Source organism: Lepus europaeus, chromosome 14, assembly GCF_033115175.1.
Source record: "Lepus europaeus isolate LE1 chromosome 14, mLepTim1.pri, whole genome shotgun sequence".
Classification (NCBI taxonomy): Eukaryota; Metazoa; Chordata; class Mammalia; order Lagomorpha; family Leporidae; genus Lepus; species Lepus europaeus.
In genome coordinates this window covers 46046527-46118615 of record NC_084840.1, presented here as the reverse complement: position 1 = coordinate 46118615, position 72089 = coordinate 46046527, and the positions used below count along the sequence as shown (strand labels likewise).

General features: G+C 42.3%; 1 protein-coding gene across 1 annotated transcript; it reads right to left on the bottom strand.

Moving 5' to 3' along the window:
* Nucleotides 1-55396: 55396 nt before the first annotated feature.
* On the bottom strand, nucleotides 55397-57547 carry LOC133773422 (MAP/microtubule affinity-regulating kinase 3-like). The gene is made up of 7 exons (XM_062210774.1): nucleotides 56740-57547; nucleotides 56455-56634; nucleotides 56302-56364; nucleotides 56138-56200; nucleotides 55974-56036; nucleotides 55810-55872; nucleotides 55397-55716 (listed from the first exon to the last, which is right to left on the bottom strand). The coding sequence occupies exons 1-7, from the start codon at nucleotides 57545-57547 to the stop codon at nucleotides 55397-55399; spliced, it is 1560 nt and encodes a 519-aa protein (XP_062066758.1).
* Nucleotides 57548-72089: the final 14542 nt, after the last annotated feature.

Sequence of the window (72089 nt, the reverse complement as noted above, 5' to 3'; positions counted from 1 at the left end):
GATGACCTGTCTTGGGAGAATGGTTTATAACGTTCTTCGTTTAGTGTAACACTTGTATTGTGTTATTCACTAAAAACTCATAATAAAGTTCATGACATTTACATGGGACTGTTGCTCTTAATATTTTTTACCACCCACAAGTTAGTTTGGACTAAAATATTATACAGCTGCTGTGCTCAATGACTTAGTATTTACTTTACAAGATTCTTGCTTAAAACAAAGTTCTAGAGAGAAATCTTCATATATTTGGATCACTGTCTCCCTTTCTGAAACAATAAAATGAACACTTATTCTTTTTTTTTTTTTTGACAGGCAGAGTGGACAGTGAGAGAGAGAGACAAAGAGAAAGGTCTTCCTTTTCCATTGGTTCACCCTCCAATGGCTGCTGCAGCCAGTGGCCTGCGGCCGCCGCACCACACTAATCTGAAGCATGGAGCCAGGTGCTTCCTCCTGGTCTCCCATGGGGTGCAGGGCCCAAGCACTTGGGCCATCCTCCACTGCCTTCCTGGGCCACAGTAGAGAGCTGGCCTGGAAGAGGGGCAACTGGGACAGAATCCGGCGCCCCGACCAGGACTAGAACCGGTGTGCCGGTGCCGCAGGCGGAGGATTAGCCTGTTGAGCCACGGTGCCGGCGACACTTATTCTTAATATTTCAGCTTTGTACATTTGTGGAGTGTTAATAAAACAGTGGCCATAAGAATGTGTGGGTATGGGGCCAGCGCTGTGACGTAGCAGGTAAAGCCGCCGCCTGCAGTGCCAGCATCCCACATGGGCACTGGTTCTAGTCCCAGCTGCTCCACTTCCAATCCAGCTCTCTGCTATGGCCTGGGAAAGCAGTAGAAGATGGCCCAAGTCCTTGGGCCCCTGTACCATGTAGGAGACCCAGAAGAAGCTCCTGGCTCCTGGTTCCTGGCTTCGAATGGGCCCAACTCTGGTCATTGCGGCCACCTGGGGAGAGAGCCAGCGAACAGAAGACTCCTCTCTCTCTCTCTCTCTCTCTCTGCCTCTGCCTCTCTGTAACTCTGCTTTTCAAAGAAAATAAATAAATCTTTAAAAAAATAAAAAGAATGTGTGGGTAGAGGCTGAAGCTGTGGTGTAGTAGATTAAGCCTCTGCCTGTAGGGCTGGCATCCCATTTGGGTGCCAGTTCGACTCCTGGCTGATCCACTTCCCATCCAGCTCTCTGTTATGGCCTGGGAAAGCAGTAGAAGATGGCCCAAATGCTTGGGCCCCTGCACCCGCATGGGGGACCCGGAAGAAGCTTCTGGCTTCTGGCTTCAGATCTGCCCAGCTCCAGCCACTGCAAACATTTGGGCAATGAATCAGCAAATGGAAGATCTCTCATATTCTCTCTCTCTCTCTCTCTGTAACTCTGCCTCTCAAATAAATAAATCTTTCAAAAAAAAAAAAAAAGACTGGGTTAGTTGCTTGTTTTATCCTATCTATCCTTCCCACTCCCCATCTATCTGGTTTGACCCTAGACTGTCTTTGGAAATTAGCTGGGTGCTTCATTCAGCGTTCCCATGAACTCTGGGACTATTCCTTTTCAAAAGAAGGGGAGAAATGGACAAGAACAAGCCAATCCGGTGTAATCAAAAGTCATATTAGTCGTATTCTGTCTTTCTGTGCTTCCTTCTGCAGGCAGAGTGCTGGCTGTGCGAGACTGCACAGCCTTTGGCAGTTAGGATTGAAGCTCAAACAGATGCATCATTAGTGATACAAAAAGCGCATTGCTACAAAAGCAGTGCAATCATAACTACTGGGATAGAGATCATAAAAAAACCTACTGTAGGGTGGAATTAAGCAGAAAGTAGGTCACACTGGATCTCAACCACATGATTTTCTACATGAAAATGTCAAACAATGCTTAGTATCACAATCTTCTTACGGTGCTGGCTGCATCACGGAGACTCGAGATACTCAGACCCTTATATTTCCAGGCTCAGTTGTCCACTCCCCCTGGGGATTACTCAAACAGTACCACTTCTTGTCTGACCTCTTGTGTGATGCTGGCATGTGAAGGATGTTAATGAATCAGATTTTAGTGGGCAGCACTTACCTCCACAAATTCTAAACTATTCCTTTTCCATTTTTATTTCCTATCTATACATCATCCTAGTAATAATTTTCTGTTTTGAAGTATGGAATGAGTCCTCTATTGGGTCTTGTCAATGAAATCCATGAGTTAATCCTATTTAATGTCTGGTCAGTAGCCATAAACAGTGGTGTCCTGACAAGGATAGCAATTTATGCGCATTCCTTTACAAGTCTGCATTATATTCTGAAATTCCTAGATGTTTAATTCTTTCTTGACTTTCCATCAAGCAAATGGATTGGTTTTCTATCCTTTGGGATGATGCTGAATCTCACACAAGTGCATGAGATGGAATAAGGATGTAAATGTCGTGGCATTATATCATCACATGCTTTGGCATCACTAAATGATTTTTCTCCCTAGGGAAAAGGAAGGAGGTTGTATAGGGTCCTGGCCATGAAATGGTGATTCAGGGATTTGTACCAACATCACAGGCGCACTGGTTTTGGATAAGTGTCCATGTCTTTTTAGTTTTTTTATCCTTAATTATTGAGCTAGATTTTAACAATAGTTGCTATTAAAAGAACTAGCAGTTTCTACTCAAAGGGATTTCTCTTCAAGTTGCAGTTTGCTCCTGTTGAAATTTCAGTTATTTTAAGCATCTACGGTAGAATACTGCTGGGGAGAATATATTTGGTGCAGTCCATTATTGTGCTTTAATTCACCATGCTTTTAGAGCAATTGATTGTACTCAACAAATGTAGCTGAATCTTTGCAAAAGAAAGCCTGTGTGAGGCCAGCACATTTTAAGCAAAATATCCCCGATGTCCTCTTTTCAAAATTCCTTTCCCTGCAATCTTAGCCTCACTACCATGACCTTAGCAACAGGCAACATGAATGCTACAGACAGTAACTGAACAATGAGCTTTCACAGGCATTTTGATCCTTTTGTGCCTGGGGTTTCTTTTTCTATTATTTAGTGAAATCACAGGAATGCAGAGAGAAACATGGAGACTTTCTTCTCATTGGTGGGTTACAAATGAAGCTGACTGACCTCGAATATTTGGTCTTGAGGATTTCACAGCAGGCTTGGGGAAGGCTAGAGAGGAGGGAGCCAGGGAATGGATATGTGGAATATTTTAGTCCAGTATTGCTGTAATTTTAGCTGGCCTCCAAAAATATGTATTGGCTTTGCAAGTTTTTCTAGGCTGAGTGTGCCTAGGGATAGGGAGGTGGGAAGATGGGCAGGTAGGTTTTAAACAGAAAAAGTTTGATCCAACTTGATCCTTTTTTGCAATCTAGAGGTGACATGCAGATGGCACACATCTCACTGGATAATGCCCAAATGCTGTGACACCACTGATGCTTCCCTTATGGGGCAATTGGCCTTAAGCCTACGTTATTTAACATAGGCTTTTTGGCATCAAAGCAGTGGCTTATTTTTCAATTTTATCAATTGTTCTGATTTTGAAAGGGTTTTGTGCAGCAAAAATGAGACTTTCATCTTACACCTTGCAATGATTAATGAGGCACTTTTTTTTTCTTTTACAGAGAGTTATAGACAGTGAGAGAGAGAGAGAGACAGAGAGAAAGGTCTTCCTTCCATTGGTTCATTCCCATAATGGCCGCTACAGACGGCACTGCGCCGATCCGAAGCCAGGAGCCAGGTACTTCCTCCCATGTGGGTGCAGGGACCCAAGCACTTGGGCCATCCTCCACTGCCTTCCTGGGCCCCAGCAAAGAGCTGGACTGGAAGAGGAGCAACCAGGACAGAATCCGGCGTCCCAACCAGGACTAGAACCCAAGGTGCCAGTGCCGTAGGCGGAGGATTAGCCAAGTGAGCCACAGTGCCAGCCAATGAGGCACTTTTAATTGGAGTTATATTTTGTTTATGTTTCCATACACCTGCTAACAGAAAAATGATGAACTTGTAAAAATTTTACTACATTTATTGTCCATTGTCAACATGTGCTGTAGTAGAACCTAAAAACAATAGTATCATAAAACTGGGCTGTTATTGTCTTTAGTATTAAGACAGCAAATGTCCTCATCAATGACACTCAAATCTACCAAGGGTTTTCAAATACAAGCTTATGAGTGAGTTCCAAAAAAAACCATAAAACCAAAAAAAATATACTGTACCATAATTTTATAATTTCTATAAAACCATAAAGAGCACCACCTGGAAAAGAAAATGTTCCTCAAGAAACTTAATGTGAAGTTTCCACGCCAGTATCGAATCGGTAGATTAAACAGCACATTGAGGTTGGATTGAGCTGACTGTATATATTAGGTAGTTCATTGCTTGCACTCGGTTTCATTTCTCTGTGGGCAAATTACAACATGAGCTGCATCTCCTCATGTCTCACTCAGGTTTATGTGAATGACTCTAGAGGAATTTACTTACGAAGCTTGGAGATGTTAGAAGGAGCAGTCTCCTACAGTAGATGTCATGTCTGTGAGCACCTGGAGACGACCGTGTGTGAGTACTCTAAAAGGGCCATTTAAAGTTGAGAGTGATGATGTGTCTTTTGGGGAAGATGACAATGGAGGAACTGTGTCAGATTAAATGTAATTGATAGACTCATTTGGCTCCACTATATACACTGTGGCATAAGCTCAGCAAATTTTCTTTACTTGAAGATAATTGTACATTTATAATTATTAATGTTTATTAGTATAGAGATAAGTTGTTTGGAAGAAATTCTTCATGCAATTTTCATGTATTATTAGATCAAATAAAAATATTCACATTATGTAAACTCTGAGGAAAAGTGCTCAGCCCATACAAAAACTTAGTAAATGTCCATTGACTGAACAAATGAATGAATGAATGAATAAAACTGCTTCTATTCATCCTGCATGGAGTATAGCACTGCGCTGTTACCTAGGCAAGTTAGCCAGTGTTGGATGTCATATTAGAATAATTTAGGGGCCGGCGCCGTGGCTTAACAGGCTAATCCTCCGCCTGCGGCGCCGGCACACCGGGTTCTAGTTCCGGTCGGGGCGCCGGATTCTGTCCCGGTTGCCCCTCTTCCAGGCCAGTTCTCTGCTATGGCCCGGGAAGGCAGTGGAGGATGGCCCAAGTGCTTGGGCCCTGAACCCACATGGGAGACCAGGAGAAGCACCTGGCTCCTGGCTTCGGATCAGCGAGATGCGCCGGCTGCGGCAGCCATTGGAGGGTGAACCAATGGAAAAGGAAGACCTTTCTCTCTGTCTCTCTCTCTCACTATCCACTCTGCCTGAAAAAAAAAAAAAAAAAAAAAGAATAATTTAGGGCTATTCTCCCTTTCCTTTCTTTTATAATTATCTAGAATTATCTGGAAGATTCCCATAGCTTTGAAATTGTCTTGGACACCATAGGCAACCTTGAAATAAATTGATCTTGACACTTGTCCTGGTGGCTCAAAGCCTTTGCCATCAAACATCGCTGTGGGCTCCATGCACAGCTTGTGACTACATGCACGTGTCTGTGGCCAACTGAACCATTTACCGCATAGACGTGTTGTGGCCATATTTAGAATGAACGCATTATTGATTCTTCAGGCAGCTGGAGGTGAGGGTAGAAAACCAGGTAGGCTTTTTGTCTAATAAAGCAGGTAATCAGGAAATTCAGGAAAAAACACACTTTCCGTTCTACAACCAGTCAATACAGATCAAAGCCTGTTTGTTGTTTCTCTCTCACAGCTTCTCTGAGTATCACTCTGTGGTAATTGTTGCCATTTTGGCCAACAATTTTGCTTGGACTCCCATGAATCCACTTTTTGCTTTCCTTAAAGGAAGGCATTATTCTTAGAGGCAGCCAGATTCCTCCACACTCATCAACAGGCTATTCCTTTTTCCAATGAGATTTTTAAGTCAGAGTGTAAACACCTCAGTTTTTAAACTGTTTGAAGAAATCATACATTAAAGATCTTTTAATTTTCAGAAGTAAACATCAAAAGAACTTGCCAGGAATTCTAGCAATGCATATTTGCAGCAACCCTCAATTTTAAAATAAGAAACTTGGAACCTATACTTAAAAGTTTAACATTTTTATATGGATAATTAAAAAAAAAAGTTTAAGAAATTTCTGACCTCAGCATCTACTTCTATAAGTTTTCCATTCCTTCCAACTTTTCAGCTTTGAAACATGTGCTCTGTAAAGAAAATTGGGTTTTGTTGATGACTGTACAACTATAAATTTACTTAGAAGTGAATGAATTATACAATTAAAAAGAACAAATTTTATGATATATAAATTAATCCTCAATAAAGCTGTTAAAAATATGGTAAGGTTATTAATACACTTGTATCCATTGTGTGCTAGTATTCTTTCCATACTGGAAAACTTATTGTACTTTTAACAGCTTTATTGAGGTATAATTTATATTATACATCATGGAATTCATTTGCTTCTTGGATTAATAATTAATGCTATTTTGGGTTTGAAATTATTAGTTGAACATGAACGTTACTAAAGCACTATTTCTTGCCATCATAGTGATTAAAGTGAAATTTTAAATTCCACTCTTTCTCCAGTTCACATTGTGGTGTTCTGTAACCACAGAACTGTTTTTTTGTTTGTTTGTTTGTTTGTTTTTGTTTTTAAGATTTATTTGTTTATTTGAAAGGCAGAGCTAGAGAGAAGCAGAGGCAGAGAGAGAGAGAGAGGTCTTCCATCTGCTGGTTCACTCCCTGATTGGCTACAACAGCCGGAGCTGTGCCGATCCGAAGCCAGGAGCCAGGAGCTTCTTCTGGGTCTCCCATGAGGGTGCAGGGGCCCAAGCACTTGTGCCATCTTCTACTGCTTTCTTAGGCCATAGCAAAGAGCTGGATTGGAAGTAGAGCAGCAGGGACTGGAACCCTAGCTCAGACGGAATGCTGGTGCCACAGGTGGTAGCTTTACCCACTATGCCACAGCGCCGGTCCCCAACAGAACTTTTAATAAAGGGATTGATGCCAGCAAGAGTTAAGTGCTATGATGGGTTCTGTTTCACGCCTCAACATTTGGCCTCTCTGTTGTCAGCTGGGTGCCTTGTGAGCACTGCCAGCCCTATCCTTCTTCACTTGGCCTTGGCTCTGTGGGCTTTCTTCTTACTAATGAGGACCATTGCCCTTGTGTAGAGAAAAAGGGAAATTAGATGTGGTGTATCTTAGCAGGCTCTGAGAGAAAGTTAAAAAGTGGGAAAGATTGAACAGGTTTTTCTTATTACGGTTTTTGTTTGTGAATTCCACAAGGAGTAAAAATCTAAAACATTTCCTGCAGTGTCTAAGAAAAACCCAAACTCTGTACAGTAAGTCAAAGATTTCCACTTACGTATGCGTACTTTAAAAAAAAAAAAAAGCAGCAGCAAACAACTTGACTTGCTTGGAAGGAAAAATAAGTCTGTTGAGGTGAACATTCCAATCTCACTCTTAGTCTACAAATTACTTCAAAGAAAACTCAGCAGTGAAAAATGGCTTGCAAAGATGGCATGCCCCTCTATGCCCAGGTTCTACTGAAATGAAAAAGAGTTTTATGCAAAATGTTACACAAAAGCCCTCTGGTTATACATGTTAATCCAAACCTCCCCTAATAGTCACAACTTTAACAATCCTTTGCACATTGGCAATCTTACCAAGTTTTGAGCAACTTTATTGAGATGTTGGCATATCATAAATTCATTCAATTAAAGTTTAAAATTAAAGGTTTTTCATAAATGTATAAACTTGTACAAATCATTACCACAATCTGAAACATTTGTATCATCCCAAAAAGATACTCGATGCCTCTTAGCTGTCACTCTCCCTTCTTTCTCTTTTCCCCTAAACCTCTCTCTCAGGAAAGCATTAATCTATGTTATCAGTCTATAAATTTGTGTTTTCTGGACTTTCCATATAAACGGATCCATGTAATGTATGGGCCTTTGTAACTGGCCTCTTTCACTCAGTAAAATGCTTTCAAGGGTCATCCATGTCGTAGCATGCTTCCATATTTCATTGGTTTTTATTGATGAATGCTATTTCATTGTAACACACAGTATTGTATTTATTCTTTCACCAGTTAGAAATTTCTCCTTTTAGCTACTATAAATAATGCTACTGCAACTAGGTACTAGTTTTTCTGCAGACACATTGCTTTCATTTCTCTTGGGTGTTTACCTAGGAGCAGAATTGCTGTGTCACATGGTAAATCTGTTCAGCCTTTCAGGAAACTGACAAACTCTTTTCCCAAAAATGGCTACACCACTTGCAATGCCACCTGCTTTGTCTGAGGATTCCAGTTCTCTACATTCTTGCCAAATTGTCTTTGGAATTCCACCCATTCTAATAAATGTGAAATGACACTTTATTGTGGTTTTAGTTGTGTTTCCATATGAATAGTTTTATCATTTCTTAATCCACAAAGCAGCTTTAAGACTGGAAGCACAGTGACGTTCACAGCCCTTCATGCCTGCATTAGTCCAGTTGCTCCTAAAGCCCTGTTCGGTTCATCAAAGCTATAATCAGAGTAAGGAGACCAGTTTAAATAACGGCATTTTCCCTCTGTCAGAGAGGCCAATTCAGGAAGAAAAGTTATATAAGCTGTCACCTAAGTAAAGTCATCTCTAAAATATATTGAGACATATTTCAGCTACTGAAATTCAGTGTAGCAAAAGCCATAAACAATTGCAGGGTGATAAACTCCAGGATTTGGGTACAATATTTCTTCTTTCTCACTGAGAAGTCAAAATTAGAAAACACTGGTAAATTTTCTCCTTATCAAAGCTTATCACTAATAGATAAATGAATGGCAATAATACTGCTTCTTCACTAGTCCAAGTGCTCCCCACAACTCACATATTTTCCTAGGGCTTCTTCCTAAGGATTTTGCTTTTTACTTTAGGCAAACGTAGGCTAGAGCCATTACTGTGTGTTATGAAATCAAGGACACGGGGACTATTCATATATGTATTGCAAAATCTCAAAATATCTAAGTTTTCATTTATTCCCTGTGACAAGGTTTCCTGAATCTTTACTTCATTTGACTATGGCTGGCCTGCACTAGCCTCTGACGTGAGTTAGAATTTCTAATCCTTCGAAAACACAGGGGTTTGGGATCAGCCGTTTAGCCTAGTGGGTGAGATGCACACATCTCACAAGAGAGTGCCTGGGTTCAACTCCCAGCTCCAGCTCCTCATTCTAGCTTCCTGATAATGCAGATCCAGGGAGTTAACAGTAATGGCTTAAATGCTTGGGTTCCTGCCATGACCTTGGGAGACCCAGTGTCCATCCATGCCAGGGGACCACTGTGGACATATGCAAGTAGCTAGGAGTCTCTCGCTCGCTCGCTCTCTCTCTGAAATACATTTTTTAAAATTTTAATTAGCCGGGGCCAGTGCTGTGGCGCAGAGGGTTAAAGCCCTGGCCTGCAGTACTGCCATCCCATATGGGCACCAATTGAAGTTCTGGCTGCTCCACTTCTGACCCAGCTCTCTGCTGTGGCCTGGGAAAGCAGCGGAAGATGACCCAAGTCCTTGGGCCCCTGCACCCACGTGGGAGACGCTGAAGAAGCTCCTGGCTCCTGGCTTGTGCAGCCTGGTTGTTGTGGACATTTGAGAAGTGAACCAGGGAATAGGAGACTTTACTCTGTCTCTACCTCTCTCTGTAACTCTGCTTTTCAAATAAGTAAAATAAATCTTTAAACAAATTTTAGTGAGCTTAGATTTAAAATAATAACAATAACTAATAATAAATAAAAACAGGGATTCGGGATTCAGAGAGACAGGCAGATCACAGCTGTATTGGGTATGTCTTCAGATTGATTTAACATAAATAATTGAACATATATGTATATATATATTTAAGATATGGATGCTATACATTATATTCAACAACTAATTTCTTTTTATTTAATCTATTTGTGATTACATTTTATATCAATTTATCTCTTTCAAAAACAGTTGTATGTATACTTATTATGTGAATGAGGAACAATTTTATAATTAGTCCTACTGCTGGACACTTAGAACAAATATCTAAGCTTTCCATCATTCTCCATACTCTTTTCTTCTTGCCTATTGTGGAGGGTGCCCCAGAGGTGGGGAAAAAGATAGCAGCCACTCATGTGGCTTAGAGAAACTGGAAGAGATTTCCAGACTCTGGCTTAAGAATTATTGGGGGCCAGTGCTGTGGCATAGTAGGCTAAGCCTCCGCCTAAGGCACTAGCCTCCCATATAGGCTCCGATTCGTATCCTGGCTCCTCCCCTCCTCCTCCTGCTCCTCCTCCTTCTCCTTCTTTTTCAGAAGTATTTATTTAGTGGAAAGGCAGAGTTAGAGAGAAGGAGAGACAGAGAGAAAGGTCTTCTATCTGCTGGTTCACTCCCTCAAATGGCCACAATGGCCAGAGCTGTGCTGATCTGAAGCCAGGAGCTTCTTCCAGGTCTCCCATGCCAGTGCAGGGGCCCAAGGACTTGGGCCATCTGCTACTGTTTTCCTAGGCCATAGCAGAGAGCTGGATGAGAAGTGGAGCAGCCAGGGACTCATACTGGTGCCCGTATGGGATGCCAGCACTGCAGGCAGCGGCTTTACCTACAACACAGTGCCAGGCCCTGCTCCTCTTCTGATTGGGAAAGCAGTGGAAGATGGCCCGAGTACTTGGGCCCCTGCAATCCACATGGGAGACCCAGTTGAAGTTTCAGGCCCCTGGCTTATGCTCACCCCAGCCCTGACCTTTGTGGCCATTTGAGGAATGAACCAATAGAACTTGTTCTCTCTCTCTGTAACTTTGCCTTTCAAATGAATAAATCTTTTTAAAATATATAAATAAATAAAAGATACAGAGTACATGTGTGTGTGCCTTTGAGTGTGTGATAAAATCTCATAAAATATTCACAGACAAGATTGTCTCATTAAGTGTTCATTTTCTAAGTTCTTGCTAACTTAAATTTATGTAGGGAAATATGTCATCTGAATATTATCAACTAATGAGAAAAACAATGATAACATTAGCACTCATTCTAATATTCCTTCATGGCTGTTAAATGTCCAATTATTCAATATAAATAAATTACAAGATGAAATTGAAAGTCTCATGAAAAAACACAGGATTTATGAATTTGATGAAAAGATTGGCAAATGATTTTAATTACAAGCTAAGCTGTTGACAAATGAGAATCTGACACAAGTAGCCAAGCAAACTGAGAAAGAGGAGAAAAATACACAAAGATGGCTGCTGAACTGCTATTTCAAAAGGAGATAATTTGATCATGCAAGAATGAGCACACTTTACAACTTTTTGCAAACATGACCCTACTTCTAGTTAAGCCACAGGAATCAAACATGACGTAAAGAAATTCATCAAGAAGGATGCAGTGAGTTAAGCCTCCACTTTCAATGCCCACATCTAGTATCAGCGTGCTGCTTCCAGTCCCTGCTTCTTCATTTCTGATCCAGCTCCTGATGAGGCATGCTGAGAGGCACCAGACAATGGCTCACGCACTTGCGTTCCTGCCAGCCATGTGGGAGACCTGAATGGAGTTCTGGGCTCCTGTTTTCAACCTGGCCCAACTCCAGTTGTTGCATGCACTTGGACAGTGAACCAGCAGATAGATGATTCTCTCTCTCTCTCTCTCTCTCTCTCTTTCTGTCTTACCCTCTGTCACTGTGTCTTTCAAATAAATAAATAAATAAAAACCTTTTTTAAAAAAAACAAATTTACCAAATCATCTTAAGACTGTCTGATAAATTTTTTTAAAAAATTACCACTACTTTTATTCTCTAGAATCTTACTTACTAAGAATACACTTCCAGGGCCAGCACCGTGTCATACAGGCTAAAGCTGCCACCTGCAGTGCTGACATCCCATATGGGTGCTGGTTCTAGTCCTGGCTACTCCACTTCTGATAAGCTCTCATTAATGCACCTAGGAAAGCAATGGAAGATGGCCCAAGTCCTTGGGCCCCTGAACCTACATGTGAGAGTTGAAAGAAGCTCCTGGCTCCTGGCTTCAGATCAGCCCAGCTCTGGCCATTGTGGCCATTTGGGAAGTGAACCAGTGGATGGAAGACCTCTCTCTCTGCCTCTGCCTCTTTCCAAATAAATAAATAAATAAATCTTTTTTTTTTAAAAAAAGAATACATTTCCAACAACATTGTTACATTTGTAACATAAATTTAAATATAAATGAATTTACTTAAAATAAATATAAATATTATAAACTTATTTTATAATATTAATCCTTATTTTTAAGATTAAGACAATCCAAACTGGATTTTTTTTTCGAAGATTCATTTTATTTATTTGAAAGATAGTTACAGAAAGAGGTGGAGACAGAGAGAAGTCTTCCATCTGCTGGTTCACTCCCCACATGGCCTCAACAGCCAGAGCTGAGCTAATCTGAAGCCAGGATACAGGAGCTTCTTCCAGGTCTCCCATGTGGGTGCAGGGGCCCAAGGACTTGGGCCATCTTCTACTGCTTTCCCAGGCACGTTAACAGAGAGCTGGACCAGAAATGGAGCAGCTAGGACTCGAAACGGAGCTCATATGGGATCCCAGCACTGCAAACCAGGGTTTTACCCCACTTCACCACAGCACCAGTCTCCAAACTGCATTTAAAAAAAATAAATATTGGGCCGGCGCCGTGGCTTAACAGGCTAATCCTCCGCCTTGCGGTGCCAGCACACCGGGTTCTAGTCCTGGTTAGGGCGCCGGATTCTATCCCGGTTGCCCCTCTTCCAGGCCAGCTCTCTGCTATGGCCCGGGAGTGCAGTGGAAGATGGCCCAAGTCCTTGGGCCCTGCACCCCATGGGAGACCAGGAGAAGCACCTGGCTCCTGGCTTTGGATCGGCGCGGTGGGCTGGCTGCAGCGAGCCAGCCACAGCGGCCATTGGAGGGTGAACCAACGGCAAAAAGGAAGACCTTTCTCTCTGTCTCTCTCTCTTACTGTCCACTCTGCCTGTCAAAAAAAAAAAATATTTACTACAAAATTTTAGTCCCCATCTGGAGATACACTGAAACATTCCTATAATAAAGAATTCTTATAGGAAAGTTATAAAAATCAACAGCCACAGCAGAAACACAGGACACACATAGGCTAACAACCCGGAGAACCCACTATTCACGTTTTGGCCCATAAACCTCCAAATTTTTCTTCCACAGCTATGTGCATGTGAACATTGTTCAATATCAATGACTTGTCAGGTTTCTGTTTCATGTAAGCTATATTGTTCCTGTCTAGATTTCTCTAAGCTTCTTCCATGGGGAATATTTTCTTAGTTCTTCATACTTAGGAATAACTCTATCGATGATTTCTTTCTGATCTGCCTCAGAGCAAGCAACAGGTTCTGTTGATGAAATTTATTCATTCTTGCACTGACTATGATTTTTTTTTTTTTTTTTTTTTTTTTTTTTTTTTTGGACAGGCATAGTGGACAGTGAGAGAGAGAGACAGAGAGAAAGGTCTTCCTTTTCCGTTGGTTCACCCTCCAATGGCCACCACGGCCAGCGCGCTGCAGCAGGCGCACCGCGCTGATTTGAAGGCAGAAGCCAGGTGCTTCTCCTGGTCTCCCATGGGGTGCAGGACCCAAGCACTTGGGCCACCCTCCACTGCACTCCTGGGCCACAGCAGAGAGCTGGCCTGGAAGAGGGGCAACTGGGACAGAATCCGGCGCCCCGACCGGGACTAGAACCCGGTGTGCTGGCACCACTAGGTGGAGGATTAGCCTATTGAGCCGCGGCGCCGGCCAATGACTATACCCCTTTTAAAAAATAGCTAACCAGAAAAACTTGTGTGCCATGTTCTCCGACATTTTTGTTTTCATTTTGGCCTCCTAAAGAGTCTTATTAGACATTTTTTCCCAATTGCTGACCAATGACATTTTAGGGTTGCAGGTGCACACTATATGTGTGTTTATTACCCGGGATGCCGGTGCTGCAGGCGGAGGATTAGCCTGTTGAGCCATAGCGCCGGCCCACCCCCTTCTACTTTTAAGGACTCTTTTTTTTTTTTTTTTTTTTAATTTTTGACAGGCAGAGTGGACAGTGAGAGAGAGAGACAGAGAGAAAGGTCTTCCTTTGCCGTTGGTTCACCCTCCAATGGCCGCCGCGGTAGGCGCACTGCGACCGGCACACCGCGCTGATCCGATGGCAGGAGCCAGGTGCTTCTCCTGGTCTCCCATGGGGTGCAAGGCCCAAGAACTTGGGCCATCCTCCACTGCACTCCCGGGCCACAGCAGAGAGCTGGCCTGGAAGAGGGGCAACCGGGACAGGATCGGTGCCCCGACCGGGACTAGAACCCGGTGTGCCGGCGCTGCAAGGCGGAGGATTAGCCTAGTGAGCCACAGCACCAGCCTTTAAGGACTCTTTTGATTGACTACATCGAGCACTCCTGGTTAGTCCAGGAAACTCTCCCCTCTCAAACTCAGTGAACCGGCACTGCTAAGCCCACCTTCAGTCTTTACTCCCTGAGCCATGTATGTGCTCACAGGCTCTGGTGGTGAAGGAATGGACTTTCTTGGTAGAGTGAGACCCCACCAGAGCCTTGATCTGCCTGCCAGGCGGGCTGTACACCTTTGTCATAGCTAAGATTTTTCTGGACTTTGAAGCATCAGCGTTCACCTCTTGAGCACTGAGGATGCACTCCAGGGAACAGGCTGTGCCATGATCTCTTTCTCCAAGGCAGGCGTTCTTCATAGGCTATAATAAAAATATGTCAAGACACACACATGGCCGGCTCCGTGGCTCAATAGGCTAATCCTCTGCCTTGCGGCACCGGCACACCAGGTTCTAGTCCCGGTCGGAGCGCAAGATTCTGTCCCGGTTGCCCCTCTTCCAGGCCAGCTCTCTGCTGTGGCCAGGGAGTGCAGTGGAGGATGGCCCAAGTGCTTGGGTCCTGCACCCCATGGGAGACTAGGAGAAGCACCTGGCTCCAGCCTTCGGATCAGCGCGGTGCGCTGGCCGCAGCGTGCTGGCAGCGGCGGCCATTGGAGGGTGAACCAACGGCAAAAGAAGACCTTTCTCTCTGTCTCTCTCTCACTGTCCACTCTGCCCGTCAAAAAAAAAAAAAGACACACACGTGCACATTTATGCACACTTTCAAGATAAAGCTAACAACACTCATTCTTTTTCTAATATAGAAATTCTCATTGTTGACTTCATCTCTTAGAGCCATATTAGCAGCCTTTGTCTCTCCGGGTTACCTGAAGAGACACACAGTAGCATCAAATAAAGATGTTTTTATTTGAAAATAATAGAGACAGATAGGGAGAGACAGAAAGAGATCTCTCATCTGTAGGTTCACTCCTCAAACGCCTCAATGGCTGGGTCTGGGCTAAGTCTCAGCTAAGAGACAAGAACTCCATCCAGGTCTCTCATGACTAACAGCAGGAACCCAAGATATGTATTAGAAGGACACCAGCTCTGAAGTGGAGAAACCACAACTTGAACAGGTACTCCAACATGGCATGCAAGCATCTCAAATGGAGCCTTTTTCTTTTCTTTTCTTTTCTTTTCTTTTTTTTTTTTTTTTTTTTTGAAAGACAGAGTTACAGAGAGAGAAAGGAATATACAGAGAGAGAGGTCTTTCATCCACTGGTTACTCCCAAGATGGTCACTATAGCTGGGGCAGGACCAATCCGAAACCAGGAGCCAGGAGCTTCTTCTGGGTCTCCCATGTGGGAGCAGGGGCCGAAGCACTTGGGCCATCTTCTGCTGTTTTTCCAGCATATTAGCAGGGAGCTGGGTCAGAAATGGAGCAGCTGGAACTGTAACAAGTGCCCAAATGTGATCCCAGCGCTGCAGGCAGCAGCTTAACCTGCTATGCCACAACACCAGCCCCATCGAGTGCGTCTTAACCACCAGACCAAACACCTGCCCCTGCTTGAGATCCTTGAGGGAAACTGAGGCTACCCACATGGTGGGATCCAGCTGAGGGGATCATTGAAAATATCACAAACTAAAATATAGACTGGAAAAAGAGTGATGCATACTTAAAACTTTTTCCAGATTGCTCAGTATCTCTGCCTCTTAACTCTACTTTTGCTATAAATAATCTATTCCTGGGAGTTCTTCTGCAATACAGAATTAGGAAACCACAGTGAAGAATAAACATTCTCCAGGGAAACCATCCGCCTGTTGTCTCTTTTTTTTTCTATCTGTAGGTAATGCTGAAGGAACAGCAAGGCATCTGAGTGTCTGGGGCCTGGAGGCTATTCACACCAAAGTCTTTTTCTTTTTAAGCAAAAGCCTTGAGCCAAATCATAAGGTTTCTGTTCTCTCTGTTACATCAATTAGCAGTACCTGAAAACCTGATTCGATTTAATTTTCTTGAAATGGAAGCACAGCAAAAACTTGTCTTTGTCAAAGGAAGGGTAGCAGAAAACGTGTACCCACTATCAAAGATGATTACACTCTGGGCTTCAGGGCGGCAGAAACAAACCCCAAAGAATGGAGGCTGGGAAATGGGACAAATTTAAAACACATTTATTTCTGCGTAGGTAATTACTTAGGAAGGAACACACAGGTTCTATAATCTACAGATCATTGGCAGCAGCTGGGGAGGTTCTCACACCAAAGCAGCTGCTTGCTCCAGCCCGGTCTCCCATCATTTTGAAGTCCAAACACCAAAAAGGATTTGGTGTTTCCTGTGCCTCCATGTTTAAAAGGATGTTACAGAAAAGCCACGGTTTTATCAAGGAAGGAATTCTTAACTGCGGGACAGACTGAATAGCTTGTCAGTATGCCTGGTTTGAACCCCACCTTATGTCCAACTTCATGTCAATTTAATGTTTGCCCTGGGCTGTGCCGACACGCTCAGTGCTAGGCATTTCTTTCTTCTGTCCATCTGTGTCTGCAGACCACTCAAGCTATGAGCCAGCTGTCATTATCCCAGAGAGGAATCTCTGTTTTTCAAACTAGGGAGTAGCCAAAACAACCCACTAAACCCTTCAACTTGCCCAAATGGAAATAGTTCCCAGACCCAACGTCTCAGACACTCTCACCCCCTCCATCACCAGCCCCTACGTCCTGGCAGGGCTCCCGCTCGCCTGGGCTCTGGGCAAAGGCTCCGGCTCCAATCCCCACTTCCACCACTCCTGCCTTTCACAGTCGTCCACAGTCACCAGAGAGATCCTGTGGCACTAAGATTGTCACTGCCTCTGACAGCTCCTCTTCTCTGAGAATACAATGCAAAATTCTCACCTTACCAAACACAACCCTCCTGATCTGCCAGGCAGTCTGCTTGCTTGCTTTCTCTTTTGTCTTTCTTTTAAAGATTTATTTATTTATTTGAAAGGCAGAGTTACAGAGAGACAGAAAGAGGCATGAAGAGGGGGAGGGAGATAGAGAGAGAGAGATCTTCCATCTGCTGGTTCATTTCCCAGATGGCCACGGTGGCAGGGGCCAGACTGAAGCCAGGTTCCTGCAGCTCCATCCAGGTCTTCCACATGGGTGCAGGGGCCCAAGCATGTGAGCCATCTTCCACTGCCTTCCCAGGTGCATTAGCTGGGAGCTGGACTGAAAGCAGAGCAGCGGGGACATGAACTGGCACTCATACAGGTTGCTGGTGTTGCAGGTGGTGGCATAACCTGCTGCATCACCATGCCAGCCATAAGGCAGTTTTCTTTCTGACATCAATTCCAAGCATGCATTGTTTCCCTCACAGGGATCCAACCACATGGGTAGCCTCAGTTTCCCTCAAATACCTCAAATAGGGGTGAGTATTAGGCCCAACCATTAGGACGCCACTTGGGACGCTTGCATTCCATATTGGAGTGCCTGACTCAAGTACCGGCTACTCCACTCCAGATACAGCTACCCGTTAATGCACACCCTGAGAGGCAGCAGAGATGGCTCAAGGGCTTGGGGTCCTGCCACTCATAGGGAAGACCTGGATCGAGTTCCTGGCTCCCTGCTTAGGCCTGGCCTAGCTCTGGTCATTGCAGGCATTTGATGAGTGATCAAGCAGATGAGAGATCTCTTTCTATCTGTCCCTCATTTCATTCAGGCCTTTCTGTAAATGCCACTGTCCTGAGCAGCTATCTCTGGCCACCTAACTTAGAATCGCCCTCCTCCATCCTCTCCTGCCTTGTCTGGCTCTGTTTTTCTCCCAGTGTCTTTTTTTTTTTTTTTTTTTGGACAGGCAGAGTGGATAGTGAGAGAGAGAGACAGAGAGAAAGGTCTTCCTTTTTGCCGTTGGTTCACCCTCCAATGGCCACTGTGGCCGGCACATCTCGCTGATCCGAAGCCAGGAGCCAGGTGCTTCTCCTGGTCTCCCATGGGGTGCAGGGCCCAAGGATTTGGGCCATCCTCCACTGCACTCCCAGGCCATAGCAGAGGGCTGGCCTGGAAGAGGGGCAACCGGGATAGAATCCGGTGCCCCAACCAGGACTAGAACCTGGTGTGCCGGCGCCGCAAGGCGGAGGATTAGCCTGTTAAGCCACAGTGCCAGCCTCTCCCAGTGTCTTATCACCCTTTATCATAGAATTATTTGTTCATAAGCTTCATGGCTCTCCTCACTAGAATGCAACTCACATGAAATTAGGATCTCTTCCTTCCTTCTTTCCTTCCTTTTTTATTTATTTATTTGAAAGGAAAAGTGACCAAGAAGGAGTGACAGCGAGAGATCCTCTATCTACTGCTTCACTCCCCCAAATACCTGCAACAGCCGGGCCTAGGCCAGGCCAAAACCAAGAGACAGGGACCAGCATCTCCATCCTGTTGTCCCACATGGGTACCAGAAACTCGAGTACTTGAGCCATCTGTTGCTTCCCATGTGGTGGGGTTCTAGTCCAGGCATCCACGTGTGGTACGGGTGTCCCAAGTGGCAGCTTAACTCACTGAGCCACAAGGCCCGTCCCAGATGTTTTCTTTCTTTCTTTCTTTCTTTCTTTCTTTCTTTCTTTCTTTCTTTCTTTCTTCTTTCTTTTTTTCTTTTTTTTTTTTTACAGGCAGAGTGGACAGTGAGAGAAAGAGAGAGAGAGAGAGAGAGAAAGGTCTTCCTTTTTCTGTTGGTTCACCCCACAATGGCCGCTGCGGCCGGCGCACCACGCTGATCTGAAGCCAGGAGCCAGGTGCCTCTTCTGGTCTCCCATGCGGATGCAGGGCCCAAGCACTTGGGCCATCCTCCACTGCACTCCCGGGCCACAGCAGAGGGCTGGCCTGGATAGAGGAGCAACTGGGACAGAATCCGACGCTCTGACCGGGACTAGAACCTGGTGTGCCGGCGCCACAGGTGGAGGATTAGCCTAGTGAGCTGCGGCACTGGCCGATGTTTTTCTTTATTAAGTAGTATATGTCAAGTATCAAAACTGTGCCTAGCATATGTACTTCTTTCTTAGCATCCATTTAATGAGTATCTTCCATGTGACCCACATAAGGTTGACTCAGAGAAGCTTCTATCCTCACAGTGATACCCCAGAGGAATGAGTGGATAAGGTAGGGAGAGAAGAACAGGTTGCCGGCTGAAGCAGAACCCAGACAACCTGATTTCAAGCCAAAGTGGGCCACTTTCAGGGCCAGCATTGTGGCATAGTAAGTTAGGCCTCCACCTGCCAGCATCCCACATGGGAACAGGTTTGAATCCTGGCTGCTCCACTTCCAATCCAGCTTCCTGCTAATGCACCTGGGAAAGCAGCAAAGGATGGCTCAAATGGGAGACCCAAAAGAAGCTCCTGGCTCCTGGCTTCAGCCTGGCCCAACAGATGGAAGACCTTTCTCTCCTTGTAACTCTGCCTTTCAATTAAATAAAAAATAAATCTCTAAAAAAGACAAATTAGGCCACTTTCTATCTTTGGAATTCCCTCTAATGATTTCACTCCCTTAGCCTCAGGAGACTCATCTGTAAAGCACAGAAATAATGCTCGCCACAGCAAATCATCGCAAACATGAAATGAGATCATGTACATTGAAGCGCTTAGTCTGGTGCCCAGAAAAACAGAGAGCTACCAAAATAGTTTGCTTAGCAAAAGAACAAACACACTAACTAGCCTGGGAGTACCAGCTGGAGCAGTGCCTTTGCTGCCAGCCATTTCCAATGTCCGTCTCTGGAGGGCTGTACTTAGAGCTTTCTTATGGGATGGGGCTGGATTACATTTTCTATTCCTCAATTTTTTTTCCACTGTAGGGAAAGGAAGAACTCAATAACTTTATGGACTCTGCTTGAATTGTTCACTTGAAATTCCACTGTACATATTTAGAAATGAAAGTGATCCCTGGGGGCCAGCGCTGTGGCATAGCTGGTAAAGCCGTTGCCTGCTGTGCCGGCATCCCATATGGGCACAAGTTAAAGTCCTGGCTTCTCCACTTCCTTCCCAGATCTCTGCTATGACCTGGGAAAGCAGAAGATGGCCCAAGTCTTTGGATCCCTGCACCCACGTGGGAAGACCCAGAAGAAACTCCTGGCTTCTGGCTTCGGATCGGCGCAGCTCTAGCTGTTGCGGCCATTTGGGGAATGAACCAGTGGATGGAAGACCTCTCTCTCTCTCTCTCTCTCTGCCTTTGCCTCTGCTTCTCTGTAACTCTGCTTTCCAAATAAATAAATAAATCTTTAAAAAAAGATGATCTCTGTAAATGAGTGATTCCCTGAGCCCTTACTGAAAGATGAGAAAGGATTCAAAAATATCTGAAATTCTCATGCCAAGCTCCAGTTCTTGGAAAGCTTGGCCACTGCAAGAGAGATTTCGTCAGAGGAAAGGGCCTCTGGGTCCTGCACACTCCCAAGATTGCAGTTCTGCCTTCTGGGTGTCAGGCACGTTGACTGCGCAAAGGCGCTGGAGGCTAGGAGGAAAAGTCACTGTGTGTCAGTCAGGCTCAGTGCTGGCTGTGCTACTCAGGGTAGAAACATAATTTCAAATACTCTAGTAAAGATGTTTAAGAAGATGGTGGCTGAATCCCAGAAATGAAGGGGGAAAATGTTAAAATTCCAGTAAGTGTTATAGCAAAAGGTTTGGTTGTCTGATCAAGGCTGGAAATGGAGGCGCAGTGTTAAAGGAGTAACTTGAAAATAGCCTTCGAAAGTCCTTTACGGAAGTGGGATGAGGGATCTTATTAAACATGGTGGCATGCACACTACTTTTCTGTCTTCATTCATACAGCTAACGCATAGTTCCTTAGTATGCGTGGAACATGTGTGTGCATGTGTGGGTTGACATAACTCATGCTGAGAAAACATTTCTCTCTTTATTATTTCCTGACATTGTCAGAGAAGATGTTCCCAGCTTGCACTTCAGATATAGATAGATATAGATACAGATATTATCCATCTTGTTGGAAATTTAATTTCTGATTTTTATTATGCTTGTAGAAGAGCTCTATGCAATTATGGCTTTAAAGTTTCTTTACTTCTTGAAATGTCCTCTGGCTTTGGGGCTATATTATAGTATCAAATAATAGTTACATTTGCATCTGAAAATGAGCTAATTAAACCATTATGCTCCAAATAGATTTTTCTGAGTAGAACAATATCAAATACATGATCTGTAATTTTTATATAGACTTCTAAAACTATCCAAACTTATTAATATTAACAAATGACTGGTTTTTGAAAAAAATAAAATATAATAAGAAAAATTTGAGAACATCAATCACATTTAATGATATCTTATAAGTATACACTTTATTTTGAACCATATTATTTTTTAAAAATGAAAAATAATAACTCTTTCCCAAAGAATAAATAACTCTCATTTATAATTTATTACTTTAATTAGTCCCTTTTTATTATGCACACATAAAGTAGTGGATTAGTCCTTTCAACAGCTAGAAAAAGAGCTATCAGATAAAATTATTCCAGAACATTTCAAAGCACACAAAGCTCAGTTTCGCAGTTTGGAAGGGTCTATGGCTACATGTTAATCAACTGAATTCATTTTACCTGTCTTTAGGATCATAACAGACCAGAAGACTCTTAAATTTGGCTTGCTTGCTCTTTTCCTTCAGAGAAGTCCCACCATTTAGGAATCGTCATATTTTTATCAAACATATACATAAACTCCTACCAGTGCGATTTTAATTTCAGATGTCAGTGCTTGGCTTCCCAGAGAGCTTTGGCTGGAAGAAATAGCCAAAAAGACCCAGACACTGTATTTAATCAAGTGGCGCTGCCAGTCTTGGCAATGCCTCTTCAGGTCCTGGAAGTAATATTATGTCTCCATTTCCTTCGAAATGTGTTCTGAATTGTTCTATGTGGGACACACTGCCTTTGGGAAATATCAAGTACATTCACAATGATAAAGGGGGGAAAATTCTAGTGAAACATGGAGGGTTTTGAATTTGTTCCAAGACTGCATCAACTCATTTTTTAAAATCATTTTCTGATGCCCCTTATTGCCCTCAAGTTCATTCTAAAACCTATGTGTTGCCCTCTAGCCGGTTCTTAACGAGGATTTAGGGTGGTTTGCAGTAATGTAACTGAGGGAATTCCTCTCCAACCCCAACATATGCTTTCTCACTCATTTCAATTTCTTCAATTGGATATCACTGTGGAAGATACTGGACTTCAGATTAGTCTTGCTGAATACCTCAGTACATATCTGTATCATCTACCGTTTTATTGGACAAGAATTGCCTTGAAACTCTAATGAGTAACACAATGGAAAAAGCCTCTGTGCCTGTTAGTGCCACAATTAGACACAGCATTCTGGATTCTAGGCAGTCTTGATATTGGTTTCTGGAATGATTAGCCTGAAGGGTTCTATCTCATGCTCTAGTTATGTTTGAGTTTGTAACATTCTGGCTTTGGCAATGCTGTTAAGTAGAAGTTAAAATACATTATTTAGATTTCCAGTTAAGCTATTCCAAATGCAAAACCAACAAATAAGCAACCAACCAACACTAGAAAAATAGAAGATATCCACTAGGTGATGGTAACACCTTTTCCTATCTTCTACTATTCTGTTTTCTCAATTTTTTATAAAAAGAAACAATCAATTTTATAATAAACACATTTTATATTGAATATAGTAAAAAAGTCACTGACTCTAAAAAACACACTATAAATCCCATAACACTATATGTAAGGGGATACCCTTGCTCAGGTATGTGCTGAGGTTGTCTATAGGTAATCTCTGAAACTGTCTTTCAAAAGTGTTTAGCAAAAGAAAAGAATAAGGATTAAAAGCTGGGAGCCATCATTGTGATGCATGAGTTAAGCTTCTGCCTACAACAATGTCATCCACTCTCAGAGTGCCAGTTCAAGTCCTGGCTGCTCCACTTCCAATCTAGCTTCCTGCTAATGTGTCTGGAAAAACTGTCAGAGATGGGCCAAGTGTTTGGTCCCCTGCCACCTATATGGGAGATCTACATGGAGTTTTTGGCTTCTGGCTTTGGTCTGAACCAATCCTGGCCATTGTGTCCATTTGTGGAGTGAACTAGTGGATGGAAGATCCTCTCTCTCTCTCTTTCTCTCTCTCTCTCTACTTTAAAAAAAAAAAATGATTGATTTGTTTGAAAATCAGAGTCATGGGGTATGGGGGAGAGGGAGAGGAAGGCAGGGAGATCTTCCATCCATTGGTTCACTCCCCAAGTGGCCCAAATAGTCAGAGCTGGTCCCATCTGAAGCCAGGAGCCAGCAGCTTCTTCTGGGTCTCCCACATGGGTTCAGGGCCCCAGGGATTTGGGCCATCTTCCACTGCTTTCCAAGGCACATTAGCAGGGAACTGGATCAGAAGTGGAGCAGCTGGGACTTGCTGCCATAGGCGGTGGCTTTATGCACTACACCATAGTGCCAACCCTCATAAATAAATCTTAAAAATAAAAATAGAATTAAAAGCTGTTAAATTATTCCACATTAAGATAGGTAAGGATATGACAACTAAATTCATTGCATGATCCTTTACCAAATTGTTGATTTAAAAGTTACAAGGACAGCATTGGGAAAAGTGGGGAAACATGACTATGTTGTGAATACCAGATGATGGAATTGTATCAGTGTTAAATTTCTTGGGTAGGATGACTGAATTATGGCTATGGATGTCCATTGTATTATTCTCACTACTTTCCTATGAATTTAGAATTTTTCAAAATGGAGACTGGAGGGTAACAACATGATACACTTTTAGTTCAAAATATCCTCAATATCCAGAAGAAAAGTATCATGTCATTTTGCTTACATTAATAAGATTGGCTTTCTATATTAATCAAGGTGGATTAATCCATTAGTCTATTTTAGTCTAAATAGCAGGTAGTCCATTATTGTTACTTATTAGCTTTATTACTTTCCATTTCATCCCATGACAGAATAGTCAGATAGAGCTAAATTAATTGAAGCCCCTGAATTTGAATATTTATGGAAGGGTTGCTCTTTGAGCACTTTCAATTAAACAAAATAGTTTGGGGAGTGCAAGATCTGAATTTTGCTAATGGACAGGTAATTTAGGGTGTTTTCAATTAAAGTTACATGCTCCCTACAATATCATTTAGATATATATCTTCTAAAGGAATCTTTTACTTTTTAACTACCTAGAGGAAGATTGAGAAATAAGAAGTAAAAGTGGGAAAATGTTATTATAAGACTCAATTTAAAGTAATGTGCTTGTTTTTTTGCTTTTAGCTCAAAATTTGGATTCGGATGCAACGTCCCCAAAATGCCTGAGCTATAGATTATTGCTCAAAGAACAGTCACAGCAATTCCAAAGCTCAGTAGGACCATCTTCCTGGCCATAAACTAGACTGTCTGGGATCTTTCACATTATAAATCACATACAACATGAAATAACTAGTCCATAAAATTGGTAAGCAGGTTTTAAAAAGTGCCGAAGGGAAAGTAAGATCTTGAAACTTTGAAAACTTCTCCAAGGCTCAGAACAAGTGTAAGCAGGATGCCTTGCAGCCTGCGGGCTCCAGGCCACGAAGTGGTAAGCATGGGGATGTCAGGACAGGAAGTCTACTCTGTGTCTCCCTCCCTTCCCACGTGGTGCCCTCCCTGGGCTCCCAAATCAATGAACAACTTCCCTTCCATTGGCAGAAAATCTGGGAGGTTCTTCAGCTTCTGGTGCGAAATGTTATGCTACCCTTGAGCTGCTAACTTGGTCACTCTTGGTTTTCACCCTATCACCCACTCATGCTCGCGTGGGGGTTGAGTGACTCGGGCCTGGTGCTTATTCCCATATTAGCATCATTCCTGTGCTTGCTCTGTGGTCACCATTGCTTGCCCAGGGTGCTACTTCTCTTTTCTTGTCTGTTTAGGTTGATGGTGTTGGGTCCTCGCCCTAAATGTTATAAATCATTTATTGAATTTTCTAACACAGTGAATACACTCCTCTTGGTTTTGTCTTTTGCTTTTTTCCTTTTTTAATCTTTTATTTAATGAATATAAATTTCCAAAGAACAGCTTATGGATTACAATGGCTTCCCCGCCCCCCATAACTTCCCTCCCACCCGCAACCCTCCCCTTTCCCGCTCACTCTCCCCTTCCATTCACATCAAGATTCATTTTCAATTCTCTTTATATATGCAGCTACAGTGGTTGTTGTTTCACCCCATGTTCAGATTTTATTTATCCTACTCCCTGTTTTCAGAAAATCCACATCAGATTTTATGGTCAGGGTCACAGGACAGTTGAGTGAGAACCTGACTCAGCGGGACATCCATGAATTCTCAAAGCACCTGTCTTTGCTAAGCACTAAGCTTCAGCCTTGAGGGCCTCCCATATTTAATTTTCTCCTTTTTCAGATCGAGTCATTTTCCCACCTCAAACGATCGAATGTTTTATTCTAGGGGCTCAATAATTATTTCCCTTATTTCCTTTTTTCTCGGAGGAGGTTTATCAGGAACTCTGTGAACAAAGAGCTGCAGGAAGTCCGATGGAAGCATTTATGAAATGGATAACCTTTCCAGAACTCTCACGAGTAGTGCGGTAAGATTGCAGCGATAATTGTTCTTCTGAAAGGACAGCACTCTCAGGTATATCTAAAATAATGGACTTAACAAGGCGAATGTTTCTAAGAGATAAGAAAAATCCTTTGTTGAGAATTTCGTCTGCAATAAACTAGAAGTTAAACTTCGTTGCTTAATTTCTCTTTTGTGACTTCAAGAAAAACATGTAAATTTGTACACCTGCATTATTTTTCTCTTCTGTTCTCACTCATCAGTTTTGGAGTTAATATTGCATGGGTGGTGAAGATTCTGTCACACGGAAGCACAATTTTCCCAGAGAATTGAGTCAGCTATCAGAATAAACTGTGCCTTGGGTAGTTAGGACTTAAGAACATCAATAACCATCAAAATATAATAGAATTAAACACGACATGTCAATGGATAATGAGGTCAAGTTTGCTTAATCTCCCAATTACAAAATCATGACTACACAGAAGTAAGATTGTTCCTGCCATTTGTAGTCCCTCTAGAGGGAAAGGACTCCCTCCCCACGGCCGGCGTCTCTATTAGAGCCTCCGTCAAGGTGCTTTACAGGTCCTGTGACCGTGAACACAAAGGAAGATGAAGATTCTTGTGTTTATGTTTCTCTCCGCTTTCATTTTACACTGCTTTTTTCTTCTGGAGACATAAGCATAGATTCTACACCTGTGCTGTCTGCCAAAGCAGTCACGTGTGGCCACTGGGCACTCGAAACGGAACTAGTCCAAACTGAAGTGCTTCGTAAGTGCAACCCAAAGACCACATTTTGCAAACTGGATGAAAAATGTAAGATGATCATTAATAATTGTTAAATTTATTATGTATTGAAATTATAATATCTTTGATAAACTGGACTAACGAAATATACTATTTAAATTATTTTTGTTTATCTTTTCTTAATGTGACCTTTTGAGAATTTAATATTATATATGTGGTTTACCTTGTATTTCTATTGGACAGCAGTGCTCTAGCTTCCTATCAGGTTTTGTTTGGTAATTAGCCTCTTTTTAAAATTTTGTTTGCATTTTGTGATTGGTCTTTTCATTCTTTCTGTCGCGTTCTGATGAGCAGAAGAGATTGCTTTGCCCATACATGTAAAACTGTGAATGGCCAAGGGGAAAAGTGAAGGAATCCTAGAAAATTCTTGGAAAAGCCACTGATGGCTTGGGTGTGATGAGTAAGGAAATGGAAAAGACCAAGGATGAGTCCCTGGACTTTTGGCTTGGTCATGGTGTCATTTACTGTGATGGGAATACCAAAGGAGAAATAGGTTAAGAGGTGAAATCAAAGTGTTCAATTTTGATCTGTTAAGTTTGATACAACTAAGTAGAGTTATAAATTGGATAAATGAATCAGGAGTACTTAAATTCCAAACTCCCCATGAGGAAGAGAATGAGATGTATTTGCTGTTAACTGTTGCCTTGTAAATAGCAACCATAAAAATCTCTATGGCTTACCCCATAAATGCTCCTTTCTCATGCAATTATAGGACAATGGGGAATCCAATAACTGGGGGTGAGTTTGGCCTGCAGTACATGCTGGGCTCTGATGGGTTCCATGTGTGATGCACTCAACTAACCCTGCAGGTGCTGCAGCTACAAGAACTTCTTCAAATAGCAACCATGAGTGCTCCTGAAAGCCTGCCACGGGAAAGCAGGCACTGCATCATCAGCCTTAGCTCATCTTCACCATTGACCACATGACGTCATTCAGAGACAATCAGTGGTCAAACCCAGCGTCAATAGGACTGGGCCCTGATCTCTGCCCAATTCAGTAACTGGTATTGAAAAAGCAAGTGGTGGGGCTGACATTGTGGCACAGTGGGTAAAGTCGCTGCCTACCATGCTGGCATCCCATATGGTCCCCAGTTCGAATCCCGGCTGCTCCATTTCTGATCCAGCTCCCTGCTAATGGCCTGGGAAAAGCAGCAGAAGATGGCTTAAGTGCTTGGGCCCACTGTCATCCATGTGGGAGACCTGGATGAAGCTCCTGGATCTTGGCTTCAGCCTGGCCCTGCCCAGGCCATTGCAGCCATCTGGGAAGTGAACCAGTGGGTGGAAGATCTCTCTCTCCCTTTCTCTGCCTTTGCTTTGCCATCTCTGTAACTCTTTCAAATAAATATATCTTTTAAAAAGAGAGAAATGGAGAGAGGGAGAGGGAGAGGGGGAGGGGGGAGAGAGAGAGAGACAGAGAGAGAGAGAGAGAAAGGTTGTAGATGTATAAGGCATGAGAAAGAGCAAAGTAATGATTCAATTTGCCACAAGTCTTATCCTTGCAAGTGTTGCTTAAAATGCTGTGTTTAAAAAATAGTCTCAGGAGGTACTACATATTTCTTTTTTTAATTACTCATTTGAGAGACAGATCTTCCGTCCACCGGTTCATTCCCCAAGTGCCCAAGACGACTGGGTCTGGACCAGGCTGAAGCCAGGAGCGAGGGACAATCTTCGCCTCCTGTGTGGGCAGCAGGGATCCAAGTATTTAAGCTATCACTGTTGCTTCCTAGAGTGCACATCAGCAGGAGGCTTGTACAGAGCTGGAGCCAGGACTCAAATCCAGCCATGCCTTAGCTACTATGACACACGCCTTCCCCGAAAAGTGACCATGTATTTCTAATAATTATTGCAGTGTGAGAGTGTATTAGTATGGTTCCAAATGTGAAGAATTATGTTGAGAACACATTAATAATCAACAGATATGTGCAGGTGAGTTAATGGGCTGACTGATGCTGCTGGGCTGCAGTTTTCTGACCACTGCAGTATTAGCTTGAAGGAGGCTCTGGGAGCCTACAGACAGGCTGCAATAAAACAGTTGTGCCAGCAGGGGGGTTTACGTTTGACTTTCTACTGTTACTTTTTGGTTTTCCTGACTTTCTCCAAGTTCCTTACCTGTCCTGAGGATTATATTCCTCATTTGTGAACTGTCTGACTTACAACATAACGTAAAGCACCCAGTATTTATGAACATTGGATTTTGTTCCTTTCCCTGTGCCTTGCACACACGCTCTTTTCCTGTCACATTTTCTTATATTGGTTTGTTTGCATTTTCTCCTTCTCCCTCAGAAACCCAGCCCTTTGAGAATAACTGGATGAAACTTGCAATTGGAATAATTAGCACACGACTTGGCACATAGCATGCTCTTAAGGACATTTTCCTTAACAAGTTGAATACTTCCTTCCTGTTGCAGGAATTAGCAAACGTAGAGAGCTATATTTTGTGACTGCAGAGCTACACTTGAATGATCGTATCATGAATTATTTTTCCATGTAGTAAAATGCCTTATAAAGCATCTGGCACATCTTATGAGCCTAGTAAATCTTAGTTTTCTTTCTATCTGCATATTTTTAAAAGGAACAAGAACACATGGCACTGAGCTACTTGACCATCAGATATCACAGAATTCTAACTTCCTTAATTAAAAGATATTTTAACTGACCTGAAAGTTCTAATGAGAAGCTAATTTTGTATGAAAAAAAGTCCAGTAAGTGTTTCAGTTGTGGTAATGGCCAGAGAAATTTTGTTGCTCTAGTGAATTTTTAGAAAGGCAACTGAAAAAGAATGAACATCAGATAGTTGCATAGGTATCTTATGTTTGTTTATTCTACAGTGAATTTATCCTGGGAAAAATTGTCTTTTGCTGCTTATCAAAATTATAAACTGAATTGAACTCATTTGTTTCATTACAATGCTATACATCCACCTTAATGATAAAGATAAATTCATACAATAAAGATATTAAGTATGGGCTTCATAAAAATTAAGAAATTTTGTGGTACAAGTCATATATCATACTTTGAAGAATGTGAAAATATAATTCACAGAATGGAAACATTTTAAAATTGTATATCTAATAAGAGGTTTATATCTTGAATACACGAAAGTCATACAACTCAATAATTAAAAAGATAAGTCACCCAATTAAAAATGTGCAAAAGATCTCAGGAAACAAGTTCTTCAAAAAGACATAAAAATTTAACTAATAAACTCATGGAAGGATACTCACCATTGTATGCCACTGAAATAAGCTAAATAGGAACCGCAATACAATATTATACTGACTAGTATGGCTATGATCAAAAAGACGCACAATAACAAGTGTTAATATGTAGAGAAATTGAATGCCTCATACACCACTAGTAGATTTGCAAAATACTGTAGGAACTTTATAAATCATCGTGGTAATTCTTCAAAGTGTTAAACATATGGATACCACACAATAGTCACCCTCCTAAGAGGCCAGCATTGAGGCACATGGTAATAAACCACAGCTTGTGAGGCTAGCATCCTATATGGGAGTCCCAGCTGCTATGTTTCCAATTCAACTCTTTGCTAATGCGCCTGGGAGAGCAGCAGATGATAACTCAAGTACATGGGCCCCTGGCACCCACATGGAAGATCCAGAAAGAGTTCCAGGCTCCTGGCTTTATTGTGACCATTTGGAGTGCGACCCAGTGGATGAAGAGCTCCCTCTTTCTGTCTCTCTCTCTCTCTCTCTCTCTCTGTCACTCTGCCTTTCAAATATATAAAATAATAAATCATTTAAAAAAATAATTATCCTCCTAGATTTATATCCAAAAGATATCTATGTAAAACACACATCTATGTAAAATGTATAAATCCATGTAATGGCATTAGTCATAATAACTCAAAATTGAAAACAACGCAAATGTCAATCAATTGATGAATGGATAAACTAAATATGGCATATACATTCAATAGAATATCATTCAGCAATAACAAGGAATAAAGTGTTGATATATGTATACTGTGACATAGATGAACTTTGAAAACTCCATAGTGAGTGGATGAAGCCAGTTACAAAAGACTATACATCCTGGTACAAATCCATTTATATGAAATGTCCAGAATAGGCAAATCTATAGAGACAGAACCTGGATTAATGGTTGTTTGAGAAAAGAAAACAGGGTTTGACTGCTAATGCTCATAGAGTTCCTTTTGTGAATGATGAAAATGTTCTAACTTTGTTGGTTTTTTTGCATAATTCTATAAATACACTAACCACACCAAATGTAACATTTGGAATTGATCAATTGCATGATGTATAGATGGCATCTCAATAAAGTTGTTGAAAAACTAAGTACAACGTAAATGTATGCAGAGCTTTGAGAGAGAGAAAGTCAAGGCTGGCCTTAAATGTTTATCCAATTCACAAGATGCAAATACAGCTTCCACAGTGTGCTGTGGAACACTGGTTATGCACCCTGCTCTGTTTTCTGGTAGATAGCAGTCAGTAAGATTGAGAAGCCTTCTTATCAAGCTTCCATTCTCCTAGTGGCAGGAGAGTCAAGAGACAAAAAAAAATTCAAAATGATAAGTAACATGATCTCAGATCATCAGAAAAAATATGAAGAAAGGAAAAGAAAAAAGTGGAACATAATCAGACTGTGGATGGGAAAAGGAAGGGTGATACTGGCCTCTCTGGCTTTGGAGCTGATACAAATGCTGAGAAGTCATGAAAAGAACTGGGGAGCAGCAAGCAAATTGAGGACAGAGGCCAGAGCTGTGGTTCAGGCCTTGAGTGAGGAGGAGTCTGCCCCTGGAGCAGTGAGTGAGGAGTAGAAAGACAGGACAGAGTTAGTGCTATATAGGACATTGTAGAAATTTACAATCTTATTTGCAAGTCAGTGGGACAACATTGAAGGATTTGAAGGAGAAGGGTAAGGGGAGGAAAACATGAAGGCCCACCTGCCCTCAAAGGCCCTCATCCTCTTCTGAATTTATGTAAATGCTGAGGTTCTGGATGCTGACCGAGCCTGCTACTGCACTAGGTGGGACTTTGGGAAGATAGTGAGCGTATTTTACACATGGAAAAAAATGTAAGCAACTGTGACCAGAAGACACAGCACAATGAGTCAAAAACCAATGACAGCATTTATAGTTCCTTTCATCAAGAGTATGTTTACAGGGCCGGCGCTGTGGTGTAGCAGGTAAAAGCCACCACCTGCAGTGCCGGCATCCCATATGGGCACCGGTTCGAATCTCTGCTGCTCTGATCTAGCTCTCTGCCATGGCCTGGGAAAGTGGTACAAGATGGCCCAAATCCTTGGGCCCCTGCACCCACGTGGGAGACCCAGAAGAAGCTCCTGGCTCCTGGCTTTGGATTGGCGCATCTCCAGCCATTGCAGCCAATTGGAGAGTGAACCAGTGGATGGAAGACCTCTCTTTCTCTCTCTCTCTCTCTCTCTCTCTCTCTGCCTCTCATTCTCTCTCTGTGTAACTTTCAAATAAATAAATAAATCTTTTTTTTTTCCTTTTTAAAAAGAGCATGTTTACCCTGGGATATTTTGTGAAGTGGTGTTTTGTTTCAGAACCTAGACCTTAAGTTACCTTAGCTGAGTTGGAGCATTGCCCTAATGGTGCCAGGAAGATGGCTAGGGTGAAGAGTGACATGAAAAGGGGCCTTGTCATTCAGCCATCCCAGTTGTCTTATCCCAGCCATCCTGCTAGTTGGATGCAGACCAGGCAAGACCAGCAAAATAACAACCCTCTAAATCCTCAGAATCATGAAAAATCATGAATTGCTATTGTTTTAACCCAGAAAGCTTGGAGTGATTTTATTCAATAACCAATAACTGGTGTATCATTTATACAATGGATTTCATCTGTTTCTTTCTTTTCCCCTCTGGGTTTACAGTAATTTGTCCAACCACCAGACACTTATGCCTTCCTTCTCCTGAATCTTATGCATTGTATGTTCATAAAATCACCTGTAATTTTACCATCTATTCTGCTTATAGTGCTCTTCCCCTAGATATTCCTACACCTGGTTCCTTCTTACCACCAATGACTTTAGCTCAGTTATCACCTCAAAGTGGAGCCCTTCCCACAAAATCATTCTTCTCTGATCATTTGCAACAGCAGTATTCTGTTTTGTTTACTTTGTGACTCAAAAACAACACTGAGATACTGTCACACATTTATGAAACTGGAAAAATCCACAGCACTGACATTATTTCCACCACCCATTATTTAATCACATCAGTATTTAATCACATGTTTCTCCCTCCTTTGCTCATTATATTTATTTTCAAGATTACTATACAAATAAAATATACTTAAGAAAAAAATATCATTTTCCTAAAGCTATAAAACAGTTGAGCCAAGGTAACCCTTCTTGACCTCAAATTAGCTTCTACCTTCTTCCTTCCTTCTTCCATTCTTTGAGATCATAAGTCTAGTTGAAGACTAGTAATGTATCTTTCTTTTTATATTCATACATAGTAATATACACAAATTGTATACTTTTGCACATTTTAAATGAGTGGTGACATAATTATCCTTTTTGTAATTTTGTTCTACAAAAGCGTAACTTTTGGAACTCTATTAATGACAACACATAGTTCTTTCAAATATAATCAGTTTCTTTTAATAGTTGTGAGCACATTATGTTTTGTTTATTCAACCCATTATTGATTAATGTTTGTGTGGTTCTAGTATTTTGCTGGTATAAACAATGCTACAGTAGACATCCTGTATGGTACTTATATTTCTCCAGGAAACATATCAAAAAGTGAAATTACTGGATGGCACAGTACATCTATTTTCAGTTTTTGTACATCTCCAAAATGTGTGTTACATAGAATAGGCTAAGCTATAACAAAGATTAGATCCAAAGAAAACATTCAAGTACAACATCTCTGGTGTATCGTTCATTCCCCTTCATGCAGTAAATCATAAATCTAGATTTTTGTCAACTTGTGGTTCTAGATTCCACTGCAATCAGCTGGTGGATTGATAAAGAAAATAAACACACAGGGGACATATCTGCTTCTTAAAGGTTTTGTCTTTGAAATGATGTCCATTGACTTTAACTAGTACGAACTAGTTTAAAGGTCATACCAATGGCAACAAAAGGTGGAAATGCAGTTACTCATTAATTCAACAATCACTTCCCACCTAAAACTGTGCACCCTGAAAGAAAGCACGGGAGTTGTGCTGATAGTTTACCATCTCTATCACAGTTACATGCTAACTTTTAATCCCATCAGCATCCTCACCAATACTCAATTCTGGCAGAATATACTCTGCCAGTCCTATACACAAACTATAGCATCTCATTGGTATTTCGCTTGATTCTTACTGAATTGAAAAAGAGAGTGTATATTTTTTTCTCAAAAACTAGAGGTGAAAGAAGTAACTGATAATTTTGAGATGAGCAGATGAAGATGTTCATATCAAATGACATTGATTACTCAGTGAAACTATGACAACGTCTGTGTCTTCTAGACTCCGGAACATGGTGATATTGTATTTTGTCTGCTTCATAGTAGAATGAAGGCTTCCTCACTGGTAAAGCCCAGGAAGTGAAATGGCTGAGACCACAAATTTGAGTTTGCTGCCACTGCTAGGTTTTGAAGCAGGAGGTATTCCTGGTCCCAAAGACAGAGGGCAAATTCAAGAGTTATCAATTTTTCTCGAGAGTCAATTTGCACTACCCCCAGTTCAACTTTAAAAAATCATGTTAGCAGAAAGACTCACAATTAATGAGCATTTAAAGAACAAGCCTTCCCAAAGGAAGGCTTTTACCGTCATAAAGTCAGTCTCAGTAACAAATTCTAAATCTCTGTAACAAATGCCCAAGGAATCCTCCTCAAAGAAAGCACTCGCTAGAATCCTAAGCACTTTAGGCCAGTGCAATTTTCCTCTAGGGTCTTAGGTTCATTCACTGAAGTTGCATTCAGCTGCCTAAATACTGTGCCATTTGCCAATATCTGAAATAGCTCTTCATTATCGACGCTTCAGATCATTAACTGCAATTTTATCTCATCTCCTTTTTTCATTTCCCAATATGCTGTGTAGCAGGAAAATAACATTTCTTCAAGTTTCATAGAATGTCAAGAATCACTACAACATGGAACTGTGAATCTGTTATTATACTTAGTAGCATACAACACCATTAAATATTAATTGATGAAGATGATTCCCTCAGAAACATTAATTAGATTAAGTTGGCCCATCTCCTGGACTGTTAATTACTATAATATAAACTAGTGTTGAGTATGAATGCAGTGTATGCCAATAGGCAAATGAATTTTTGGAATTCATACATAGCACAGTCACATAATTTTGAAGACCTGAGTCTTCAATATGGTATTGAGTTTCCCTGAAATTTTATCTTGGATTTTGTATCTGTTTTTCAATTTTAAAAATCATGTTCTATTGACATTTAAACTCACTTTACAATGTTATCTCACTTGAAATTTCTTGCCCTATGACTTTACTTCCAGAGCGTAAGGCTTTGTCTCTATTTTTCTTTTTCATATATATTTATGTCTTTTTTGCTTGTTTCAGGAGTAGTTTGGTGACTTTTTCTTTTGTAAAAAATAAATACCCTTTATTTTTTAGAACAAGTTTAGGTTTACATATAAATTGAATAGAAACTGCAGCACATTTCCACAAATGCCCTCCCTTCTGCCAGATTGCCTTCCAAAATGGCTCTGCAATTTTACACTCCCAGCAGCAGTGAGTGACAGTCCTTGTGGCTTCACATTCCCACCAGCATTTGATGTCAGTGTTGTGGATTTTTGCCAGTCTCATAAATGTGTTATGGTATCCCATAATTCATAATGCTTTAATGAAATATGAGGCTAAGCATCTTTCATATGCTTATTTTCCATCTGTATATCACCTTTAGCAAAGAATCTGTTCAGTTTTTTAGCCCAGTTATAAATAGGGCTGTTGGTTATCTCATTATTCTGTTTCAAGGGTTCTTTGTATATTTTGGATACAAATCCTTTATCACATTCGTGTTGTGCCAATCTTTTCTCCAAGTATATGGTTTATCTTCATCTCTTAACATCTTTCACACAGCAGTACTGTTTGAGTCTAATGAAGTATTACATATCAATTCTTCCATGGATTTTGCTTTCTGTGCTGTATCTATGAATGGATCAATAAACCCAGGTCACCTAGATCTTTTCATCACTCTTTCAGTAATTTTATAGTTTTACATTTTATACTTAGCACTAGGATCCATTTTGAGTTAATTTTTATGAAAACTAAAAGGTCATATCTAGAGTCATATTTTCTGCATGTGAATTTTTGCTAATTGGTTCCAGTTTCATTTGTTGAAAAGCCTATTCCTTTTCCATTGAGTTACTTTTGCTCTTTTGTCAAATTTCAGCAGATTGGATTTGTGTGCATCTGTTTTTGAGTTGTCTAATCTGTTCCATTGATCTATTTGTCTATTTGTTTACCTGTACTGCCTTTTCTTGATTGCTCTGGGATTAGCAATAAGTCTTAAAGTAGAGTGAAGTCTGTCTTCCAGCTTTGTTCTTTTTCCTAAAACATTATGTTGCCTATTGTAAGTCTTTTGCTTGCTATTTTTTAATTTGATACTCCAACTTTTAAATACTTTATTTTCTAGTCATTGTAATTCAGTTATCTTCCTTGTTACTCTGACTTGGATTGATGAATTCCAAATGTTCTATTCTTTTCTTTTTTCTTTTAAATCTACATCGAAGTGGGAAATATACATGCATGCAAGAGTACTTTAAAATGTTCATGAAAAATGGAATTAAAAATAAGTTTATCCTGGCTGGTATTGTGGTGTGGTGGGTTAAGTCAGTATTTAGGTTGCCCTCATCCTAAATCATAGTGTCTGCTTTCAATCCAGTTTCCTGCTAATGCACGTCCTGGGAGGCAACAAATGATGGAACAAGTACTTGGTTTCCTGTCCTGGTTGTGGGCATTTGGGCAGTGACCTAGTAGATGGAAGATCATTCTCTCTTTCTCCCTCTCTCTGTCTTCTTACCTTCCAAATAAATACAAAGGAACAAATAAACTTTTAAAATACAAATTCATTTTGGTACAAATAATTTTTAAACCATTATCAGTTTTTTTCATAATACATGATTTTCATGAACTTTTTGAAGACCCCCTCGTATGCATGGATCTCAAAAAATTTTTGCACCAAAAGAAACTTATCTTTTAATTCCATTTTCCATGAACCTTTTGAAGTACCCTCATATATTCACATTATCTTTCTTAAGATGTAGATAATTCATTTGAGGGAGCTTAAGCTTTCTATAGTTCTAATCAATTTTAAAAGCTTTCTTTTTTTTTTTTTTTTTTTTTGACAGGCAGAGTTAGAGAGAGAGAGAAACAGAGAGAAAGGTCTTCCTTTTTCGTTGGTTCACCCCCACAATGGCCTCTACGACCGGCGTACTACAGCCCCTGCTGCACCAATCCAAAGCCAGGAACCAGATGCTTCCTCCTGGTCTCCCATGCAGGTTCAGGGCCCAAGCACTTGGGCCATCCTCCACTGCCTTCCGGGGCTCAGCAGAGAGCTGGACTGGAAGAGAAGCAACCAGGACAGAACCAGTGCCTCAACCAGGACTGGAACTCTGGGGTGCCGGCGCCGCAGGCGGAGGATTAGCCAAGTGAGCCACGGCGCCGGCCTTTTTTTTTTTTTTTTTTTTTTTTAAAGCTCCTTCTTACCTTCTTCAAGCAAGCTATTACAGCTTTTCAGGTGATTCTGTTCCATACAGCTGAAAAATTTGTAAACCTGATAAGAGTCAGAAGTAGCTACTTATCAATGTGAGAAATATTGATAAATTTCCCTTCTACTGTTATCTCACTGAGCCATTTCTATTGAAAATCTGCATACAGAGATTTCCTGCTGCCTATATTGTGCCTGTATCCCTATGTGGTACATGTTCACAGATCTCATAAACGCAGACAGTCACAGTGGTTTTAAGCACACAAGGCGCTGATGACACTGCACAATGCTGTTTTCAAAGAGTGCCCTGCTTGTCTGCAGAACGGAGATGCAGGCAGATCTGTAATTTAAAAGAGTTCACCAGAAAAAGTATTTTAAATTGTGAATACAGGCTTTGTGTTAAGCTTGAAAGTTGCCTGCTGCACATAGCTCCAGTGTTTTGCTGAATTTCATTGTAGAGTTTTGAAAACTCTTTCTAACCTTAGTAAAACCACTACTAATTAAATGGGCTGATTTGTTTTAAGAAAGCTTTTATTTAATGAATACAAATTTCATAGATACAGCTTTAGGAATAAAGCGGTTCTTCCCCCCATACCTGCCCTCCCATCCCTACTCCTGTCCCCTCTCTTACTCCCTCTCCCATTTCATTCTTCATTAAGATTAATTTTTAATTACTGTTTTGTTATTTAATCAGCATCATCTTCTTCCTAATAACCATAGTGGTAAGTGTAACCCCAAATTTCCATCTACTGGAATCTTGATATCATCAAGGAACTCTTCCTCTCTTGAGTTAAACCAAACAGCTAGGCTGATACTGGTATACAAAGGCCAAAGGCAACAAAATATGTTCCAAGAACATTCAGAGAAATGTATCTTAAGGTTTAAAGCAAAACATTGCCAATGACCTATTATCAAATATGACTAACATTTCAGTTGTTAGTGGAAAAGGCCCTTTGAAAAATTCATGGTGTTAAGGGCTTTGCCTTTCTACATTCATGGCTGAATCCAATTAGAAATAAGTATTTCCTGGAGATATGAGCCAGCTGTTAGGCACTGAGTATGTCTTGGAAACCATTTAAAATTCTCTTTGGGATTATCTCTATCATGTCTATTATCATCTTTAATCCTTTTTATTAATGCCCAAATTATTGTTTTTCTCTTATCATTTTTCTATATATTATACTGTTAGTATCATTATGTGGAGATAGCAATATTTCTATCCCCAGAGATCATTTATGTTAACTTTAAAATCTAGCTCTTAAGTAACAGAAAATGTTGAAATATTTCCATTACTTTAAAATTTCTGCACTACTGAATATAATTTGTCATCATCACCCATTGAATGTATTAGCCTGTATTATTCAGTATGTACAGAACAAATACAAACTGTTGTGTGCCTTTCATGATCCCAAATTATTCAACAATTCAAAGATCATTGCATGATAAAGTGGTACAAATTAATGTTTTCCTACTTACAGAAGTTCCTTATCCTAATTAAAATCTGATATTTTAATATTGTCAGATAATATATTGGTTTTCAATTTTGAATATAGATTCTGTGAAATCAGTAAATATATATATTTAACAACTTCACCTACTTTAGACTTGCCCAGCTAGAAGTTTATATTTATCTGTAGTCTGTTCACTAAGCATAGAATTTTGGAATTTTAGTATAAAGAAATTATGTGGCTTGAACATGAGAAGACATGAGGTTTCAACATTTAGTTCCATGAGCCTTTACATGTTGTGCCTGGTGATGTTTACCTACTCACTTCAATCCTCTCTGACCTATTTCCTATATAGTTCCTCTTTTGTATGTATTTTATGTTGAAAATTTCTCCTTTGCTGAAAGTTTTAACTGGTATGTATCTTTTCTTGAGAAACCTATAATTTACTTGATTAATTTACTTGTAGAAATTATTTATATTTTCAATTGACTTTGTTAATACTTTCTTTTGTGGTATATATTCTGTATTCTTATTTCTGCTTAAGGATTTGTCTGAAACATTCTGTGGTCTGTGGCGATATCCCTAACCAGAGATCAGCATTTCATATTCTTTTCCCACTAGAAATTTTCCTATGAAAAACTGACACGCTTAAGGTAGATCCTGCAGTGGTGGATACTTCAGCTCCAAGTCCAAGAAGCGCAACATTCCACAGTCAGTAATGAAGTTCTTCAACTGTAGAAACCCCAGGCGAATCTCTTGACCTTTGCAAAGTGTAGTCTCTGTCATTTCCTTTCACTAAAAGTTCTTGAAAGTAGAAAACAGCATCCATTCTTTCTATTCAAAGTTTATTAAGACAAAATAAATTTTCTGTATCTGAAAGGGTCCCACTATAATTGGTGACCTTATTTTTTTGTTAGCTCAAGGTATGAGCTGCACGCTGAGTGATGCAGGCAGACAGAAAAGCAGCTCATGAGTAGATACAGAAATTTTCAGAAATTTTAATTTCCATAAAAACATAGGACTTCAATGGCTTAAAAGCTTACAACTACTCCTCAAAGCATGGTCCTGAGACTGTCAGCATCAGCAGGTCCTGGGAGATTGCTAGAAACTCAGAATCTCAAACCCCATACCAAACCTACTGAATCAAAATTGACTTTACATCAAGGTCTTTGAGTTATTTGTACACAAATTCAATTTTCAGAAGGTTGGCTTAATAACACACTGATTCAAAAGATGAAAGTGCAAGGGATGATATTTGGTGCAGTGGTTAAAACACTGCATGGATACCTGCATCTCACATCAGAGTGCCCGACTTCATATCCTTATTCTGCTGCTGGTCCTGACTTCCTGCTATGCTTGCCCTGGTGGGCAGCATGTGATGACTCAAGTAGTTAGGTAAAGACCTAACCACCTATGTGGGAGGTAAGGATTGAGTTCTCAGCTCTTAGTTTCAGCCGGGCCCAGGCCTAGTTGTTGCAGCCATTTGGTGAGTGAAGCAGCAGATGGGAGATTTCTCTCTCTCTCTCTCTCTTTCTCTCTCTCTCCTCCTCCTCCTCCTCTTCCTCTTCCTCTCCCTCCCTTCTTCTCTCTCTCTCCCATCTTTTCAAATAAATAAAAATTTTTAAAGATTTTTAAAGAACGAAAGTCAAGGAAATCAAATGGTGGATTTGGGAATGGGTTAAGCCGGCAGTTAACAAAATAATGAAAGCTATAATTTACGAAATCAAATCAGTTTACATAGTTAAACTCATGTATAGGAGAAAATAGAAAAGTTTTATCTTGCATGGGAAGTACTGTCAGAAGCAAGTACAATTTCAGAAGACACTTATTGTCCTCCCAAATGCCAGGACACCCAAATGAGAAAGAAAGAGTGCCAGCATGCAAGGTGCCCAATTATTTGTTGCACATTAATAACTTCATGGTGATTTGATTTTTTTTTTATTTGAGATGCAAAGAGATGTACACACACATACACACATACGCACAAGTCAAGGGCTGCGAATGCATCCAGATCTCCCATGTTGGCGGCAGAAGCCTAATTATTGGAAGCATTTTTTCTGCTTCCCAGGTTCCACGTAAGCTTCAAGCTCAAGTCAGGAGCTGGAGCTGGGAGTGAAACCCAGGCACTCTGATGTGGCACGTAGGAATCTTGTCCACTAGGTTAAATACCTGCCCTTGAAATTTGAATTTTAAAATAATAATTTTTACTAATATCTTTGACCTCCCATTGATTCAGCCTAAACCAGTTCCACAGCTCACTTCGAGAGCTCTCCATGGAATACAGAATTTACATGTCAAGCACAGAAGAAAAAAAATGAGTTTGTTTCCCATTGCTTAGGCATTGGGCTTGTAAGCAAATAGCAAGCCCACATGATCCAGGTGTTAAGCTTTTGAATAATGGATCTTGAGGTGCCATTCTGATAGAGCACTTCATCTGAAGCATAGTTAACATTTTTCACCAGTGCATTATTTCCAGAAGTATTTGAAAGTTGTACCTAAAGAAGAGACATATTGATTTTACTTTCAAATTTTCTTACCAGAGGGAAGAATGAGTTCTGATCCCAGTTACATAATTGGAGGCACCTAGTGCATCTGCTACTAAGCAGATAAAGGGCAGTGGTTTCTGAATCAAATTAAGTCAAGCATTATTTTATCACTGAGTCACTGGAGGCTTGTGTTTATCCTTCTAGCTTCAGCGGGGCCACTTTAGAATTAAATGTGACTTCTTGATAACGTACAGAATTATCTAATTTGCTTAGTATCCTGATAAAATCCTGGCTTGTTTCTGTTTTAGATGCAATTTAAAATTTTCATTAAACTGTTTAAAATTATATATAAGTAGGTATTTTCCTCTATGTGTTTGTGTCAAAGACAATGATCACTACAAGGTAGCTGATTTTTACTGAGACCATATTTTAAGTGGCTATAGTTTTAATTTGGAAAAAAGATAGAAGTGGTGAAAGCCACAATCTAACTCATTTCTTGCACAAGCTATATTACGAAAGCATTGTATAAATATTATGATTATGAGAGTGATGTGCTAATAATAAACACAAATTATAACTCATCAACACTCTTCTTTCCAGAAACAAAATACTCTCGAAAAAATACTTTCTCTTTCTTAGCAACTTTAAGATTGAGATGATATCACACGCATATTTTCAGAACCTATGAGGTTTCAGAAACTTCCTCCCATTTTTTTCCCTAAAATGGCTAGACTTCCTTACCTGCCATCTTGGAGACAACAGGTAAGGAGAATCTAGGCTAGTAGCTTTCCATACAGTTACTCAAAATCTATTGTCTGGAATGGCACCAGATTCTGGAAAAGAACACAGGCCCCAATCGCATGGAAAATGTCTATTACGAAAACCTGTATGTATATTTTGACCAAAATAAACCTAACCTGGAATTCCACCTTTCCATGAACTTTTGAAGCACTCTTGTCTATTCTGCTTAACAACTCCTTAGAACACATTCAAGACTCTCCTGTGAGCTTGTTAAATCTAATAACTTAAGAATTGCAAGGTGGATCAGACTTGTCCTTCTCCAATGCAACATTCAAAGAGTACCAAGGGCTCTGTTCCTGGAAGCTGTGTTTAACTGCCTGGGCATCTCCTATACAGATCAGGGAAATCCTAAAATCTACTGATTGTTCTCTTTTCATATCATGAGTTATTTATTTTATGAGTTTTACTTCCATTGCTTTATTTTTCTCTTCATATTTAAACTCTATATAATTCACCTGGCACTATGAAGAGTTAAAGTCCGTGTTTATCTTAAAACTTTCCTCACCACCCATTGAAGAGATGTCCTCTTTGTTCTAGTATTCCAGAATCATAAACTAGCTCTGTTTCTCCCTAGTTATCCCTTTCACAATTAATCTATCTACCTCTCTATCTATTTGTATGTATGTATGTATGTATGTATTTGAGAAGCAGAGAGGAAGAGAAAGAGAGAGGGAGAGAGAGGGCTCCTATCTGTTGGTTCACTCCCTCAAGTGCTCATTATGAGTGACAAGGCTGAAACAGGGAGCCAGGAACAAGACCCAGGTCTCCCTGTGGGTAAAAAGGACATAAGTACTTGAGGCATGAATGCTGCCACGCAGGGTTTAAATTAGCAAGAAGCTAGAGTCAGAACCATAGCCATGATTCAAACCATAGCTCTCTGATGTGGAACACAGGCATCTTAATTACTAGATCAAATGCCTGTGTTCTCCCTTTCACAATTTTTTAACATCAAAAAGTAGGAGGGTAGGGTGAGAAGTATCATTATGTTCTGAGAAGTGTATAGATTAAATATATGAAATTTGTTCCCTTTATATAAATTTATTTTTTTTAAAATAGCCTTACTCCACCTTTACCTTTCCAACTATAGTTCTACACTTCAAATTTGTTTTCATGACACAGACATTCTCCTCCATTCCTCTGGTCATTTTCCTTGTCTTTCTCTGGACTTTTTCCGGATTTTATCCATTACAAAGAAATCTGTTAAATTTTTGTTAACAGAAAAATGGTTAAAGCTTGGAATGCATTAAACTTCATGGTTCATTTATACCCATGTGTATTGTCTACAAACTTTACACATTTCACATTTTTTCATATTGCAACATGTTTAAGTTCTACTTTAAGTTAATGACATTTTCATATTATTTTATGTGGCTGTTTCTACAGTTTGGTACCATGGGCTTTACTATCCAGTAATAACAACTTGTAAATGGTTGACATGGAGTATAATATTCTGGATTCTAAGATGGCAGAATAGGGAGGGAGCTTACTGCTCTAGTCTAGCGGAAGATAGTTTAAAAAAAAGTGGAGAGAGTGCAATCTCAGGAAAGAGGGGGAAAACTGCAGAGGAAACTCTACACAAATTAGAGGGACACCATGGATCTACATGGAGGGTGTGGACATGCACACTCAGGACATCAGCAGCTGAGAGCCTCAGCACCGCTTTGGAGAGTGAAATGAGACCAGGTTGCAGCAATCCAAACCACTGGCAATGAAGCTGTGGAAAAAGTCTGGCATGAGTCTGACTTGGAGCCCTGTGGGGGACAGTGAACCTGCCAACATAGAGGGAAAAAAGGGGGGCACATTTCTCTCTCCCCAACCACCCAGCACTGGTGTACTGTTAACTAGCAAAGAGAGGGTGAGTGCCATTTTGGACATATGTAACAGCTGCACTAGCTAGTGTCCATGTACCCAGCAACCAGCCAAAAGGAGATGCCTGAGTCTGGCTGGGAGAATTGACAGAGGGCTGGGTGCTCGTGACTGTGGGAGCATTTTGTACTGGAACTGTGAAAACACTCTGGCTATGTGAGAGGGCATAAGGTGTGGCTGGGACTTTGGGCAGTCATTGTAGGCTGCTCCACATGCAGCAGGCTCCCTGATTCCCTGGTGAGGGCATTGCTGCGGGGTCCATGGTCACACCGAGGACTGCACAGATCCTTTGTGTGGTTCTTGTAGAAGAGCAGATAAATATTGTACCCACTGGGACTAGCACCCAAGCATTGGTCTCCTTGGAGGAAAGGAGGTGAGCATGAGACTATGTTAACAGAGCTGATCAAATCTCCCCCATGATCAAGAAACAAAACAAAACAAATGAGGAGATATAACACACCTAGCTTGGGTGTCACCTTGGACACTCCCCTCACCCTGGAGCATTGAACAGAGCTCCCTGGCCACATCCAGCACACCCCTCTGGGTATTCACTGGAAGTGCAGACATTCCAATAACCACAGATATAATCCAAAGATAAAAGCCATCACAAAAAAAAACCAGCAAGTATCTCTACAAATGCCTAAAAATAAATATACCTATACAGGAAACAAGAATAAGGAAGAAAACATCATGGTCCCAAAGAAACACAACAACACTTCAGTACTAGAATGCGAAGATGAAGAGATTGAAGAAACACTGGAAATGGAATTTTAAAAATTAATTGTAGGATTACTTAGAAACAATCAGAAGCAAATCCAAGAACTAAAGAAATCCATACATGATATGAATGAAACTTTTCTCATGAAATTGAGATTTTAAAAAGAAATCACGTTGAAATACTTGACATGAAGAATTCAATAGATCAAAAAAAAAGAATGTGGTGGAAAGCCTTAACAATAGACTCAGTGAGTCAGAAGAAAGAATATTGAGTTAGAAGACAAAACCCTGGAAATTTTATGGTCAGACCAAAAAAAAAAAAAAAAAAAAAGAAGAAGAAGAAGAAGCAATTAGAAACCTAAAAAACAGTATTAGAGATTTATGGGATACTCTCACATGACCCAACATGGGTCTTAGGAATTCCTGAAGGTGTGAGAAGAGAGAATGGATTAGAAGGCCTTTTTAGTGAAATTATTACAGAAAACTAACCTAATTTGGAAAAAGAAAGGGACATTCAAGTACAGGAAGCACAACTCCTAATAGACATGACCAGAAAAGATCATATGGAAACACAGGAAACCCAGAATAGCTAAAGCAATCTTAAACAACAAACACAAAGCTGGAGGCATCACAATATCAGATTTAAAGACATACTACAGGGAAGTTATAATCAAAACAGCTTGATACTTACACAAAAACAGACCAGTGGAACAGAATAGAAATGCCAGAAATCAATCCAAGCTTCTACAACCACCTTATATTTGACAGAGGAGCTAAAATTAACCCCTAAAGCAAGGACAGTCTCTTCAACAAATGGTGCTAGGAACACTGGATCTCTTCATGCAGAAGTGTGAAGCAAAACCCCCTACCTTACACCTTATACAAAAATCAACTCAAAATGGATCAAAGACCAAAATCTATAACCTGATACCATCAAATTATTAGAGAACATTGGGGAAACCCTGCAAGACATTGGCATAGGCAAAGAGTTCTTGGAAAAGACCACAAAGGCACAGGCAATCAAAGCCAAAATTGACAAATGGGATTACATCAAATTGAGAAGCTTCTAAATTGCAAAAGAAACACTCAGCAAAGTGAAGAGGCAACCGACAGAATGGGAGAAATTATTTGCAAACTATGCAGCTGATAAAGGATTAACAACCAGAATATATTAAGAGCTCAAGATACTCAATAACAAACAACCAGTTAATAAATGGGCAAAGGACTTAGGCATTTTTCAAAAGAGGAAATCCAAATGGCCAACAGACACATGAAAAAATGCTCAGGATCACTAGCTGTCAGGGAAAGACAAATCAAAACCAAAATGAGATTTCACCTCATCCCCAGTAGAATGGAATTTATACAGAAATCAACAAACAGCAAATGCTGGCAAGGATGTGGGGGAAAAGGTACTCTATTTTCATTGTTGGTGGGAATGTAAACTGGTACAGCCACTCTAGAAGACAGATCTGAATAGATCTATCATATGACCCAGCCATCTCATCCCCATCCCCATCCCATCCCCAAGAAGGAAATGAAATCAGCACATGGATGAGTTATTTGTACACCCATGTTTATTGCAGCTCAATTTAATAGCTAAGACATGGAATCAACCCAAATGCCCATCAACTGAAGACTGGATAAAGAAAGTACAGAATATATGTACACCATAGATACTACACATTGGTTAAAAAAAAAAATGAAATCTTATCATTTGAAAAAAAATGGATGAAGCTAGAAAACATCATGCTTAGTGAAACAAACCAGTCCCAAAAGCACAAATATCATATGTTTTCCCTGATCTGTGGTAACTAATAGAGCACCTAAAAGGTAATCTATGAAAATGAAATTGATGCTTTGAGATGCAATGACTTTGAAGAGCCCTGGTCTCAACTGTTCAGGAATAGTTTGTTTGTTTTTTTCCATGTTGTTTTTGAATTTTTGCTTAGTACAGAGTTAATCATATGTGTATTAAGTTAATTGAAAATATATCTTAATAAAAACAAAGGAAAAAGAGAGGGAGGAAGAATAAGGGTGGGAGTGCAGGTGGGAGGGTGGGTATGGTGGGAAGAATCACTATGTTCCTAAAGTTGTATTTATGAAATGCATGACATTTGTATACCTTAAATATAAGTTTTATAGGGAAAAAAGAAAATAATATTTGCTAATAGCTGAACAATTATTCTTAACATTTGGCTAATATGTTTTTATGATTTTCATATGAAATTCTTAAGCATAGCTTAACTTGGGGCTGGCACTATGGCACAGTGGATTAACACCCTGACCTGAAGTGCTGGCATCCCATATGGACGCTGGTTCTAGTCCTGACTGTTCTTCTTCTGATCCAGCTCTCTGCTATGGCCTGGGATAGCGGTGGAAGATGGCCCAAGTCCTTGGGCCCCTGCACCCATGTGGGAGACCCAGAGGAAGCTCCTGGCTCCTGGCTTTGGATCAGCACAGCTCTGACCGTTATGGCCATCTGGGGAGTGAACAAGTGGATGGAAGACCTCTCTCTGTCTCTACCTCTCTCTGTAACTTTGTCTTTCAAATAAATAAAATAAATATTTTTCTAAAAAAAGCTTAACTCAAAATTCTTAATCATTCATACTACAGGATTGTTTATAGTGCATAAAATGTTAATTTAAGAGTTGTTTTTCTTTAAAAAAATTTTTCTGATTAATATTTTCAATGAAATGAACATAATGAGACTGCAGAATAATATACATACCATAATTGCTTAAGTGTAAGACTCTAATTACAAAACTACATATGTTGGGGCCATCACTGTGGCGTAGTGGGTAAAGCCACCACCTGCAGTGCTGGCATCCCATGTGGGTGCTGGTTCTAGTTCCGGCTGTTCCACTTCTGATCCAGCTCTAGAATATGGCCCAAGTCCTTGGGCCCTAGCACCAATGTGGGAGACCCAGAAGAATCTCCTGGCTCCTGGCTTTGGATTGGCGCAGCTCCAGCTGCTGCAACCATTTATGGAGTGAACCAGCAGATGGAAGACATAGCTCTCTGCCTCTCCTTATCTTTCTGTGTAACTCAACTTTCAAATAAATAAATAAATCTTAAAAATTTTTTTAAATACTATGTATATCTAATCTTAGGATATATTAGTCTAGTTGTTTTCAGTCTTGCTTTTATTGTCAAATACCAATGTGGGTTTTTGTTTGTTTCTTACATAATCTTGTGACTCTACCATAACAATTTTAGTATAGAAAAACATATATAGGTACTTCTTCTTGTTCATATTTGGTGGAGCATAATTGTTCAAATAAAACTCATTCTCTCTGATGATTGCATTGTACTATTTGTTCAATGAAAAGTATCAGTCACTTTTGTTGGCGTTCATTCACAAAGCAAGGACTGATTGGCATATATAAATTTAGAGATTTCTCCATATATATTCTTCGCCAGTTTACTTAAACTTATATTTTAAAAGAAACCATCGGGGGCTGGTGCTATGGCATAGTGAGTAAAGCCACCGCCTGCAATGCCAGCATTCCGTATGGGTGCCGGTTTGAGTCCCAGCTGCTCTGCTTCTGGTCCAGCTCTCTGCTATGGCCTGGGAAAGCAGTAGAGGTTGGCCCAAGTCCTTAGGCCCCTGCACACATGTGAGAGCACCTGGAGGAAGCTCCTGGCTCCTGGCTTCAGATCAGCACAGTTCTGGCTATGCGGCCATTTGGGGAGTGAACCAATGGATGGAAGACCTCTCTCTCTTTCTCTTTCTCTCTCTCTATCTCTCTCTCTCTCTCTCTCTGCCTCTCTTTCTCATTCTGTGTAACTTTGACTTTCAAATAAATAAATCAGGCCCTAGCCATGGCTTAACAGGCTAATCCTCCGCCTTGTGGCGCCGGCACACCGGGTTCTAGTCCTGGTTGGGGCACCGGATTCTGTCCCGGTTGCCCCTCTTCCAGGCCAGCTCTCTGCTGTGGCCCGGGAAAGCAGTGGAGGATGACCCAAGTGCTTGGGCCCTGAACCCGCATGGGAGACCAGGAGAAGCGCCTGGCTCCTAGCTTCGGATCAGCACGATGTGCCGGCCGCAGCGGCCATTGGAGGGTGAACCAACAGCAAAAAGGAAGACCTTTCTCTCTGTCTCTCTCTCACTATCCACTCTGCCTGTCAAAATAAACAAAAACAAAAAAAAACACAAAAAACAAAAGACAAAAAAACAAAAAACATACACACAAAAAAAATAAATAAATCTTTTTTTTTTAAGGAGCTATCTTAGATCTAATATTCTGAAGAATTCCATTGCTTACATTTTTTCCCATGTACAGTTGTGACCTTTCATGTCCTACACATTTTAATCTATTCCTTGAGCTGCCTTTCCACCTGAGTCATGGATTTGGGTGACTGAAGGAGTGTGTATGACTTTGTAGTTCCCATCCGTCCTAACTAAGCACATAATAAATATTCATGGAATGGAAATGCCAATTTTCTATAACAGTAAAACAGTTTGCTCTTATTTCCAGTTCTGTGGTGATTTAATTAAAACATAATAGCCTTGCTGCAAAACTTTCTCTAAGACATTTTGAAAGTTGAAGCAAGACACATTCTCTGCGTCTGTTTTTCCATATAAATATGTATCACAGCAAAGAGGACTATTCGATTAGTCAGGCATGACTTATGCTTGGGGGAACCACATTACCTTTTTCCACATAGTGGAAGTGTTCTGTTACTCTGCCCTTTATTTTATATGTATATGGAATTCACTCCAGCCAAGCTTTGATGCTAGGTTCCGAGAGGCACATCATGGTATGCCTATCTTCAGATCTCTCACAATGGCAAGGTATTCAGTATGTGTGTGTATGTGACTTTTTACAACATGCATCTGGGCACACACACTCCCTTTGAAAGGCATATGACAGTCAATTGAACACAATAACCAAAAGGTGAACACAATCCAAATGTCATCACCGGATGAATGGATAAGCAAATGGGATAAAGCCATATACATATATTTACAAATAAATATAGATGATAGACTAGATAGATATATAGATAAATGAAGAAAAATGCACAGACACACACACAATAGAGTGTTATTCAATCATGAAAATTGAATGAAGTTCTGACACATGCTATAACATGGGTGGACCCAGAAAATATTATGCTGAGTGAAATAAATTACATACAAAATATAAATATGGTATGATTCTATGTACATGTAATATCTACAGTAGGCAATTCCATGGGCACAGAAAGATTGGAGGATATGATGGGCATATGGCAAAGGGACTGGAGGGTTAATGCCCAGTGTTTATAGAGCTTCTGTTTGGTGAGATGAAAACATTTTGAAAGTAGGTATGATGATCATTGTACAACATTGTGGACACAATTAATACCATAGAGTTCTATATTTAAAAATAGTCAAAATGGATAATTTAGTTATATATATATGTATATATATATATATACATATTACCACAATTTGAAGAAAATAGTAAAGCAACAAGCCCAAACCAGGACAGTTTATTTTATATAGGTGAATTGCAGGGTACATGACGTAGGTCTTTTTAAGCTGTTCCTTTTTTTAAAAAAGTCATTTGAAGGTTGGAGAGTGGAAGCATATCACTCTTTTTTTTTTTTTTATTTGACAGAGTTAGACAGTGAGAGAGAAAGACAGAGAGAAAGGTCTTCCTTCCATTGGTTTACCCACTAAATGGCCACTATGGCTGGAGCTACGCCGATCCGAAGCCAGGAGCCAGGTGCTTCTTCCTGATCTCCTTGCGGGTGCAGAGGCCCATGCACTTGGGCCATCCCCCACTGCCCTCCCGGGCCACAGCAGAGAGCTGGACTGGAAGTGGAGCAACTGGGACTAGAACCTGGCACCCATATGGGATGCCAGCGCCGCAGGCGGAGGATGAACCAAGTGAGCCACTGCACCAGCCAAGCATATCACTCTTGAGTGCTCTTGCTATCCTCTTCCAAAAAAAAAAAAAAACAGAAATCATAAAAATTATAAAAACAAGCATGAACTTTCTACCCTCTCTATGCATGGAAATTAATACACAGATGGAACAGTCAGCATTTATGGATTTTTTAAACTTTCAAAATAAGTTTCCCATTGGAAAGTCTTGCTAACTACATTCTCTTTTACTATGACTTGTCAAAGCTGATTGTATTTTCAGCATGCCTTTAGGTGTCTTCAATGGGCCATTTCTTTAATTTTTTTCTTTTATTTCCCCCTTATCTTTGCAAACTGATGAATCTGTACCACTGGGCTTTGCCAAGATTGCCAGCCTGCCAACTCTTCAGCTGCCAAAAGACTAGCCAGGGCTTCCTCGTGTGATGAAAGGACAAAAAAAGCCACATGCTCAGCAGACTTGCCCTGTTCCCTCTGTTTCACAGAGAAAATGAATCTCTGAAGAAGTCCAAGAGAGAGCTACCATCTGATCATTCTTTTGGTTCCCAACACCTTTTGCCAAGTGTCAGGAGGTCTCCCTGCACTGGACAAAGGCAGCTTCAGTGTGCAGTGCCAGGATGCTAAGATCAGATGGGAGCCTGATGAGGTGGGAATCAGCAGACTGGTTTCAACCTGCAGTATCACCATTGCCCCTGGTACACTCATAGAAGGGTCAACATCTCAGCGATAAAAATTGGAGCAATTTAATAGCTGGCCCTGTCATTGCTGACGATGTTAATTTCTTAAGAATCTGCAACATCTCCAGCTAAAAACCTACCCAGTCACTACAACACTGTGCATCCTAGATGACTCTTGGTGTCTCCATCCTTAGAAAAGCTGCAGAACTAGTTTTGAGGCACAGATACTTTGGCTACTTCCCCACACACTTAGATCTTCAGTTTCAAATGCCAAGCCAATTTTTCTTTTCATTTAGGGTTGTTCCTACAAAAGTTCACATTTTAGAAGAAACCTTTCTTTTATAGAAAATAGTGGGATGAAACCGATGCACTTATTGTGCCATTAGACTGGCCTCAAATTTGCCTTCTTTAAATGTTACTCATGCTCATTGGTTGACTTTTTGCTTTTCACATCCAAAGTTAACAGTAATTAATGATGACAAAATATTGAACTATATTAATACTTTAGGTTTTTGTTAAGATTAGAAGTCACTAATGGGGTATGCAAATTTTGAACCAAAAAAGATCACTATTGGGAACTCCATCAGAGAACTCATTTTTATTACTGTCCCTTATAAACAAAGTCAATGCATTAATGTTTTCCTTCTCCAACTGAAGAGTCTCTTCTGTAAGTCCCCCAGGATACCAAAACACCTGTGTCCCAGGGGCCTGTGTAGCAAACTCTCTAGCACTGCATTCACAAACCAAGCCTCAAGGTCACATCTGCCCTGGAAACACTTTTCCCTGCAAGAGTGCGATGTTCTCACTTCAAACTCCAGGGAGGGGCCAGCACAATGGCTCACTTGGTTAATCCTCTGCGTGTGGCAACAGCATCCCATATGGGTGCTGGATTCTAGTCCCAGTTGCTCCTGTTCCAGTCCAGCTCTCTGCTGTGGCCCGGGAGTGCAGTGGAGGATGGCCCAAGTGCTTGGGCCCTGCACCCCATGGGAGACCAGGAGGAAGCACCTGGCTCCTGGCTTTGGATAGTTGCAGTGCCGGCCGTAGCGGCCATGAGGGGAGTAAACCCATGGAAGGAAGACCTTTCTCTCTGTCTCTCTCTCTCTCTCACTGTCTATAACTCTACCTGTCAAATAAAAAAAAAATAAAAAATAAAAAAAAACTCCACGGAGTCTACCTTCCTCAGGTTTCTTTCCTTCCTTCCACATGTCCCTACTAGCAGTTCTTCAGCTCCCTTCAAAGCTGGGGTCCACTACCTCTCCGGTTGGGCTCCTCTAGCACGCCCTCTTGTTCACATTCTCTCTCTAACAAGGCACCAGATCCTGTTGTTCTTGCCGTTGTCTTTATCTGCTCCTGCTGCTGTAACAACATGTCTGGGACTGGGTAATTTATGAAAAACAGAAATTTATTTCTCACAATTCTAGAGGCTGGGAAATCCAAGCTCAAGGCCAACAGCTGGTTCAGTGCCTGGTAAAGCTTTGTTCCTCATAAGAAGGTTCTCAAAAAGTTTATGGAAGTCCAAATTATGATAAAGCTATGCATGAATTTGAAAATTTGGGGCATTAAAATTATATTTTAATTCCATTTTCCTTGAATTTTCTTTGAAAGATACTGGTGAGATGCCCTACGTGGTAGAGGAAATGGGAAGAGCAAAAGAAGCCTGAGTGAAACAGACAAAGAAACAGGAATTGAAGTTATGGGACCAGGAACTTATAGCAAAAGGTAAGACCATGGCAATAAAAATCAGAGTCAACAGTCTTAAGAATAGGAGAATCAGGCCGGCGCCGCGGCTCAATAGGCTAATTCTCCACCTGCGGCGCCGGCACACCAGGTTCTAGTACCGGTAGGGGCACCGGATTCTGTCCCGGTTACCCCTCTTCCAGTCCAGCTCTCTGCTGTGGCCTGGGAGTGCAATGGAGGATGGCCCAAGTTCTTGAGTCCTGCACCCGTGTACGAGACCAGGAGAAGCACCTGGCTCCTTCCTGGCTTTGGATCAGCGCAGTGTGCCAGCTGAAGCAGCCATTGTGGAGTGAACCAATGGAAAAGGAAGACCTTTCTCTCTGTCTCTCTCTCTCACTGTCCACTCTGCCTGTCAAAAAAAAAAAAAAAAAAATAGGGAGAGCGGCAAGATGGCGGAATAGGAAGGGAGCACACTGATAGTCCGGGGAGAGATAGTTTAATAAAAGTGGAGATACTGCAGCTTCAAGGAAGAGTAAGGGAAGAAACAGCAGAGGAAACTCTTCCAGAACTAGTGATTCACAGTGGACCTGAGTGGAGAGAGTGGGAGCCCAAGTTTGGGACACCAGCAGAAAAATCAACACACCAGCGCTGGAACGTGAGGTGAGCAGAACCTCAATAGCCTGAGACACTGGCGGGCAAACGGAAAGAGCAGACAAGAGGGAACGAGGCTTGAAACCCCGTGGGGAAAAGTTCACCAGACTAACTAGAAGAGAGAAGAAAAAAAAAGTGACCGATTCGGACACGAGTTTCTCTCTACTCACCTCTCAAAAGCGGGCAAGACAAAGGGCAGGCGCCATTTTGGACATACGTCATAAGTGGGGCGACCTCAGGTCTGCACCGGCCCTGAGCCTAGCAGAAAAACCTGGCTCTGGGGTGTGTGTGTGTGTGTGTGTGTGTGTGTGAAATAACAGGAGATTAGGATTTAATGAATGTGTGGTGCTAATGAACTGAGACTGAGAAAAAAGAGACAGTGGGGGAGGGAACTCATGGAACTCATGTGAGTACTCTCCAGAGACGCTACAGTTCGGTAACCTTGGCAACCCAGTGGGAGACTGCAGGAGAATTGGAGCCCACACTGAGGGCAGCACAGATTCCCTGTGTGGTCCTTGGGAAAGAGCTTCCGAACTCTGGCTCCTGTGGGTATATCATTCGCCTGCTAACTACCTCCAATTACATTCAGCTGTGCAGAATTACTTCCCTTTTGAATCAAAAGAAAGAAAGAGAGAGAGAGAGAGAGAGAGAGAGAGAGAGAAAGGAAGAAAGGAAGAAAGAAAGAAGGAAGGAAGGAAGGAAGGAAGGAAGGAAGGAAGGAAGGAAGGAAAGAAAGAAGGAAAGAAAGAAAGAAGGAAAGAAAGAAAGAAAGAAAGAAAGAAAGAAAGAAAGAAAGAAAGAAAGAAAGAAAGAAAGAAAATTTACCACGCCTAACCTGGGAGTGTCACCTTTGGCACACCCTCAACCCTGAGGAACCAAACAGAGCTCTCAGGCCACACCCATCTCAAGCCTCTAAGGCTCCATCAAAAGCAGAGAGTCCACTTAATCTAGACTCATAGTATAAAAAGAAAAAACACCACAGTGAAGAAACAAAAGAATATCTCCAAGATGCCAAACAACAAACACAAAAACTGAGGTAACAAGAAGAAGGAAGACACTATGACGCCCCCAAATGAAAAAGACACCCCAATTCAAGATTATGAAGATGATGAGATAGAAGAAATGCAAGAAGCGGATCTCAAAAAATTGATAAGAACATTAAGAAGTTCTCAAAAACAAATTCTTGAACTACAGAAATCCTAACTGGACAAGATAGAAAATCTGTCTCGTGGGGCGGATCCCAACCCGAGGCCACGGCTGTAGCTGCAGCTCATTCCTGTTTCCTCTTCTGTGATGTGCTTGTTCAGGCTCCTGGGCAGCAGCCATGAAAGGGTCATGACCCTTGGGGACTGCAGGCCGGAAAAATGAAGCTTCCCAGCTACGAAGACAGGAAGAGTTTCAGCATTCTGGATGGAAATAAGACAACCTCCCCCCAAGCAGGTTTAGAGAATGAAAAGGAGTTCATGGGCTTGTCCCTGGAAAGCCCTGGCAGGCTAGGGCGTCAAATTCAGCTTCACCCCAGGGTCCAGGAGGCATCAGCGCTTCGGATCCATTTTCTTCTTCTCCTGGTTCGTCAACTTTTCATCAGACCCCGACCCCCATGTGCCTGTGCCACTATGGAAGCTCCTCCCCCAGCCCAGGCTCAGGGATCCATCACTCTAGGCTCTACTATGATGTCACCCCTTCTGTGATCCCCACACAGGGGAGATCGCCCAGCGTTTGTCTTTCTGTGAGAGCCACCCGCCCATACCTCCATCACCTCCCCAAGGTGCACACAGGGACCCAAACATCACACAGGGCCAAAGCCATGCACACATGGTGAATTTTATTCATGGGAAGCATTTGCAAATGCTTAGAAAAGAAAAACGTTCAGTCAGCTCAGCCTGCGGATTGCTCCTGGTGGCTGGGGCTGAGCGAGGCTACTTGGGGACCACTCTGCTGCCGCGGAGGCCAGGGCTGCTCCCTCGGGATGGCAGGATGCAGCACGCCCTCAGCAGGAACCGGAGGATCCTCCTGCCGACCCCGCACCGGCCCTGCCTCTTGCCCTGGGCGCTGGCCTTGGTGTCTGTGGTGTCAGCGGTGGCTGCGGTCCCAGAGTCCTCAGGCTCATGGGCTGCTGCGGCGGCTTCTGGCTCAGGGAGGTCGATGAGGCTCTGGGTGCTGGGGCTGGAGGGCGACGCTTTGGAGGCTGGCTGAGGGGCAGCGCCGGGAGCAGGGCTCCACTGCTGCTGTGGCTGGCCTGGTAGGAGAGAGTCAAGTGTGGGTCACCTCAGGGGGCCTTGGGCTCAGCTCCTGGAGGCCCCGAAGTGGCAGGGGGGAGGGCAAGACTCACTGGAGGCCTGGGAGGAGTCGGGGGCGGCGCTGGAAGCAGGGCTCCACTGCTGCTGAGGCTGGCCTGGTAGGAGAGAGTCAAGAGTGGGTCACCTCAGGGGGCCTTGGGCTCAGCTCCTGGAGGCCCCGAAGTGGCTTGGGATGTGGGGAGAGGGCAAGACTCACTGGAGGCCTGGGAGGAGTCCGGGGCGGCGCTGGAAGCCCGGTTCCACTGCTGCTGTGGCTGGCCTGGTAGGAGAGAGTCAAGAGTGGGTCACCTCAGGGGTCCTTGGGCTCAGCTCCTGGAGGCCCCGAAGTGGCTTGGGATGTGGGGAGAGGGCAAGACTCACTGGAGGCCTGGGAGGAGTCGGGGGCGGCGCTGGAAGCCCGGTTCCACTGCTGCTGTGGCTGGCCTGGTAGGAGAGAGTCAAGAGTGGGTCACCTCAGGGGTCCTTGGGTTCAGCTCCTGGAGGCCCCGAAGTGGCTTGGGATGTGGGGAGAGGGCAAGACTCACTGGAGGCCTGGGAGGAGTCGGGGGCGGCGCTGGAAGCCCGGTTCCACTGCTGCTGTGGCTGGCCTGGTAGGAGAGAGTCAAGAGTGGGTCACCTCAGGGGGCCTTGGGCTCAGCTCCTGGAGGCCCCGAGGCAGGGGGGAGGGCAAGACTCACTGGAGGCCTCGGAGGAGTCTCTTCGTGCGGAGGAAATGTCGACGGACATGCTGTCACAGGACACCGACACCAGAGACAAGCCGTCCTTCTCTATGGAGCGGCGCTCCTCGCCCTGTGAGGACTCAGGCAGGGCCTCGGGGCTGCAGGGCTGAGGGCCTGGCGTCCCCTCGGTCCCCGTGCCTGGCAGCAGGCCGAGGCCCGCCAGGTACTCCTTGGCCTCCGAGTCCCGGGGAACGCCCAGGGGCTGCAGCAGGGTGACAGCGTCCTCCTCCTCCTCCTGGGCACCATCTTGGCCAGGGCCGAACCACCAGTGGGTCCCGGCGTCCTCCGCACTGGGCCTCCCCGAGGCGTCGACAGTGAGCAGCCAAGCCAGCAGCTCCTGCAGGGCCGGGCTGACGGCACGCGGCAGCACGTAGCAGCCACACAGCACCGTGTCCTGCAGCTCCTCCGTGTCCTTGCCGCGGAAGGGCAGCTTGGCCGCCAGCATGGCAAACAGCACCACCCCCAGGCTCCACACGTCGGCCTTAAAGGGGTCGTAGGCCTCCCCGAGGAAAAGCTCGGGGGCGCAGTACTCGGGGGTCCCCCAGAAGCCCCTTACCAGCGCGCCCTGCTCCAGCCGCAGGCTCAGCCCGAAGTCCGCCAGCTTGAGGTTCAGGTGGGCATCCAGCAGTAGGTTGCCCAGCTTGAGGTCCCGGTGCGCCACACGCTGGCCATGGCAGTAGCTCACGGCGGCCAGCGCCTGGCCGAACAGGCTCCTGGCCTCGGCCTCGCCCAGGCCGCCCTGCTCAAACACATAGCTCTGCAGCGAGCCCTTGGTCGCCAGCTCCATGACCAGGAACAGGTGCGTCCTGGTGTGCCGCTCTGCCAGCAGCCGCACGATGTTCTTGTGCCGCAGGCTCCTCAGGATGGCCGCTTCCCCCTGCGCGGACAGCGGGCTGCTGGGAGAGGCGTCTTGCAGGAGGATCTTTACGGCTACGTATTTGCCGGACGCCAGGTGCCGGGCCAGCTTCACCAGGCCGAAGCTGCCCCGGCCGATCACGTCCACGAAGCGGAACCCATCCAGAGGAGGATGGAAGTCCAAGGGGCCTTCCATGCTGCCCGTCACCTAACTACGCTCTCTCGACTCCCTAACTCGCTCAACACACACTAGCTAATCACGGACCCTCACTGCACTACCTACAACACAAAGGGACCACGGGGGACTGACTACCCAGCTCACTAAGACACAGCACCAACTACTCTCACTACTCTAGAGGCGAAGCCGCAATTCTATCTCAATAAAGAAAAAAACAACAAAGACGACAAGCCACTAAATCCTCGAACGCTGATACTTCTGAGTGTGCTAGCTGACTAGAGTGGGGGAAGCAAAAATAAAGAAAACTCAAAAAAAGGCCAAATGGGCAAAACAACAACGAGGAGGAAAACAACAAACTAAAAAAAAATGGGAAAAAGCAAAAACCAAATAGACCCAGAAACAAACAACCAAGAAAAAGCACAAGCAACAGCAATGAGCGCAAAGGGCTAGTTGCGGTCCTAGTTACACAGATCACAAAAAGAGTGCTCTCTGGGTAAGGCGGACGAAAATCTAGGCCCCCGCAGCGGCTATATATACTTTTTGGGGGCTCACCTCACAGAATGGTGCCTTGTGAGATCAGAGCAAGAAATGGACCAATCACAGCCCAGCCAGGGACTGTGTAATAATACGACTTTCCTAATAGTGGTGCCTTATGAAGTCAGAGCAAGAAATGGACCAATGGGAGCTGTAGTTCATCCACAGTGGTTTTCTCCAGAATCTTCCAATTAAATTAAAATGATACCCAAAGAGTTTTTGCCCTAGGTTGGTGATAGGGCTGGATACTTACGTTTTGAGAAACTCCAACCTGTAGATTGCTTCGGTGGCCGTCTCATGACTAGTTTAAATATGATGATAAGTTGTGTCTTTTGAAGACCTCCTAGTGTCTCCACTTAGTATATCCTCTCCTTTGTCTTTACTCTCTGAGTGATGGGACTCAGAATGATGGAACAACATCTCTGGCCTCGGTAAACTCAACAAGTGTTCTGCTGCCCAAGACACCACCAGGTACACTGTTCGCACCTCCAGAGCTGAGAGGAAGGGGGCTTTGTCACCCTTTCCCCCTACGTCATCATCAGATTTCTCGGCAGAAACGCTGGAAGCCCAGAAGGTAGTGGGGTCCGTGCACTCCAAACATGGAAGGCCCAGTCAGAGGCAGCCAAGAAAGCTGCATCCTCCAAGACTGTCCTCCACCCGGTAGGGAGGAATCGAGGCTCTGCCAGGACTTGGGGTTTTCGGGCTCCTGTCACAACAACAACCAAAACTCCTGGCTCCTGGCTTCAGCCTGGCCAAGGCCTGGAGGTCATTTATGGACTGTAGCAGAGGACGGAGGAGCTCCCAAGCTTGGTTGCTCTCTCTCTCTCTCTCTCTCTCTCTCTCTCACTAGCACTCTCTCTTTCCCTTCTTCACTCTCACACAAATAGAGAGAAAAAAAAAGAAAGAAAATCTCCCTCGTGAAAATGAAATATTAAGGAGGAATCAAAATGAAATGAAACAACTAGTAGAACAAGAAACTGTGATAGTGACAAGAAACCATAATGAAATGAAGAATTCAATAGATCAAATGACAAACACATTAGAGAGCCTTAAAAACAGAATGGGTGAAGCAGAAGAGAGAATATCAGACTTAGAAGGCAGAGAACAGGAAAGAGAACAGTCAACCAAAGAAAAGAAGAGGAAATTAGAAATCTAAAAAATACTGTCAGGAATCTACAGGATACTATTAAAAAACCCAACATTCAGGTTCTAGAAGTTCCTGAAGGCATGGAGAGGGAGAAAGGATTAGAAGGCCTTTTTAGTGAGATAGTTGCAGAGAACTTCCCAGGTTTGGAGAAGGACAGAGATATCCTAGGCCAGCCATGTAATGAAAGTCAACAGGGTGCCTTCCCCTAGGAGGTTCACACCTCCCTTAGGATGTACCCCATGTGAAGAGATAGATAAGTCTGGGCCTCTTAACTTACAAGGCCTAAAGCCCACCAGATTATTATCAAGCCCCTTCTGTCAGGTTCTATTTGCCTCTCAATCAGAAAACTTAATTGTAGCTTAGACAGCACCTTTCTTAGCTCCTCTAATAATGACTCTGTCCTTTGTTCTAGACCCTGTCTAGCACACTTGGGCCTCTTTCCTTCGCAATCATAACCTCTACTCTACCACCAATGGCTCTACTCCCAACCTGTGTGTACTGATGGTCCTTTTCCCCACTTAATGCTGTATAATTGTTCAGACCTGGTTAATGCCACTCTTAGGATCATTGGTTACTATCCTCACCCTGTCTTTTATGATCTTGTCTAAATATGATCAGAGTTGGCGAACTTGGAAGGCTTCCATAACCTTGGCAACTCATGACGAGAGCCTAGGGTGGTTACTGGTGCCATAAACTAGAGTGTCAATTTGTTGGGGCAACAACAGGAGTCACTGTGCACTTGCTCCTCATGTGGGATCTCTGTCCTTGATGTGCTGTACATTGTGATTTAATGCTATAACTAGTACTCAAACAGCATGTTTCACTTTGTGTTTCTATGTGGGTGCAAACTGTTGAAATCTTTGTTTAATATATACTAAATTGATCTTCTGTATATAAAGAGAATTGAAAATGAACCTTGATGTGAATGGAAGGGGAGAGGGAGTGGGAGATGGGAGGGTTGCGGGTGGGAGGGAAGTTATTGGAGGGGGAAGCCATTGTAATCCATAAGCTGTACATTGGAAATTTATATTCATTAAATAAATGTTAAAAAAAAAAGAAAAAAAAAAGAATAGGAGAATCCTACTCTAAGATCACAGTTGGGCAGTTACGATCAGCCAGGCCTGTCATGCAGGTAACTAACTCATTCATAGTTCTAAGACAGAATGGGGGCAAGAGTTTGGCCTATTTGTTAAATTGCTGGTTAGGAAATGCATGTCGTACATCAGAATACTTGGGTTCATGCCCAGCTCTGCCTCTTGATTCATGCTAACGCAGACTCTTGGAGGTTATGGCAATGGCTCAAGTACTCGTGTCTCTGCCACTCACATGGGAGACTTTGATTGAGTTCCTGCTACCCAGCTTAGCCTTGGGGAGAGACCCAGTTCTCTTTGTCTATCTGTCTCTATCTGCCTCTCAAATAAATATGTAAAAATGTTTTCAAAAATAATATTTGTTTGAAAGGGGCAGAATGGATGCTATTGAAAGCCATTTGCCTTAAAAACCAGTTGGGGGCCAGCGCCGTGGCTGACTAGGCTAATCCTCCGCCTGTGGCGCTGGCACCCCGGGGTTCTAGTCCTGGTCAGGGCGCCAGATTCTGTCCCAGTTGCTCCTCTTCCTGTCCAGCTCTCTGCTGTGGCCCAGGAGTGCAGTGGAGGATGGCTCAAGTCCTTGGGCCCTGCACCCACATGGGAGACCAGGAGGAAGCACCTGGCTCCCGGCTTTGGATTGGCACAGTGTGCCAGCCGCAACACACTGGCTGTGGTGTCCACTTGGGGGTGAACCAACGGAAGAAGGAAGACCTTTTTCTCTGTCTCCTCTCTCTCTCTCACTGTCTAACTCTGCCTGTTTTAAAAAAAAAAAAAAAACAGTTGCTATCTCAGTCAAAGCATTTTAATTGCTCTCATAGTATTTACTTTGTGGCCAAGTATTTGTGACTATTACATGAATTAACACAAAAGCCCTTGGAGAATTTAAGGCCTTCAAGAATAAAAGGTACTTTGACCTAGCACCTTCCTTCATGTGCAACAATAGTTTCTTTGTTGAGTGTTTTAAAGAACAATAATCAAGCATTGCTGCAAAGAACATCAACTTGGTCAAAGAAGTAGCTACTAACATGAAGACTCATAAAGGTATAAATAAAGGGGTCTTAGAAATAAATGGCATTTGCAAATCTTTCTCAAGAGAAGCCATGACCATTGGAAGTTATGTACTCTTGGTGTTTTCTGAGAGTGAATGAGGAGTCTATGAGTAGACATTAATACAAGGCAAAGTGATGTGACCAACACCAATGAGCACCCCTTAGAAAACTTCTGGAACTTGAGATACAAATTTAGAGATCATAGGTAGATCACGGAGGACCTCCTATCTGTCTGTTTAGCTAGTTAGCACTGTCATCACTGAAATTGGAGGTGGGTTTACCCAGCCAGATGTAGGACTCTCTGCAGGGCTCTTCAGGGAATGCTGTCATTGCCTCCTAGTTTATGGTCTGGTTACAAGGCTATGTTTTTCAAAAGGAGTTTAAGAATGGCATAACCATGTTTTCAAATGAGATATAAATGGAACTCATAAATAAAAACAGATAAAATTAGAGACGCTCTGATTGCACTTGGTAATTAAAGCCAACAGCAGGCTTTTCCCCCAGCGAGACTCAATGGTGGTATCACCGCTTCTAGGGCCCCCTCCTAGCAAACATGGAGCTCTCCAGGGTCCTAAAGACAGGTCAGTCTTTATCTTCCTAGAAGCCGGAGCACACTATGAGGCCTAGAGCTACATGCCCATGATCTGCAGCAGATAAGCTAAGCACAAGAAGAAATAGTGTCTCTGATGGGCAAGATTGGAATTGTGGTGCTACCAGAAGTGCAGACACAAAGTGATCAAAACTGACAAACAACAGGACTGAGCTTGACTGGAGGGGGCAGTGGAAAATGGGGCCTGGTGTAACTTCAGAGCAGCAAGCAAGGTTTTTATACATGGGGCAAAACTGACTACTGAGATTTAGTGTGATAACTGGGATTTCATGTAAGGCATGTGAAATACATTTATTTTATTCCCCCCTCCTTTTTTGTATTTGTCAAATATTCCCAGATTCACAGATATCTGTTCAGACAGGGCCAGGATTGCAGTCACCAATTTAAGCTGCTTCTGTGTGTGACACTAGCATCCTATATGAGCACCAGTTCAAGACCTGAATATTCCACTTCCAATCCAGCTCTCGGCTAAAGCACCGGGAAGCAGTGGAAGATAGGTCTAAGTACTTGGGTCCCTGCCATCCTGTGGGAGACTTCAATGGAGTTCCTGGCTCCTGGCTTTACCCTAGCCAACTCCTTGCCATTGTGGCCATTTAGGGAGTGAATCAACAGATAGAAGATCTCTCTCTCTCTCTCTCTCTCTCTGTCTCTCTCTCTCTTTCTCTTTCTCTCTCAGTCTCTTTCTCTCTCTTTCACTCTGCCTTTTAGATACTTGAAATTAAATTTTAAAAAAGAAGAAGAAAAAGTATGACTTTAATTTTAAAAGAATATGTATTCAGAGCTTAATATAAAGACATAAAAATGCATGCAAATTCAAAATTAGACATTGCAGTAATATTTAGCCTATAACCATTAAGAATCCTACATGGAAAAAGAAAAGATAAAACTTTCATGTGCTAGGAATTTATTTTTAATGAAGAGCATTTTCTGTCTACTCAAATAAAATACTGTAAATCAGTTGATCATAAATTATGAATGCTGATGTCGGAAAGATGCAAGTGTAAACTTAAACCTCTAGAGTAGGTGTTACCCTTTCATTATGCAAAACAAAACATAAGCATGCCAGAGTGTTTCAATGTGGAAAAAAATCACTGACATTCATTTTTGTCTCTGTCATTTTAATCAGTTTGGAAATAGGGCCTGGAATTCACAATATTTTATTCATTTTTTTTTCTGTCTGCTCAATAAAGCAGATGTTCATGACTTCCTCCATGTATATTAGAATTTTGGGACAAGAAAGTAAGGTGTCATCTTTCACTTCTAGTGTTTAGTATTTGTCGTAAGACCAGGATCCACATAGGGCTTGGTACAGAGGATGCTACAATCTCCTCTCTCCACCTCTCATCTCTCTCCAGCAGAAAGTTGACAGGTGTTTTTAGGCCCTGTTTTAGACATTTTTGTTTAAGTGGTTTATTACCCCCAAAGCCCTGCTGAAGAGATTCAAACCTCCAGGGAGTCCTTAGGGACTCAGCCTGACAACATTTGAAACATTCACATCTGGTTTGACTGTTCTCTGGAGGGCCTTTAAAAAAATTTTTTTTTTCAGTTGATTTGAAATGCAAAGAGGCAGATGGACAGAAATCTTTCATCTACTGGTAACTCCACAAATGCCCACACCAGGCAGGGTTGGACCAGACCAAAGACAGGAGCCCAGAATTCCATCCAGGTCTCCCACATGGGTGACAAGGATGCAAGTACTTGAGCCATCACCTGCTATTTTCCAGGGCACACATTAAGCTGGAATGGGAAGTTGAACTGGAATCCAAATATAGGATGCGAGCATCCCAAAAAGTGGCTTAAACACTGTGCCCAGTGTTCATCCCAGAGACTTATGACTTTATCTTATAGGTCATAGGAGAGATAGTGACACGTTTTAAGCAGGAGTGATACAATCAGAATTGAGTTCTAGAAATACCCTGGTGGCCCACAGAAATTGGAATTTTGAGGGACAAGACTGAAGTTGTATTAACCACTATGTCAAAAACCCACTTTTTTTCTTTTTAATGATTTATTTTATTTATTTGAAGGACAGGGTTACAGAGAGAGGTAGAAAGAGAGGTCATCCATCCGTTGGTTCACTCCCTAAATGGCTGCAATAGCCAGAGCTGAGCTGATCCAAAGCCAGGAGCTTCCTCTGGAAACTCCCATTTGGGTACAGGAGTCCAAGGACCTGGGCCATATTCTGCTGCTTTCTCAGGCACATTAGCAGGGAGCTAGATTAGAAGTGGAGCAGCCAGGACTCGAACCGGCACCCATATTCAGGCTAGGGCTTTAACCTGCTGCTCCACAGCACAGACCCCAACCACCCGCTTTTTGACCTCAGCAATTAACTATCCCTTCGGCCTCAGTGCCAGAATAAACATACATGGCTTAGCCTTGAGCCTGACACATCAAGACTGATCAGGTCCTCAGACCAACCAAGCCCTGAAGCACAGCTACACTACCCAGAAGAACCTACCCAGGATCAACAGAAACAGTCACCTCACAGACATGAACGTGTAAGTCAAAGTATGTTGTTCATCCCTTTGTTTGCTACCCAAAATACTGTGGCAATAACTGATGCACACAGAATTTTACCCCACTGTGCTGTATTTCTTCCTTCAAAGCAGGTCTGAAGGAGAGAATATTCAATCAAAGTCACTTTGGTTCAGAGAAGCACAAAAACTGATTGCAGTTACATCATCAAGGGGAGTGTCTATCATCCTGATGGTTGAACTTAAACCTCAAAAGAAATTCATCACAGATATCTAGAAATATTGCTTATAAAAATACAGGTGCAAAGTTTTCACAGAGAGTTGTGAGCTAAAGTAACTAAAGCCATAGTTAGGATATGATGCAAACCTAATTCCTTTTGATGATCAGCATTTGCATGTTTTGATCCTTTATCAAGGGAGGTTAATCCTATGTCCTGGTAGGATTTTCATCTGTATTACAAACAACCTGAATAGGCTCTATCTGGGTCATTATTCTTCCTGTTCAGTTGATAGAAAACATATAGTTTTCACTGCTCATAAAGATATTTCATTGATGAAAGGAGAAATCAGACACAATGTGTTATAGGTTAAAAGGGGAAAAAAGAAAAAAGGCAGAATCCTAGGTCCATGGCCCAGCTCCAGTCTTGGTTTGTGGCCTTGGGCAGAGCACTCAATCCTTCTGCCCATGTGTGGGACACAGATGACATCTGTTCCACCCACACCAGTGCTGGTGTGAGAATCCCATGTGATATGCTACAAGCATGCAAAGAGTGGTTAAGTGCAATACTATGTAAAACAGATGTTGGGAGGCCAGGCAGCATCACATTGAAGAGCACTGGCTTTGAAGCCATGTAGACCTAGGTTCCAATCCCAACTCTGCTATTTACAGATTTGTGATCTTGAAATGGTTTTCTTTACCACTCTGGGCCTCAGGTATACCTGGAAAAGGCAGGTGATAGTGCCCACCTTTGAGCAGTGAGTGCTAAATGACAAAAGGAATGGGAAACATTGGACTCAGCACCTGGCACAGGTAAGGACCCAGAAATAGGGCAGGTGGTTTGATTAGCAGCATTGGTTTTCAGCGCTTGTTCAAATAATGGCAATGGGTACAGGCATGGAACCATTGCTATCATGTTGTCATTGGCACCAGGAGGAATGTCCAAGAATCTGCTCATTTTTTTGGCCTTTGGCTGCAGAGTTGCTGAAAACTCCCTGTCATTGTTGATCACGGTGCTGTTTTTCAGGAAGAGTGTATGCCAGCTGCCCAGACCAGGGGCTCACTATACATGGCATCTAGACTAGGCTGACTCCGGGAACATCAGCTTTGCTTCCCCCAATGCTTCTAATCCTGTGTAATCCGTCGCCCTACAATCTAGCGTCTTTGCATGTGGCAGCCAGAATATGCCAAGCCAGAGCCCAGTCGGTACACATGGAGGAAACAAAGTCACTAGTTGTGTGTCCTTTCTTCAACTTGTAGGAGAAAAAAAAATCTTATCATTGGTTGTTATAAGCCACAGAGAGTATTTATACTCCACAAATATAGGTTATCAGGGAGAACTGGGTTCCTTGTTCTCATTTAAGAGTAAACATTTCAAGGAAACCAGAGAGGTCAAACATTCTCTTATATATCTCAGCCACTTACTAGCTAATATGTTCACTTGGTAAAGGTGTGGCATCCCATTAGATATTAGATGTAAAATTTACTGAAAACATTTAAAAATACTTAGTTTCATCTTAATTAAGCACCACTGCATTCCCATTGTGGAAAATTTAGAGAAATGAAGAGATGTTGGAAGAAGAATCGAAAGTCAGCCATTTGGGGAATGAACCAGCAGATGGAAGACACCTCTCTCTCTCTCTCTTTCTCTCTCTCTCTGCCTCTGCCTCTCTGTAACTCTGCTTTTCAAATAAATAGATAAATCTTTTAAAAAAAGTCAGTCACAGTCCTCCCACATACAAATGATGACCATTTATATTTTGATGAATTTTCTTCCAGTGGTTTTGTATTATTATCATATAAATTATATATATTATATTATTGTATAAATATAATTTTATAAAAATTATAAAATTATATGTTTATGATGTCCAAGATGCTATTTTAATATATAAGTACTACCTCTTTGTGTGATGAAAGCAGTTAAAATCTACTCACGTAGCAATTTACAAGTATACAATGCATTATTATTAACTGTAGTCACCAAGTTGTATAACAGATCTCCAGATCTTATTCATTCTGTCTAACTGAAATTTTACATCCTACCTGCCCTAGTAGTCACCATTGTTCTCTCTGCTAGAACTTTGACTTTTTTAATTCCACAAATAAGTCAGATTACATAACATTTGTCTGTCTGTGCCTGGGTTGTTTCATTTAGCATAGTGTTCCCAAGGTCCATCCATGTTGTTGCAAATGACAGAATTCTCTTCTTTTTTAAGACCAAGTCATATTTCATTGTGTGGGTAAACCACATTTTCTGTATTCATTCATCACTGGTAGGCATGTTCATTTCCTATCTTGGCTACTGGGCAAATGCAGCAGTGAACCTTGTAAACATTACAGGTATCTTCACAAGGTGGTAGTTTCGATCCTTGGAGCATACACCCAGAAGAGAAATTGCTGGGTCATATGAGACCATATAGGTCATAGAACTGTTTTCAATTTTTTTGAGGAACCTCTATAAATGTTTTCCAAAATGGCTATCCTAATGTCCAGCTGGATTTTGTTTTCCTGTGGGTAATTTTAACTAGATCAGTTCCAAGTGCCATGTTTTTGTACTCGTCTATAGAAGGCTGCCTTTCAGTAAAGATGTGTGAATGTCACAAAGTGAGGCCACTTCAGAGTCTAAGTGAATATTTCACATCTTTGGCTTTGGGGTTTTTCCAAAGCCCACAAAAACTGAGCTGGCTTTCCAAGGCATCTAGAAGGATTGCTCAGAGCACAATGCTGACACTCACTTGCTGTCTTAAAAATTTGTGTCCAAACTTCAACTATTTAACAAAAAAAAAAAAATTAAGACAACCTTCAGCAAATTGCATCGTCTATGTTATTCTCAGTTCTGCTAAAAAGAGAGTAATAAATGGCAATTGACAAGAGCAAAGGCATCTTATGTGGATTTGTTTTTCTGAGTGCCTTCCATTTGGGATTTACAAAATCCACATGAGCTCTGAAAAAAGCTACAATTTCCTGTCTATTAAGCCCCAAATGGAAAAATAACAAATACAATGAAAAACAGCAACCTAGTTGACAGACCAATATATATTAATCCCATCTCTATGGTTGAGAGATGGAAAATTATTATTGAATAAGACTGTTTCATCAGACCAAATATTTCCTAACGCTCCAAAGTACATATCTGGCATTGCTTCCGTTTTACACATCTGCTTCTTTCTTTGAACTCTGATATTAATCTGAAGGTTGCATGCAGTTGCACAGTTCTAAGATAATTAGTTCTTTCCATAATATATTTCAGTTGATAGGGCAAACCTCAAAAGCATTCAGAACTTGGATTTGCATAAACTCTGGGCAGTTTGAAGACTTTTCCAAAATTCAGATAAATCTTCTGGGAAAACTTGTACCATTTCCAGAGCTTTCCTGGAATCTTTTACGTTTTTGCCTCTGAATATTTTTCCTTTACCCTATTTCTCCGCATTTTTGTACTTAATTGCTGGCAGGACTTCATGATCCTCCCTGGATGATTTCAGAGACAATCAGCCTGAAAGAGGAGACCCCAGTGCAGATAGGTATTGCCAGCAAAACACTAAGCTGTTCTTTTCTGTTAAATGTGGAAAACCCACACTGCATTTTCGTCAGGGCTTCAGGAATTTGGAAACTCCTACAGAAGAGTGGCTTCAAAGTTATCTCACCGTAGGCACCAAAATCCCCCCACCCCCGAAAATGCTGATGGTGCTGCATTCATATCATACATTACAGTTTTCTTCCATAGCAGGCAATCACCTACAGAGAGGGTTCCCGAGTTTTGCAAACAAAGAAGCCTCTGGATATTGTTGGTGTAGGTGCAATGCTTTGTGTTCCATAAAGGAGAGAGGAGGCCAAGGAGGTGAGGTGAAATCCTGACACCCATTGTGGGCAGGAGCTGAACTGACGGTGAATAAGACGTTCTAGGAGGGGGAATATTTTCAGCAAACTGCAGTGTGCCCTTCCAATAAATGCAAGCCAGCTTGAATTTATCTGGGGATACCACCCAGGCAACCATCATTTCCAAAATTCAGTTTTAGGAACATAGTTCACAAAAGAAATTTCTTTTTGTCAACAGCATTTTAATTTGATTTATAGGTAGTGAGAAGATATATCATATTCTGGTTATTAATGTTCCTGGAAGATTACCTTTCTCCTTGAAAATAAATGAATGAAATAGCAAAGTGTCTGAGTGTGACGGCCAAGGACCATGTGCAGGCTTGCTGGGGGCGGGGGGGTGGTTCCTGCTCCTTTGCCTGTTTCTTGCATATTGTCCTAATTAGGAATATATTCTGCTCAGGCTGTAACTGTCATGGCCTGAAGCTTCTGGGGTTTTATACATATTTTTTGTCTGGAAATTCACAGTATTTAAATATTTTCTTACTTTTACAAAACCAAATGTCACGATCTGACTGAAACCCTGCCAGGAATTTTAACCGAGTAGGAAAGTATGTTGGTTTTATTTGTTCTACGGGGTGCTCTATTGGCCAGAGGTAGCAGATGCCTGAGGGTTAGTGCATGCATGCCACGTGACCACCTTTTCTTTCTGCATTTGTTCTCCTGTTCTTTTTTTCTTTTTTTTTTCTTGACAGGCAAAACTAGACAGTGAGAGACAGAGAAAAAGGTCTTCCTTCCGTTGGTTCACTCCCTAAATGGCGCACTACGCTGATTCGAAGCCAGGAGCCAGGCGCTTCTCCTGGTCTCCCATGCGGGTACAGGGCCCAAGCACTTGGGCCATCCTCCACTGCCTTCCTGGGCCACAGCAGTGAGCTGGCCTGGAAGAGGGGCAACAGGGACAGAATCCGGCGCCCTAACCGGGACTAGAACCTGGGGTGCTGGCACCGCAGGTGGAGGATTAGCCTAGTGAGCCACGGTGCCGGCCCTCCTGTTCTTTTAATTTTGTTTTCATTTATTTGAAAGGCAGAGAGAGAGAAAGAGTTCTCCCATTCACTGGTTCACTCCCCAGACGCCATTGACAGTCAGGGCTGGGCCAGGCAAACTCAGAAGAGCCAGGAATTCAATCCAAGTCTCCCACATGGAAGACAGGAACCCAGCCTGCTGCCTTTCAGGGTATGCACTAGCAGGAACCTGGATTAGGAAGGGGACTCAAACCCAGGCATCCCAGTATGGGATGTGGGTATCTCAAGTGAGAAATTAACCTCTGCACCAACCTCCCACCCCTTGTCCTCTTCTTTAACTTCCGTGACATCTCTGGCCTGGTTTTCCTACTGCCTCTGTGGATACTCTTCCTCTGTCTGTGTTGCCAACAACTGCACTGACATCTCAGTGTTGGAAATTCTCAGATGTTACTCTTGAACCATCTTTTCTTCTTACTTCCTTACTCCCTTGGAGGATTCATTTTTATAGCTCCCAGATTTGTCCCCCAAGCTCAGATCTGTCTTTTGGGGCCTGGAATCATATCCAGATGCCTATTGGAAATATTAACTTGTCTGCCTCAAATTCAATGTGCTCAACTGAGTTCTGATTTTCAAACCTGTTCCCGTTATTCTTACCCATCTGTAGTGGATAAAAGATGGCCCCAATTTATGTGGCACTACTCCTAGTACCTCCTCTTGAATCTGGGTAGGCTCGGCCAGAAGGATGCTGTGCCATCTCCAGGCCAAGCCTTTTACAGGTTGACAACCAACCGCCCTGTTGTATTGATTGGAGTACTTGGAATAGATTTAGAACACAGTGTGGTACTTGGAAGTAGGATGATGCCATGACTAACTAGTGAAATGTAGCCTTAGCTTTGGGGCCAGGTGGCAGGTGGAAAAGAGACAGTTGGGCAAGGAACATACTGCAGGAAAGGTGACCTGTAGCATGTTGGGGAGGAGAAGTGTGGCAGAACTGTCACCTACAGAATATGGAAAAGAGAAAATGGCTCTTACGAACATGGGGATTCAGTTAGATCAGAAGGTAAAATATCAGCAGTCAACTAGGGGCTGGTGCTGTGGTGTAGTAGGTCAAGCTGCTGCTTGCACTGCCCACATTTCACATCCAAGTGGCTAGTTCAAATCTCGGCAGCTCCACTTCTGATTCAGCTGCCTGCTAATGCACCTGGGAAAATCAGCGGAAGATGAACCAAATGCTTGGACCTGTGCCACCCACAAGGGAGTCCTGGGTGGAGTTCTTGGCTCCTGACTTTGGCTTGGCACAGTCCTGGCTCTTGTGAGCGTCAGAGGAGTGAATCAGCACGTGGAGGATCTCTTTCTCTCCCTCTCTGTCACTCTGCCTTTCAAATAAAATATATATATATTTTTTTTAAGAAGGAACTAGTTTTCTCTTAGCTGTCTTTGACAAAATATGGGAGGAGAGATATAAGCTTTAAAAACAAGCAAGTAAACAAAAATCAATTTTTAACCTAAGTGTAGAGGGAATGAAAGGAGTCAGGATTTTCTGGGTTCAGAAACAAATGGATGTTTCTCATCACCATTTTCACCCAGAAGGAAAAAAAAAAATTGTTCGAGTAAGAAATGGCTCTAGGGGCAAAGACCGAATCCAGTGCTCTCTCTCAGTAAAATGCAGTCTCCGGGAAAGACCTCAAGAGTGTGGCTTTAAGAGGCACTGTTAACACTTCAGAAAGATTTAAGGGTTGTACCTGGTGGGACTTTTGAAAAATCAGAAGCTTTTGCTGAAGAATCAGAGATATTTTGGGTTAATTTATGGGGCTTTTAGGTATTAATGACAATGTTCCACAGCTGCCCCACTTAAGGTCTGTCTAGGAAAGAAACACAGATGTGATTTCTGTGTAAGGGAATTGCTTCTAAATTAATAAATAAGGAACCCATAAATGCCTTTATTTAAGAAATCATACCAGCTAGAAATAAAAGGGTCTCCCACCCTGGTCTGTCCATAGGAAGGCAGCAGGTTAAGAATATTCAGCCGCAATGTGGTTATTGCTTATGGAATGTGAAGGGTGACCCGAAGGATAGAACTGAGAGCCCAGACAACAGAGATCAGAGCTCTGCAGGATGATGCCCAGGCAGTCAGAATTTTCCTCATCAGGAAACTGACAATGTGCCACCGTGAATCATAGTCACATAGAACCATGCGGCTGCTGTGTGTTCTGCTTCTTTTTTAAAATGTTTATTTAGTTTTTTAAAAAATATGTTTATTTATTTGAGAGGGAGAGATAGAGAAATCAAAGTGAAAGAGAGAACGAGAGAGAGAGAGAAAGAGAGAGAGGTGGGGGGAGGAAAGATAGAATTGGGGAGCGGGGGAGCACTTCTATCTGCTGGATCAGTCCTCAAATACCTGCACTTGCTGGGGCAGGCCCAGGCTGAAGCTGAAAGCTGCCCAAACGACCCAGGCTTCCTATGTGGATGACAGGAACTCAGCTACCTGAGCCATCACCACTACCTCCAGCATACGTAGAGAGCTGGAATCAGAAGCAGAACTGGAACTCAAACCGGACCCTCCACTATGGGATGCAGGCATCCTAACCACTACACAGAAGGCC

Bases quoted from the DNA above. Each gene is read 5' to 3' on its own strand.
- LOC133773422 (XM_062210774.1), bottom strand. From the start codon at position 57,547: ATGGAAGGCCCCTTGGACTTCCATCCTCCTCTGGATGGGTTCCGCTTC. The intron at 56,365-56,454 runs GTGAGTCTTGCC...CTCTCCTACCAG, and splicing joins AGACTCCTCCGAGGCCTCCA to GCCAGCCACAGCAGCAGTGG. The intron at 55,717-55,809 runs GTGAGTCTTGCC...CTCTCCTACCAG, and splicing joins CGACTCCTCCCAGGCCTCCA to GCCAGCCACAGCAGCAGTGG.